Raw genomic sequence first — 72,089 nt, 5'->3', positions numbered from 1 at the left:
TCAGAGAAATAACAGACAGCTTTTTAAACTTGGAGAAGGATTAAGATGTTTAGGATGGCCAAAGCTCACTAATTTGATTTAATCTGAATAAGACAACCACAAGACATATTATAATTAAACTTTCAAACGTCAAAAACAAATAGTAGGTCCTGAAAGCACTAAGAAAAAGGAAGCATATAACACATAAGAGAATTCCAATGTGCCTGGCAGCAGACTTCTCAGCAGAAACAATATGGACCAGGAGAGAGTAGGATAATAGAATCAAGTGCTGAAGAAAAAAACTGTCAACAATGAATACAGTATCCATTACAGCTCTCATTTAGAAATGAAGGAGAGGTTAAAACATTCTAAGACAAACAAAAGATGAAGAAATTCATTGTAACCATACCTGCCTTAAAAGAAATGTTAAAGAACAATCTTCAAACTGAAGGAAAAGGGCACTAATATGTAATACAAAAAATTGGAAGGTATAAATCCGCAGGTAAAAATAAATATTCAGACAAATTCAGGATGCTCTAGTATAGTAATAATTGAATATAAACTACTTATATGTTTTTAGTAAGAAGGTTAAAATACAAAACAAAAATAATAACAACTACAATAATTTGTTAAGGGATAAGTGATATAAAAGATGTAAATTAAGACATCAAAAATGCAAAATGTGGGGGAGTGATTGAGTTAAAGAGCAGAGTGATTGCTTTTCTCCATTTCTTATTATCAAAATTAAGTTGTTATCCATTCAAAATTACCTATTGAAACTATAAAATATTCTTTGCATGCTTCATGGTAACCAAAAGGCAAACATTTTTATTAGATACACTAAAAATAAAAGAACAAGAAACAAAAACACACAGAGAAAATCACTTAACTACAAAGGAAGACAACAAAGGGACATAAAGGTACAAAAATTCTAAAAGACAACAAGAAAACAGTATATGGCAGTACAAGTCCTTATCTAACAATAATTACCTTGAATGTAAATAGATTAAATTATCCAGTAAGAAGACAGAGAATGGGTAAATGGATTAAAAACACGACCTAACTATATTCTTTCTACAAGAGACTCCCATCACCTGTAAATACACACATATATCAAAAGTGATCAGATGGAAAAATATATTTTATGACAATGGAAATCAGAAGAATGCAGAAGTAGTTATATTTATATCAAATAAAATAGACTTCAAGTAGAAAAACTGTAAATACAGACAAACAAGGCCATTATATAATAATAAAGGGGTCAGTACAACAAGAGAATACAATAATTGTAAATATATAATGCACTCAACATTGGAGAACCTAAATATGTAAAGCAAACATTAATAGATCTAAAAGGAGAGACAAAAAACTGTACAATAATAGTATGAAACCTCAACATCCCATTTTCAGCAATGAACAGATCATTGAGAGAGAATCTCAACAAAGAAACATTTAAATTGCACTCTAGATCAAAAGAATTTAACAGTTATTTACATAACATTTCATCCAACAATTGGATAATTCATTATCTTTTCGCCTGCATATGGAATATTGTCCATGATAGATATGTTAGACCACAAAACAAGTCTTAGCTAATCAAAAAATCAAATCATATCACGTGTTTTTTTGACCATATGGAATAAAGCTAGAAATAAACAACAGGAGTAACTTCAGAAATTGTGCAAATATATACAAATAAAACAACATATCCTTAAACAACCAATGGGTCAATGAAAAAAAATTTTTTTAAATGTCTTAAGATGAATAAAAATGAAATCAGAACATATGAAAACTTATGAAATACAGAAAAACGGTCCTTAGAGGGAAGTTTACGGCAATACATTTCTACATCAATAAAGAAGAAACATAATGAATAAACCATCTAACAATGTATTTCAAGGAACAATAAAATCAAGAACAAACTAAGACCCAAATTAGCAAAAGAATATAAAGATCAGAGCACAAATATACAAAATGAAGACAAAAAATACAAACGACTAATTAAATGAAGGAATCTTTTTTGAAAAGGTAAAATTGACAAATGTTTTGTCAGACTAAGAAAAAAAGAGAAAATTCACATAGAATCAGAGATGAAAAAGGATATACTATGATAGACTCTAGAGAAATATAAGGAATCATGAGTAAGTACTACAAACAATTATATGCCAATAAATTGAAAAACTTAGAAGAACAACGTATGCTCTGGACACATATAACCTATCAAAATTGAAGAAAGAAGAAATAGAAAATGTGAACACACCAATGACAAATAATGAGACTAAAGGAGAGATTTAGGCTCTCAGTCAAGGAAAATCCACTTCACACAGTAGCTCACAACTGTAATCTCACAGTTTAGGAGCCCAAGGCAGGAAAATCACTAGAGGCCAGGAGTTCAAGATTAGCCTGGGCAACACAACGACACTCCATCTCTAAAAATAAAAATAAAAATTCCCCAGGTATAGTGGTGTGTACTTGTACTCAGGAGACTGAGGCAGGAGGATCACTTAAGACCAGGAGTTTGAGGCTGCAGTCAGCTATGACTGCACCACTGTATGCCAGCCACAGTGATAGAGTGAGACCCTGTCTCTAAAAAAATAGAGGAAGAAAGAAAAGTTCACGACTTGGTGGTTTTCGCTGACAAATTCTACAAAACATTTAAAAAAGTATACAAATTTTTTACAAACTATTTCAAAAAAATGAAAAGGATGGAACTCTTCCAAACTCATTCTATGAAGACAGCATTTCCTGATTCCAAAATGAGACAAGAACAGCAAATAAAAGAAAACTCCAGGCCAATATCATTGATAAACATAGATGCAAACATTCAAAACCAGCAGTTCTAGCAATGATAATTCAAAAGCACATTTAAAAGATTATTCACCATAATCAAGTGGTATTTACCTGGAGAGGTAAGGATAGTCTTATACATGTAAATCAATAAAATGTGATACATCACATTAAACAATGAAGGATAAAAAAACATATAATCATTTCAATAGATGCAGAAAAAGCATTTGACAAAATTAGACATATTTTATGATCAAATCTTTTAACAAATTAGTTATAAAAGAACATAATAAAATAAAGATCATATGTGATAACCCACAGGCAACATTACATTGAATGGTGAAAACTTGAAAGTTTTGTCTCTAGGATCTGGAACAAGACAAGGATGTTCACTTTAATCACTTTTTTCAACATAGTACTAGAAGTCCTAGTCAGAACAATTAGGTAAGAGAAAGAAATAAAAGGCATCCAAATTGGAAAAAAAAAAGTCAAATTGTCCCTCTTTGCAGATGACATGATCATATATGTAAAAAACCCTAAATACACCACTGAGAATCAGAAATAATAAATGAATACAACAAGGTTTCAGGATACAAAAGCAACATAAAAAATCAGTAACATCTCTATACACCAATAGCAGACTATCTGAAAAAGGGATCAAGAAAGTAATCCCATTTAAAATAGCTATTAAAGAAACAAAATACCTACAAGTAAGTTAAGCCATGGAAAGATGAAAATTATTAAACACTGATAAAAACAATTAAAAAAATTAAAATAAATAGAAAGATATCCCATGTTCATGGACTAGAAGAATTAATATTGTTGAAATGACCATACTACTCGAATCAATCTATAAATCCAATATAATCTCTATCAAATTTCCAATTTTATTCTTCACGGATATTAAAAAAAATCTTAAAATCCATGTGAAACTACAAAACACCCCAAATAGCCAAATAAATCTTAAGCAAAAAGAGCAATGCTAGAGGTATTACACTATCTAATTTCAAAATATATTACAAAGCTATCCTAACTAAAACAGCACGGTATTGGCATAAAAACAGGCATGTAGACCAGTGGAACAAAAATAGAGAGCCCAGGCATAAATCCACACATTTACATGCAACTTATTTTTGACAAAGGTGCAAACATTCAATGGGGAAAAGACAGTCTTTTCAACAAATGATGCTGGGAAAAGTTCATATCCACATACAAAAGAATGAAAGTAGACCCTTATCTCTCATAATATACAAAAATCAACTCAAAATAAATTAAATGTTTAAATGTAAGACCCCAAACTATGAAAATAGTAGAAGAAAACATAAATGAAATGTTATATGTCATTGGTCTGGGCAAGGACTTTTTAGAAACACATCAAAAGACATGCACAACAAAAGCAAAAATAAACAAATGGGATTACTCCAAATAAAAACTTCTGCACTGCATAGGAAACAGTCACAAGAGTGAAGAGACAACCTACAAAATGGGAGAAAATATCTGCAAACTATTCACTTGATAAGGGGTTGATATCCCAAATTTATAGAACACTCAAACAACTCAATAGCAAAAACACAAATAATTGGATTAGAAAATAGTCAAGAGAGTTGAATAGACATTTCTCCAAATAAGACAAAAAAACAACAACACGTATATGAAAAAATACTCACCATCACTAATAATCAGAGAAACGCAAGTCAAATCCACAGTGAGATATCATCTCACCCTGCTTAGAATGCTTTTTATGAAAAAGTCAAAAAATAACAAATGCTGGCAAGGATGTGAAGAAAGGAGAATGTTCATACGCTGTTGGTGGAAATGTAAATTAGAGCAATTTCTATGGAAAACAATGTAACTTCCAAAAACATTAAAAATAGGCTTATCACATAATCCAGCAATCCCACTACTGGGTATATATTCAATGAATATTAAATCAGTATGTCAAAGAGATTTCTGGACTCTCATGTTTATTACAGCACTATTCACAATAGCCAAGAATCAACTAAGTGTCCAACAATGAATGAATGGATAAAGAAAATGTGGCATATATGCTGTATTTGGCCATTCTTGCGTTGCTATAAAGAAATACCTGAGATTGGATAATTTAAAAGAAAAGAGACATAATTGGCTCCTGGTTCCATGGGCGGTACAGGGAGCATAGTGCCAACATCTGCTTGACTAGTCAGGAAGCTTAAGAACTCATTCACTACCATGAGGATAGCACCAAGTCATGAGGGATCCACCTCCATGACCTAAACACCCCCTACCAGGCCCCATCTCTAACAGTGGGGATTACAATATAACATGAGATATGGGTCAGGACAAATATCCAAACTATATCATATGCACATTTGGCCATAAAAAAGGATAAAATCGTGTCACTTGTGACAACATGAATGATCATAGAGGACATTGTGGTAAGTGAAATAAGCTAACCACGGTAAGACAAATATCACATGATCTCATTCATATGTGAAATCTAAAAACACTGATCTAATAGAGAGTAGAAGAGTGGTTACCAGACTGGGAAAGATAGGGAGGAGAGGTTTTAACAATGTGTTATGTATCAAAATACCACATTGTACCCCATCAACATGTGAAATTATCATGTATCCACTTAATAAAAGAGAAGAAAAAAGAAAATGTAAGAGTCAAGATACTGGGGCACTGGAAGAGATAGAAGAGAAGGTGAATTGGCAATAAGGAAGAGAGAGTCTGAAAGAGCATGTCACAGAATGGAACATTAAAGTTTATAGCATTAGAAATCAATTTTTAAGTTATTGAAAAGTTAAGTTTATAGCCATGAAAGTGAGTAGCTCAATTGAAGTGAAAGTAAAAGTCAATGAAAGATTAAATTAGAAAATATATTGCTTGGCATTCAGTAGTTACTTCAGAAATATTAATAAATCTTAATAAAATTAAGAACACCAAAGCATTCATAGTGGACCATTATCATAATACAAATCTATGAGATAATATTTTATTCTTTCCAGTGAAGGGAGTAATTCAACAGTCTTGATTATAGGTTAGAAAATGATTTCTCCAGGTGCGACGCACTGACCACATTCATTGTATTTGAATTGCTTGAGCAATTTGTTTCAGGAGAAAATGGAAAGATTTTAAGATGGACCAACGAAATTACCACTGAGTGTCTTTAATGGTAATCTCAGCCTTGTCTAGAATAACCTGGGTTATCTGTTTCTATAGGGTCTCTGTGTCTTTTGTTTTCCTTGTTATTTGCAATTCTGTTAGTTGTAGATTACTGATAGTAATGCAAATATTCTTGACTATAGACAGGCAAATGATTGATTTTGGTGGAAGTATAATTAATTTTCCTTTTTCCACCTTCCATCAAGAAGTCAGTTTTGAACCTATCAAGCAGATTTATTTCAGTGTTCCTTAGTGCCTAGATATGTGTGGCTCTTTTAATTTTCCATAAAGCTCAGTATAACATCTTACTGGCTCCCTAATTAAATAAATGAGTTAAACAAAAATCTTAGACAAGTGTTCATTTTATATTTGTAAGTTATAATTTACCCTATTTTAAGCAATTTTCCTTTATCATTCCTAAAAATACAGATTCCTATCCCCCATGCTAGACCTATTGAATCAAAATCTCAGGCCTAAGGCACAACAATTTGCATTGTTAGTAGGCTTTACAAATGATTTTTAGGCATACTAAATTGTATTAACCATTACCATTCTAATTCTTTAAACTTTAATTATTGTATTTATAATTCCATCTTCATCAAAGTAAACTTTTGGTTAGCAAAAAGGGTAGAACCCCCCTTATTCAATCAGATTGGGAACAGTAATAAACAGATTAATCACAAATTTAAGTTAGATGGAGGAATCATAAGAAGTATTAGATGTAAGTCCTTAAAACTTAACTTTAATTTAAAAGACATGTGTAAATAAATTTGCCAGAATTTTGATGACAAGGTCAAAGCTTTGCACAGATTCAGAGTGGAGTTTCTTGTGGAAACTACGCCAATGATATGTTGTCATTGATTTGTTGTTCACTTTCTGTGAAGACAACTGGGGTAAAGCAATCTGAAATCCTAGATTGCACAATTTTTCCCATTTGTTTCTAGTTGTCTTGCCAACAACAGTTAAGCTGAGAGCAGCTGTTTGAGTTTCTCATTTTTCCAACACATTTAGTTTATTTCTCAAAGAAACAACAATACTACTGTTGTTATACTCATTTTCTCAGTTTACATAATATTTATTTATTTATTTATTTATTTATTTATTTTGAGACGGAGTCTCGCTCTGTCACCCAGGCTGGAGTGCAGTGGTGCGATCTCTGCTCACTGCAAGCTCCACCTCCCGGGTTCATGCCATCCTCCCGCTTCAGCCTCCCCAGTAGCTGGGAGTACAAGCACCCGCCACCACACACAGCTAATTTTTTTGAATTTTCAGTAGAGACAGGGTTTCACCGAGTTAGCCAGGATGGTCTCGATCTCCTGACCTAATGATCCACCCGTCTCTGCGTCTCAACATAATATCTAATTAAATCACATAACTACAAGAACAAGAACAAATGGTGTAAACATATTTAGGAATGAACACAGCTTCCCCTTAGAAAGTATACAATTTCTGTGATGGAAGGAGAAATGTACAGGCATTAAAAGTAGCTCAAAGGCTTTCAGTTTGCAGTGGACATCAGTCAATAAGTTGTACAGGGGTACTAGAAAGTGCTGATTGCAAATCAGTTAAGTGGAAGTCAGTTAAGGCAGCATCCACTGTATCTTAATTTGTGAAGTGAATGTTCTAAAACTGGGTTCACTTTTGCTATAAAGGACCAGATGATAAATATTTTAGGCTTTGCAAACCATACGGCCTCTATAGCAACCATTCATCTCTACCATTGTAGCAGGAAAACACCATAGATCCATGGATGTGCTCCAACAAAACTTTATTAAAACAGGCAGCTGGTCTGAGGGCCATGTATATATCTTGCTGTTTTCATACAATTTTCTAAGTTAGTAGTTCCCTGCCTTTTTAACAATCAAGGATTACTTTTAATCCTCTCCTCTGATTTTATGTTTCAAAAGCCTTAAGAAAAACCCACGAAATATATGTATTTTGTAATTTTGGGGGGGTTCTTATTTTACTAATAAGTAATCAATGATATATAAAGGATACCCACTAGGTCAGTATGAAATAATCAACATTATTAACTCTAATGACTTAGTTCTGGATGGAAATAAGAAGTATTCGACTATATATATATAACTTAAAACCTGTATAGCTTTTTCTGGTGTAAATATATAACTTTTTGAGATTTTTCAAGTATTAAGTAAAACTTTTGGGAATCCTCACACCTGGCTCCCTATGATGACATTCAAGAATTCCTTAGGATTCTGGGAATCTTAGAATGAAAGTCACTGCTCTGTAGGAATGAATGAATGAATGAATAAGAAAGGGAAGGAAGAAGAAAGAGCATGTTTACTAAATGTAAATTAATCATCAAGGAACGTTTATTTTATTAATAAATTTGTCAACTTTGGGTTGCCAAATCTAACAAAATACCAACATGGCATTCATGGTGATCACACCTCTAGTCAAATTTTATTTTAGTTCATTGACTATAGATTAATATCCTGAAAGACTCAAAAATTCTGTCCTAATTCTGTGAATAATTCACTTATTAATCTCCCTATACACTACTTAATGAATGGAATGGTGCTTGGAATAAAGATAATTACAGGGTTAAAAGGGTTTTCTCTAGAGGCAGGCTATAGGATTTTGTTGTCTGACTGGAATAAAACAAAATTAATCAATATTTTCTGCAACCGGTGGCTTTTGACTTAGTCATCTATTAATATCTATCAATCACTATAACCTCAGTCCTATTTCCTCCATTCTTCTTTTTGCTATCATAAAAACTTGTCCACTTTTTTCCTGTTAGATCTATATGTTTCTCCTCTTTTCTTTTCATCCAAACAACTGGACATCAACTTAGTACAGATAGTGCAATTGATCTGAACCCTACAGAACTCACTGTCCCCATTTTACATAACTTACATAACTGTCAAGCTGAAATCACTCTCAAATTTTTTTAATTCAAAATTTTAATTTCATTTAATCATATTTATTTAGTCATTAGTTAATTTATTTTGAAGATAATTTTAACTTGTATTTTACATTCAGGGGTACATGTGCCAGTTTGTTACATGGGTATATCTCATAATGCTGAGTGTTGGGGTATGAATGATTCCATCATCCAGATGCTGATTTGGTATGTTTTGACTCTGTGTCCCCACCCAAATCTCATGTTGAATTGTAATTCCCAATGCAGGGGGAATGACCTGGTAGGAGGTGATTAGCTCATGAGGGCAGATTTTCCCCTTGCTGTTCTTAGATGGTAAGTGAGTTCTCATGAGATCTGATGGTTTAAACATATGGCACATCCCCCCTGGCTCACTTGGTCTCCTGCCTCCATGGTAGAACGTGCCTTGCTTCCCCCTTCACCTTCTGCCATGATTATAAGTTTCCTGAAGCCTCCCAGCCATGCTTCCTGTACAGCCTGTGGAACTGTGAGTCAGTTAAACCTCTTTTCTTTATAAATTACCCAGTCTCGGGTAGTTCTATACAACAGTGTGAGAACAGATTAATACATGAGCATAGTACCCAATAGTTAGTTCATCAAACCATGCCTTCCTCCTTCTCCCCTCTAGTAGTCCCGATGTTTATTCTTTCCATTTTTATGTCCATAAGTACCCAATGTTTAGCTCCCACTTATAAGTGAGATCATGTGGTATTTCGATTTGTATTCCTGCATTAATTTGCTTAGGATAATGGCCTTCAGCTACATCCATGTTGCTTCAAAGGACATGATTTTGTTATTTTTATGGCTGCATAGTATTCCACGGTGTGTGAAATGGTTTGGAAGGTGGCCCCTATAAATCTCACGGTGAAATGTAATCCTCAGTGTTGGAGGTGGGGCCTGGTAGGAGGTGTTTGCGTCATGGGGGTGGATCTCTCATGGCCTGATAACGTCCTTGTGATAGCGAATTCTTTCGAGATCTGGTTGTGTAAGGGTGTGTGGTACTTAACCCCACTCTCATTCTCTCTTGCTCCTGCTCTGGCCATGTGATGTGCCTACTCCCTCTTTGCCTTCCATCATGAGTAAAAGCTCCCTGGAGACTCCACAAGCGCCATGCAGATGCCGTCACCATGCTTCCTGTACAGCCTGCAGAGCTGTGAGCCAATTAAATCTCTTTTCCTTATAAATTACCCAGTCTCAGGTATTTCTTCATAGCAATGCAAGAATGGCCTAATAATACTGCGTGGATGTGTCACATTTTATTGATCCAATCCACTGTTGATGGACACCTAGGCTGACTCCATGTCTTTGCTATTGTGAATAGTGCTGCGATGAACACGCAAGTGCATATGTCTTTTTGGTAGAATAACTGACTTTCTTTGGGTCATATACCAGTAATGGAATTGTTGGCTTGAAAGGTAATTCTATTTTAAATTCTTTGAGAAATTTCCAAACTGCTTTCAACAGTGGCTGAACTAATTTACATTCACACCAATTATGTATTAATGTTCCCTTTTCTCCACAGCGTCCCAAGATCTGTTGTTTTTTGATTTTTTAATAGTAGCTATTCTGACTGGTGTAGGATAGTATCTCGTTTTGGTTTTGATTTGCATTTCTCTCATGATTAGTGATGTTAAGCCTAATCTTTGTCACCAGAAAACTGGGAAAATACAGTGTTGCTTGTCAAAATAAATTGTTTTACTTTGCTTTAAAAATAATCAATTGAGTAGTATATTTCTTCCAGCAAAATTAAGAAGTAAACATTTAGAAATGTACAGTACCTTGCTGTTAAGTCTTCACACAAGTATACCAATCGAACATAAAGGCCATCTTAAACTTTCATTTGAAATGAAAGACAATTTTTAAGAGGTTAAGGGCTAGTAATTTGTTAAAGTCCTGAAGTTAAATTAGCTCAAGTAAATACAAAGACTTTCCTTTAATTAAAGCCTTTTAAATGAACACTTTAAAGCATAGTTGGTTTCTCCCTCAAATCTTGTCCAAAGCCACTGTTAACAACTCAGTATATCAAAGAAGGTTTCAGACATGATTATGAAGCTCCCTCAACTTACAATGTGCTATTTGCAACCTTAGATGGCTATCATTCTGGCTTTTCTACTTTTTAGCGACAATAAGCACACCCTTCCCATTTCTCCCCAACCCTGACTTACCCCTCTTTGCATTTAATATATAATTTTTTGCAGAGTGTTCTTACACATCTTTAACTGTAAATATGACAAAAGCACACCATATAGTACACGTGCCACAAGTATAAATGTTGTATCTAGTCATACAATTTTCCTTTTAAAGAAGGAATATTTTATTTTCAAAAAGCAAAGACTGTAGGAATCTTTTCTAGCTGCCAGTCATAAAAACATAAATTCTTGGTTAGATTCCAAAATTTGCCTGACCATAAGAACCACTTGTGGTACTTGTCAAACACATGTATTCTGAGTCCCATCCGTGATCTTCTGAATCAGAATCAGCAGATGAGAGGCCTGGGAATACACATTTTAAACAAACGTCCACAGTGATTACGATTAGTCAAGCTTGAAAAAAATTTCACTAGGATCTTTATGACTGAATAACCTCACAAACATAGGAAAGTTACTGGAGAAAAATATGAGCAGAATTTCAGAATTCTGCCTTTGCTGAAAGTGTTTGTTCCCTCCTCCTCTACTCATCAAGACCTGACTGTTTATGTAACTCCCCCAAACCATCAACACCTGGGAGGAGTTGAAAATGATTTTAATGAAGAAGAGCTGATGTTTAATTTCAAAACTGACTGTGACAATAGAAGGGAGAGACATGAATTTATCTTGATTCTAACACAAAGCATTGTATTTGAGTCTACAAATGAAATTGGTTTCATTTTTATTTTTTGTAAGTTTTTGCCAAACTCTATGCATATATAGAGGCTGGGCAAGAAAGAAAGAAATCCAGAAATACGGCATATGCCATCCCTTATTTATTTCCCCATGTGACCAGCCAACAGCTTCTTCACCTAGTCCCTGCTTCAAGCTGACTTTCTGTCTACTTCTCTATCGGAAATGGAGCTTCCCTAAAGACTGCCTCAATGTCAGTTACCCACCGGCCTTTTTTCCATCTTGTGCTCCTAAACTTCAATGATATTAAATGATATTACCCTTTCTAGAAATTCTCCTTAGCTTTGATTTTATAATTTTACTCTAACTCTGTTTCTCTCCTTCTTTTATAGCCTTTCTTTTCTCTATCCCTTTACTGCAGACATGTTGTACGGCTTTGTTCTTGACCTTCTGATCTCTCCATATTCATTCCCTCAGAGCATGTATCCATTTTCTTGGTGTCGGCCTTCCTGACTATCTGATTATTACCATCATATAACGATGTTGGTGATGAGCATAGCTAACATATCCTAGGCATTTTCCATGTAGGTTATCATAAGCACCCTATATAATTCGTACCATTTAATTCTTCAACCCTAAATGATACTATTACTAACCACATTGTATGAGATGAGGAAACTGAGATTTTCATCAAAACCGCGGAAAGCAAACATGAGGAGCCCCTGTGTGTCTCCTTTGTTAATGCCTCTGGACATCATGGCATGTGGATTGCCCTGGAATGGGGATTAGGAAGCGCAGCACTGTGAAAACACCAGAAAATACGTTATGATAGTGGGTAAGTCCACTCATCTCTGCACATTGAGATGGTTTTGTTTCTGAGTCAGGTTTGAGATGAGCCAATCCTGACTCCATGGTATCACCAGGGATCACGAATTTAATAAAATCTTCGTGGATGCTTGGAACCCAACTGGTCTCTGTTTTCTACTTTAGGGAAAGAGCCACAGCTTGAGTGGAGTGGGGTGGTTTTGGTGTCACATACGCGATCAATAATACCCACCGTTTTGGTGTCACATACGCGATGAATAATACCCACCGCTGCAGAGGAATCACCGTGGACTACTCCTCGTTTCATCCCATGCTCTTGAGATGGATCCCTCTCACCTGTTTACTGATTTCATTCAAATTCTCCAGCGAAAACAGGACCCCGACTTGCCTTCTCTATCCTGGTTCCCATCACTCTGCTTTACAGGCCTGGCCTGCTCACGGCTCCTCACACCAGCGCTGCACGGCTCCCTCCACACTTCCGCCCTGTTTCCTCCATCAAACAGGACTAGCTTCCTCCATCTCTATCGGGCAAAAGCCTGCCCAGCGTTCAAGACCCTCCACAGATGCCGCCTCCACGATTAGCCTTCTTTCTGACCCCTGAGCCTGTAACACGCGCCACCATAACTCTCCACCTCAGCCCACATTCCCACAGCACTCACGACGTCCGCGGCCCTCAACATGGTGCTTCTTTCTATTTTAGGGTATTTCCTGCTTGTTTCCTACACACACAGTCGCACGAGGCACAGCCCTGAGTGACCGGCGCAAGAGTGGCCCGCGCTTCCAGCCGCGCCGCCGCAGGCCAACGAGGGCAGCCTAAGCTGCTTCCCGCCCCCGCGGGGACCGTCGCCAGCCCGCAGCTCTAGCGGGAGGCCGTTTCACAGCGCGCCCAGCAGCTCCGCCACCGCCAGCACCGGCGCCTCGGGCGGGCTTTACTCCCCTCGGGGAGGTGCGAATCCTCAGGGTCTCCTCGAGAGGGAGCCAGGGAGCAGCTGCGTGCGGCATCTTTCGGCCCTCTGCGGCCGCCGTAGCTCCCCAGCAGAAACTGGGAAGTGGAAATCTCAGCCATTCAGCGTTTGGGTCAAGACGAAGGCGGGTTCTGGACAGAGGTACGCTGTCAGGGAGTGTTTACTTTGCCTCCACTTCTGTTCCTCCCCGCCCTGGTGCTGCTCCGGGTCACATACTCGTCCTGAGCCAGCTTCAGCCTCTCCGCGCAGAAGTCTCCCGGAGCCAACTTCTGCGAGTCGAGTACTCTTATGTGAAGTCTACCAAGCTCGTGTTCAAGGGAACCAAGGCGAAGCGGTGGGTCCTGCAGCTGTGGCGGGAGCCTCCTCAGTTCTTTTCGGACGCACTCCACCCCCGCGAATCCGGTGGAAGTCGTGGCGCGGAGAGCTGGCTTTGTGGCATCCCAGGCTTCGCCCTGGCCCCTGTCCGGGCTGGATGGAGGCCGGACCGTGGTTCCTGGCGCCTGTGCAGAGAGGGGCGGGTGACCCGTGGCCCCGTATCCACGAGTTTGGGTCCCCTGAGGCATCTCTCCAGGCCTCTGCCTGGTGGGTCTGCGTTAGTCTAATCTTGTAGTTCATGATGATAACTTCCTTTATTAGGGATTATTCTTTTCTCCATCGTCTCTTCCTGGAAAAGTTATTGATTAATTTTTTCTAAGCTAATATGTAGAGTGAAACCAGGATGAATCACACAGTGGTTGAGGTGTATATGGGCTTTGATAGGAATATGGGCTGGAACCTGCACTCTGTCATTTACTAATTTTGTAATTTGTGGCAAATTGGTTAATATGTCTGAACTTCCATTTACTCATTAAGAGATCAAATATCTTTGAACCTCCGTTTACACATTTATACTTTCAGACCATTTTTTATACCTTTAGAAGACTGTGAGGATTAAATGAGAGAACATATATGCAGTAAATAAATTGAACCAAATGTGAGGAGGAGGTCATAGTGGTAATTTATTAGCTCTTTAGGAGAAAAATACCTGTGCACTCATATCCCCGCTTCTTTTTTAACTGGCAGATTTGCCCGAGGTTGACTGTACATACAAATATTGAGCATTTCCTCCTGGTCTCCGTGATAAACAGAGGTTTTGATATTTTTAGGCGAGATGGAAAGAAAGTATCAAGGAGTGAGCTGAAGCCACTGCCCTTGAGAACCCTCTCGAGGAGTCTGGGCTCATGAAGATGCCAGAAAAAGTGGCAGGTATATCCTGAATGAATGTGAGATTTTTACTCTGTGAATTTCCTGTAAGAAGTGGTGAGTTATCTTCTGAAAACTTTATGATGATAATGCAGACAAGAGTGTCTTAAGATTATCGTAATAATCATAATTAATGCTTGTATAGCACTTTCAGTGTGCCAAGAAATAGTTGTAGGCACTTTGCACATTAACTTTTTTCAAATCGCTCTTGGTTTTTTATTTTTTATTACGATGTAATTCATAATTACAAAATTCACCCTTTTGTACAGTGGTTTTTAGTATATATTCAAGAGGTTCACCACTGTCTAGTTTCTCAGTATTTTCGTCATCTCAGAAGGAAATCTCTTCCTACCCATTAACGCAGTCACATCCCATCCTCCCCCTCTCCTAGTCCTTGGCAACCACTAGTCTGCTATCTATGTGAAATTGCCTATTCTGAATATTTCCTAAGAAATCATGCAACATGTGGCCTTTTGTGTCTGGCTTCTTTCACTTATAACATTCTTGAGGTCCATCATTGTTGTAGCACTTTTTCCTTTTTATGGCTGCATAGTAGTCCATTGTATGGATGTAACATTTTGTTCATCCATTCATCAGTTGATGAACATTTAGATTGTTTCCCCTTTTTGACTATTGTGACTAATGCTAGTGTGAATAATCTTATGTAAGTATTTTTGTGGGTGTATGTTTTCATTTCCCTTGGGTATACATACTTAGGAGTAAAATTGCTGGGTCATATGGTAAGTCTTTAACTTTTTTAGGAACGCCAAACTGTTTCCTGTAGATGCTGCACCATTTTACATTTCCACCAGCAATGTGTGAAGATACATATTACCTCTTAATCCTCACAATAGCCTTAAGAGTTAAGTTATTATCCTAACTTTTTAAGTGGGGAAACTGACTCACAGAGAGATTCAGTACCTTTTCCAAAAATTGCAGAGCTAAGAAGTGACAGAATCAGGATTTAAAATCTGGAAGTGTAGCTCTACAATCTGCTTTGAACTTTAACATAATATGTACAAAGCCTGAAGCAAATTCTCAGCACTGTATGTAAGAGAGCATAGCAATGTAAGTCTTCCTAAATCAATAATTTATAAATGAAACAGCTTAAAAGACTTCCAAGTTTCAATCTTATGATATTTATTTATCACACAAATCAATATACCTAAACTCATCTATATAAATTATGTCCTGTAGTAAGAAGAAAAAGAGCAAAGATAAGAAGAGAAAAAGAGAAGAAGATGAAGAAACCCAGCTTGATATGTTGGTGAGTCAGTTTTCAGTGCTTTATTCTGAAAAAAGTTAACATTTCTTGAGATCTCATTGAAAACATTTTCCTAGTTAGAAATTTATGATGTATTCATATTTGTCTTAAAGTGCTTAAATATTACCTACAGTTGTAAATTCCATTTATTCTTTAGCACAGTAGATGCTACTGATGCCTTTACTTCATTATCAGAACACAGCACAGGAGAGAAGAATTACAACTCTCTGACTTAGTAGGCACCATTAGACTGCTTAATAGCTGGAGATTCTGATACATAATTTTAAAGGCTTAATGTAAATGTTATTCAACCAAATATATTTTACAAGTTATTTTCTTTGAACATGTATACATTTTAGTTGTAGAAGTCAGTTGTCTCTTAAACGAAGTGTCTTCACAGGAAAAATCATTATTTTGTGAACTCTGAAACGAATGAAAATTTTAAATACAATATCAGGGTAGCCTGTAAATGATACTGGAAATAAATTGACCCAAACACACTTAACCAGCCTGTTTTCTGTTTGGCCGTTTCCATACTTTTTTTTTCTCTTTTAAAACTTGGTAAGTTGCATTTTGAATCTTCATAAATTATGGTAGCTTAAAAAATATATAAAATATGGAATGGTATAAAGCTAATATTCTGAAAGAATCATTGTTTTTGAATTGGCAAATCAACAATTCTAAAATTAGGGTAAATATCTAGCGTAGATATGTAGATGTGGAATTGCTGTGTCAAAGGATAGGTGAATGTTTAACTATATAAGAAACTGCCAAAAATTTTCTAAAGTGGTTGTGATATTTTACCCTCCCACCAAGAATGAATTAGTTCTCCAGTTACATCCTTGCCAAGAGTTGATGGTGTTATCAGTCTTTTCTCCCAGTCTGAGTTTTTCCCAGTCTGAGTTTCTTAATGGTGGTTTTCGGATGGACACCTTTTTTTTTTTCTTTTTTTTTCTTTTTTTTTTGAGATGGAATCTCGCTCTGTCGCCCGGGCTGGAGGGCAGTGGCGCGATCTCGGTTCACTGCAAGCTCCACCTCCCAGGTTCACGCCATTCTCCTGCCTCAGCCTCCCAAGTGGCTGGGACTACAGGCACCTGCCACAACGCCCAGCTAATTTTTTGTGTTTTTAGTAGTGACAGGGTTTCACCATGTTAGCCAGGATGGTCAGAAGCTTTTAATTTTTATAAATCTTAGTTTATTTTTTTCTTTTATGGTTACGGCCTTATCTCTTTGACCTAAGAGATCTTTGCTTACCCCAAAGTCAGGAAAATATTCTACATTGTCTTTTAGAGGCATCATAGTTTTAGTTTTTACATTAAATCTGTCATTAATCTCAAATTAATTTTTGGCATGGTGTGAGTTTGGTTTCAAGATTTTTTTTTTTTTTAATATCTTGATAGCCATTTGTGCCAGCACCACTGGTGTTTCCTTTTTGCATTAATCCAGTTTCGTATCTTCATAAAAAATCAATTAACTTTCTATGTGTTGGTCTATTTCTGGACTCTGTTCTATCGATTTTCTGTTTTTCTTTTGGTATATTTCTCTTGATTGCTATAATTTCATGAAGTCTTGAGATAAGGTAGTGTGTGTCCACCAACTTTGTACTTACTATTAGTTTATTAATTTCTACAGTGAAGCCTGTTGGATTTTCTCAGAGAATAGTATTGAGTCCAGATAATTTAGGGGATAATCAACATCTTAATATTGGGCCTCAATATTTCATAATTTTCAATGTAGCAGTCTTGCATGCCTGTTTAAAAATTTATTCTTAAGTATTTTATAATTTTACACTACTGTCAGTAGAACTTTTGAATTTGATTTTCCAGTTGTTTGCTGTCAGTATATATAGATATACAATTGATTTTTGTATAGTGACTTTGTAGTCTGATAAGTCTGTTTCACTTCTTAATTCTAATGATTTGTTTATATAGAAAACTAAGAAATTTGCAATTATATTTCCTGTGACTATCGTTTTACTTCTTTCTTCCTAATCCTTATGTCTTGTCTTGCTTTTTATTGGTTTATTATACTGTTCAGGACTTCCATAGTGTTGAACAGAAGTCACGAGAATGGGCATAATTGCATTGTTTCCAAGCTTAGGCAGAAAACTTTTAGTAGTCCACCATACGGTATGATGTCTGTAGGATCTGCAGAGAAAACCTTTATCAAAATGAGGACATTCCTTTTAAACTTTGTTTCTTGGGAGTTTTTATCATAACGATGTTTAATGCTGTCCAGTGCCTCTTTCTGTATCTGTTGAGATGATTATACAACTTTCTTCATTCTGCCATTGAATAACATTGGTTTCATTTTCAACTTTTAAACTAACTTTACATCCCTGAGATAAACCCCACTTGGTTGTGGTGCGTTGTCTTTTGGGATATTGCTAGATTTGACTTCTAGGTGTTCGTTTTTCTTCTTTATAAGATTTCTATATTGGTGTTGATGGGAGATATTGGACTTTTGTATCCTTTTCTTGTAATGACTTTATTTGACTTTGGTGTCAAGGTGATATTGGGTGTCATAAAATTAGATGGGAAGTGCTGTCTCCTTCCCTGTTTTTGGAAATAGCTGTGTAAGATCGGTATGATTTCTTCTTTACATGTTTGATAGGATTTACCAGTGAAGTCATCTGAACCTAGAGGGTTTTGTTTGGTTTGGTTTTAGTTTTTTGTGGGAAAATTAAGATTTTTTAAGAGATATTTTCAGATTTTTCTGTTGTCAGTTTTGGTAATTTATGTCTTTTAGGAAAATTTCATTTCATCCAAGTTGTTGGATTTATTGGCATAAAATTGTTCAGAATATTCCTTTAATATCCTTTTAATGTCTGTAGAATCTAATCTGTATTGCAGTCTCTTCATATTGGTAATTTTTGTTTTTTCCATTTTTCCTGGATCAGTCAGTCTAGCTGGAGGTTTATCAATTCTTTATAAGATCATTTATTTTAGATCATTAATGATCTTTTAGTACGGGGGTATTCAATCTTTTAGCTTCCTTGGGCCACAGTGGAAGGAGAATTGTCTTGGGCCACAAATAGAATACACTAACGATAAGCTGATCAGACAGAAAAAACAAAAAAAAAAGCAAAAAATCTCATAATGTGTCAAAAAAGTTTATGAATTTGTGTTGGGCTGCATTCAAAGCTGGCTTGGGCCACATGCAGCCCTCAGGTTGGACAAGCTTGTTTCAACATTACTTATTTTCTCTTTTTTTCATGTTTTATTTCATTTATTTTTAGTCTTTTTTTTTTCCTCCCTTTAACTTATTTTCAGTTTACTTTGCTCTTGTTTTATTGCTTCTTAAGAAGAGAGTTAGATCTCCTCATTCCATGTTAGTTTTAGTTATAGTCAACACATTTTGTTTTCATTTTCATTCCATTCAAAATATCATCTAGTTTTCCTTGTGATTTTTCTTTTCATGGACACTTGAGTTATTTAAAAGTGTACTGTTTTTAATTTCTACTACATAGAGATATTATAGGTATGATATTGTTGCTGATTTCTAATATAGTATAGTTGGAGAACATACTTTCTTAGTGAATTTCCATGTACACTAGAAAAGGATGTGTATTCTGCAGATGTTGGTTCAGGGTTTTTTTGTTTTTTGTTTTTTTTTTTTTTTTTTTGAGATAAGTCTCGTTCTGTTGCCCAGCAGGCCGAAGTGCAGTGGCATGATCTTGGCTCACTGCAGCCTCCGCCTCCCAGGTTCAAGTGATTCTCCTGGCTCAGCCTCCGGAGGAACTGGAATTACAGGCACCTGCCACCATGCCTGGCTAATATTTTTATATTTTTAATAGAGGCAGGATTTCACCACGTTGGCCAAGCTGGTCTCAAATTCCTGACCTCAGGGGATTCACCCGCCTCGGCCTCCCAAAGTGCTGGGATTACTGGCATGAGCTGTGGCGCCCGGTAGTTCAGTGTTTTTTAGATGTCAGTTATATCAACTGGTGGAGCTTGTCACTATGCACATCTTCTGGGTCCTTACTGATTTTTCACTCATCCTACAATGTATTGAGAGTTCTGTTAAAATCTCCAGCTGTAATTCTAGATCTGTCTACTTGAGCAGTTTTTGCTTAAAGTATTTTGAAGCTGTCATGTGTACACTTTTAGGATTGTTAAGTCTTCCTTATAAATTCAGTCTTTCATTTTCGTAACATTTTAACCTTTATTTCTGTTAAATGTCTTGATGCCTAGTTAAATTATTTGACCACCCTTTTGCTCCTGTTAAGCCTGGGCCTTTGTTAGTTTGTGCTTATTTATTAGGTTTTTGCCTGTAGACTTAGACAGTGACTCTTACTCTAGGAAAGTTTCATCCTCATGGGCCTCAGCCACATGTTCTAGGTATATTTGGTGAGTTCTCTCCACTCTGCTATGTCCCAAATTTGTGTGATCTCTGGCATCTCCAGTCAGCCCTCAGAAGTGCCAGCCACTCTGCATGGGCCTTGTGGAGCCTGCCTACTGTATGCACTCCCCCCAGCCCTTGGCCCCAGACCTGCAGAGAACTTTTGCATACTCTTTTGAGGCCTCACCTGTATGTTGTTCCCTCTTCTCCAGTACCTTATTCTATAAACTCCAAACATGTTAGCACTGCAAGACTCTCAGCTTAGTGACAGTGACATTGCCTCATTTTTGGAGGTCTCTACCTCTCTCTGCATGGTCAAGAAACTGCCATTGGGCAGAAAACAGAAGTGTGTGTTAGATTTGCTTCCTGTGTTTTCCTGTTCTCAAATATCACAGTCCTGTTCTGCCTGTGTTCCAATCCCCAAAAACAGTTCTCTCAAATATTCTATCCAGTTTCAGTTTTCTCATTGGTCATGATGGGAGGGCAAGTCCATCTTGGCTGGAAGAGGAAGTCCTTCTGCGTCTTTTTCTCTTTGTCCTTCCACCTTCTTTTGCATTGTGGATTTTCTAAACTCGCCGTAAAAATAAGCATGTGCCTATTTGTGAAGGGAAAGAAAAAAACCTTTTAATTTTTTAAAGCTGTTCTGTTGGTTCCTCACAAGGATCTGAAGGGATTGGTAAATAGGATGAAAGAAATTCTGTCTTTCACATGGAGAATACCATGTGTGACATTAATAAAAATGAGCATGTCTGTAAGCAAATAGTTTCACTGAGCTCTGCTAGATTCAGAAGCAACTGACTTACAACATCGTAGTTTGCAAAACACAGATTTGATTTACCCAGGAACTAAAGCTAAGTAAGCTATGGGTTAATAGAAGGTCTGTGAAGGGTACTTAGACTACAGTAAGATTTGGGAATAAAATTCCATTTCCAAATCTAAGATATATCATTCCTTTGTGCCAAGCACAATGAAGGTAGAGATTTAAGGGGGCCCTTAGCACAGAAGCACTGGGTTAGTCAGAAGGTGAGGTGAGCTGTCTCACAGCCTTGATGCTAGAATGAGGGTGCCCTGGGAGTATCTTATCAGCCATGACACTGGTGCATCGGGCCTTTTTTTTTTTTTTTTGAGACAGGCTCTTGTTTGTTGCTCAGGCTGGAGTGCAGTGACATGATCATGGCTCAGTGCACCCTAGACCTTGTAGGCTCAAGCAATCCTCTCACCTCAGACTCCCAAGTAGCTGAGACCACAGGCTTGTACCACCATACCCAGCTAATTTCTTAATTTTTTTTGTAGAGATGGGGGTCTCCTTTTGTTGCCTAGGCTGATTTTGAACTCCTGGGCTTAAGTGATTCTTCTGCTTCCACCTCTCAAAGTGCTGGATTACAGGCATGCCAGACATATGGAAACATTCTCAACTATGTGAAAATATGTGAAAAGCTTTGTTATGCATTGTGAGACAACACAGCGGCAATATTTCACCATCTGCCTAAGGTTTAAAAGGAAACAACTTTAAGCATGTGTCTAAATAGCAAGTAATGTTTTAGAGCGGATTCTCTTAAATTCAGCTTGGGAGTCTGCAGCATATACACAGCTTGAGCTGTAACCTGACGTAGAGACAGGCAACTTCAGTGCCCATTGTTCTTAGGATCCACTGCTTTTTCACAGCTAAAACCCCCGAGTGGCACCGTTAAGTATTATGTTATGTTACTTTAGTCGCTAAACATATAAGCATACCTCCAAAGGTTGAATGTAGGCCACTTGCAGAAAGTAGGCAGAATGCTCACATTTAATTCTTGATGATACTGTGTTTAGCTTTCTTATTCTTTGAAATCTCATTAAGAAGAGATACTGGCATCTGCTCAAAGTAATTTCTTTTTCAGTTGACAATATTATAAGTAATGTTATTGTATCATTTTCCTACTTGGACAGAGGGTGAAAATTTTGAGGAGCTTCTCTGCCAGAAATTTCTTCTTCATTTGCAAAACATTAATGAGATATTATATTTAAATGATTTTATTTAATATTAAGTGTACTTGGTGAACGTGGCATAGAACATACAAAATAAAACTAATTTAAAATTATTAACTATTACGTTTATAAGAAAGACTTGCTAATCATAACACTGTTCATAATGATTCTGAATAAAGCATTATTTCCTTTACTGAAAACAATTGTAGCTATAACTCAATCACCTAAATTGTCATTAGTTTTATTGCTTTCTAATCGTCTTTAGCTGAAATTTTAATTTTGATTAATTTTATTTTTCTGCATTGGTTTTTTGTGTGTGTGGAGGTAAAATATACAGAATATAGAATTTGCCAATTTTTCTATTTTTACGTGTACACTTCAGTGGCATTTAAATACATGCACCATTTTACCTTCCCACCAGCATTGCAGAGGGTTTCAGTTTCTCCACATCCTGCCCAACATTTGTTTTTCTGGTTTTCTTGGTTTCTGTTTTTTGTTTGTTTTGATAATAGCATTCTAATGGGTGTGAAGTGGCATTGCATTATGGTTTTGATCTATATTTCCCTAGTGACTAGTGATGTTGAGTGTCTTTTTGAGTGCTTATTGACCATTTGTATCTCATCTTTGGAGGAATGTCCGTGTATATCCTTTGCCCAGTTTTGAATTGTGGTATTTGTCTTTTTGGAGTTCTCTATATAGTCTGGATATTAATTCCTTATAATGTATGTAGTTTACAAATATTGTCTCCATTCTCTGGGTTACCTTTTACTCTGTTGACAGTGGTTCTTGATGCACAAAAGTTTTTAATTCTGATGAAGTCCAGTTTGTCTGTGTTTTCTTTTGTTGCCTGTGCCTTTGATGTTCTATATAAGAAATCATTGCCAAATTCATTGTCGTGAAGCTTTTCCCATTTTCTTCTAAAAGTTTTCTAACTTTAGCTCTTACATTTAGGTCTTTGGTCTATGTTAAGTTACTTTTTGTGTTTGGTGTTAGATAAGGGTCCAACTTCATTTTAGCTAAAATTTTATATATTTTAAAATTGATTATGAAAAGTATGAAATGTTTAGTTGAATAGAAAATTTTGTGCAGTGGAATTAACTGAATCTTTAAAACCTTTTTATTATGGAAATATCCAAACTAATCCATACATAGAAGAATATAATGAGTCCCTCATGTGCCCAGGCCCCAGCATTAATTATCAATATTTTGCCAATCTCGTTTCATTTCATAAACACTCCCACACACAATTTTTCCTAGAACATTTTAAGTAAAATCACAGATATTACATCATTTTACCCATAAGCACATAAATGTACATTTCTTAACGTGATATGTCTTTCTCTCATCACCTGTTTTGTTCTTTACTTTTATACATTATACTATGTCATTATCAGACCTTGTAAAATTAACAAGTATTCCTTAATATGTCATATCCAGTTAACGATTGACTCATTTCTACTCTAGTTAAAGTACAATTTAGGAGGAGGTTTGAGGATATTTTTTAACGTTAAGATATAAACTTTTATGACAACTGCTAAAATAATTTTTGTTAGAATCTAACATTTCTATTGGCAAATTGGAAATTAGTATACATAGACATAGATTCTGCTCATTTTACTTTCAATCTAAAATCGTAGTTAAGATTACTGGCCAGGCGCAGTGGCTCACACCTGTAATCCTAGCACTTTGGGAGGCAGAGGCGGGTGGATCACGAGGTCAGCATTATGATAGACATTGCCTCTGGAAAGCAGGCATGAATAGATGGCTGGGGTCTATCATGAGAGAGACCGTTCTCCATATATCACTTTGTACCTTCACATGTTGCCTTTTGTTTTGTTTTGGTCTTTTTTTGAGACAGGACCTTGCTCTGTCACTCAGGCTAGAGTGCAGTGGCGTGATCATAGCTCACTATAACCTTGAACTCCTGGGCTCAAGTGATCCTCTTTCCCAGCTCCCCGAGTAGCTGGGTTTACAGGCATGCACCCCCATGCCTGGCTGTATGTTGCTATTTTGTATTTTGAAAACCTAATCCTGGCTGTGCTGGTAGTCGCATGAATCTGTGCACATACATGCAAACAAGTACATGTAAAACTGGTGAAATCTGAATAAGCTTCATGGATTATATCAGTGTCAGTTTCCTGATTCTAACAATGTATGATACTTATGCAAGATGTCATCATTGAGAAAAAGAGAGTAAAGGATATGTGAGATCTTTGTATTATTTCTTACGACTGCAAAATAAAAAGTTTTTAAAACTAAGTTATAATAAAAAAGAACTCTGTGTCAAAACTAAAATATAAAGTAGAAATATCAATTTTATTTTTTAGGAATCTGGTGGACAGTAACAAACTTTGGTGAAATTTCAGGAACCATAGCCATTGAAATGGATGAGGGAACCTATATACATGCACTCGACAATGGACTTTTTACCCTGGGAGCTCCACACAAAGAAGGTTTGTGTCTGGAAGGGAAGATCCTGCCACAAGTGTAGATTTTAGGACATTCATTCACTTAGGCCAAACTCTAACTAGTCTCAAACATTTTCCAAAGCAATGGAACCATTGCATTTGACTCTTCCATTTTTTTTAATTCCTTAATATTTACCAGCCATTGGCAAGTCCCTCTTTCTAATATAAGCATTTGAAAACATTCCGTGTCATTCCAGAAGAGTATCTTTGGAAATCAAAAGAATATGAATAATTAAAATAGTAAGTGGAAGGAAAAAAGAAAACCTATTTGAGTCAAACATGTTTGAATTACTTTTTTATTCAGACCTATTACCAAAACTAACCTGGGTGCATTTAACAATTTGAAGTTTCATCATTTTCTTTAGCCCATTAGAGGAAGCACTAACGAGATACGAAGTAATTAGAAGATAAAAAGCAGTATCATTTGGTCAGCAAGGCCATCCATTGAATAAATGAAAGCATTTAGCTTTTTTAAATAAGTGCTTATTTATGACTGTATTTTAAAACATAAAGAGAAGCTATCTCGAAAGTTATTAAATAAACATTATATCACCCTGTCTTACTCAGTGTATAAAATTAGCACTGTAGTTAAAAGAAGGTAAAATGGATCTTGATTCCAAAGATACAGTATTACAGTGACATCAGTATATCTGAATATTCTTACATTTAATTGCAGAAGAAAATAGCCACATTTTTAAAGCAAAATAATGTCTTTATATTTATAGCAAACGTCAAATTTATTTTCAAATGTTTTTTCTCCAATAGTTGATGAGGGCCCTAGTCCTCCAGAGCAGTTTACAGCTGTCAAATTATCTGATTCCAGGTGAGCTTATGTTGTAATATAATTAGTAACCAGTGATTTTAAAAATTTAATTGTATTCATTAAAAATTTTAGTATCTGTCTTAAGCCCACAGTAATTTTGATATAAAAAATGAAATAGCTTTTTTGAGAAGTAGATTTTGTGATCTACTTTTAGTGGATTTCCTATCAATATATAATGCTAGGCTGGAAAAAAGATATGTAAGTTAAAAAATGAAGATTAATAATTTCACACACCAAATAAGATAGATTAAAAAATATATCAAATAGTACAAAACCTGGTTCACTGTTGGTATGATATTTAAACTCACTGTTTGGAAGTCTAAAGACAAACAGGAAGACTAAAAAAAGGAATATTGTTGAAACCAGCAGAGAATGTTACAGTATCATAATGACCAAAAGAGTATTTTTACTCACTATTGTTACAGTCATTTTATAAATTAACCTTTTTTATTCTCACCTTGTGCAGAAGTATAGAATGATTCTTTGGGTAAAAGATACTGAAAGTGAATTTACATATTTTAGTAATTGGTTACATCAACATGATAATGATTTCTGTTATACAATCACTAACGTATAAAGGAGTAAAAGTCAATTCTGGCATCCGAGGAGATTCTTGGTAAGGTAAAAGAAATAATAATTTTACAAAATCACGTTAAGATGATTATTTCTATTCTTTCTTTGAAAGACTGATAAGTAGGGTGAAAGACAAAGAATAAAAGCAGAGGAAGAAAAAATTCAATAGTTTTAGACTGCTTTACAATTATAAACAGAAAAGGATTATAAAGAAAATCAACTGACAAATGAGGAAAATATTTGCAACAATCTTAATAGGCAGTGAGTTCTTACTGTTCAAATGTATCTTGTATAGAATTCATAGCACTGAAGACCCCAGTAGAAAAATTGTGAACAATCAGATCTGAATAGAAAAATGGACAAGGGACATTACCAGATAATCTAAAAAGTAAAAAGGAAAGGAAAAGAAAAACAATTGTTATTCTAGTTAACTACTAAAATGCAAATTAATAGGATACTGTTTTTTTCATATCAGGTTTTCCAGTATTTTTTTAGAGTCATAATGTTTAAAAAAAAATCCATGATACAAAACATACTCTGTTAATTTGAGGTAAGAATGTAAATGGAAGCAGCATTTTCTGGAAAACAGTTTGATGACATAATTTTAGTAATTTATTATTGAAGTTTATAACTAAAGAGGTATAATTGAAGAATGATGAATTTTGAAAATATTTGTTATGTAATATATAAGGTACAATGTTTATATTAAAAAAGCAAAATATAAAACTAAATTTAAATCTGCAGTGTCCAATATGGCAACAACCAGTCACATGTAGCTTTTTTTTTTTTTTTTTTTGAAGGCACATAGTCTCACTGTGTCACCCAGGCTGGAGGGCAGTGGTGTGGTCATAGCTCACTATAACCTCAAATTTCTGAGCTCAAGCACTCCTCCTGCATCAGCCTCCCAAGTAGCTGGTATTACATGTGCACACCACCATGCCCAGCTAACTTTTTAAATTTTTTGTAGAGATGGGGTCTCACTATGTTGTCCAGGCTGATCTTGAACTTCTTGCCTCAAGCAATTCTCCCATTGCCTTCCCAAAGCACAGAGATTACAGGAGTGAGTCACCACTCAGCCACATGCATCTTTTGAACACTTGGAATATGTCCAGTCTGAAATTTTAGATATGTACACACCCACACACATACACATGTCCTGTTTTGATGCCCTATAATTAATTTTCTCTCAGTTTTTAACTTTTATCTATCTTATTAATGTACAGAATCACCCTGAAATCTGGCTATGGAAAATATCTTGGTATAAATTCAGGTGAACTTGTTGTTGGGCGTTCAGATGCAATTGGACCAAGAGAACAATGGGAACCAGTCCTTAAAAATGTAAGTGCTGTTATTGTTTATAAAAACTCCCTGTCAATTTAACAGAAAGTCTGTAACAGTCAGTCATAACATATTTAAAAAGAAAAAGTAGGATGCAATAGTATAATACACTAAATAGGAATAAATCGGTAAGAACATAGAGCCTTAAAGAGGTCTCAAAATATAATGCAACAAAAATAGCATTAGTACTTTTGCCCACAATTATTTCTGTATACACTTAGTGCCTAGATATGGATCTCATTTCCGTTGAAGAACCAGTCAATTTTAGGTCACAGAGTAGGAAAACAGAATAGTTCCTAAGTATCTTCTTTGTAGCAGAAATCATGGATGCTTTCAGAAACATTACAGACTGTAAGCGAACAGTGGAGCTAGCTAAGACCAAGTTGTGACAATTTGCATATAAAATATAAATAATAATAGTTCATTGAAGTAAATTATCTCTAAAAGACTTTCAGTTCATAAGCTTAAAATAGTGTATGAAAAGATTTAATATAGGAAAAAAGATAGTATACTAATTCTTAATTTTAGTAAGTAGTTGTAGTATATGGATGTTTTGTTAAATCTTTGTTGATACAGAACACATAATTTCCTTTTTCTGTGTGAGAAGTAAAGATTGAACAAAAATATGTGAGTGCTAAACTGTCTTTAAAAAGTAGATAACTATATCAAAAACAGTAAGGACCAGTGGGCACCACGCAGAACAAGCAAATAGAAGATAAGCTCAGCTTTGAGTAGCAGCTTTGGTAGTATACAATAATGAACTGAAAATAGGAACTCAGCAGTGTTTTCTGAGATGACAGATTAAACAAACATCCCACCAGAAAGAGGTAATCACTTAGACTAATTTCCTCATCCCCTAGGATAAAATCTTAAGTCAGTGACTTGAAAAGTATTTTGACCCAATCCATTGAGAAATGCATTTTTACATTGCAGCCAAGCACACACATATGTATAACTGAAGCAAGAGTTGTACTTAACAATACTTACTTATCCATGTGTTATGCACTTTGACATTTCTTATTCTCTTTTACCATTCCTCTGTGTGTCTGTGTGTTTTCCTTTTCCCCCCCACCCACCCAATACCATTCAGGAAACACTACATTGATTTCACTACCTGCTAATGTGTTGCAACCCCTTTGAGATGATCCTACTAGTTACGATGAGATGCTTCTAATAAAAGTTACACCAGTAGAAAATGCCAATATTTCATAAGGCCAGGATGATGACTTAGATAGTACTAATAATACAACACTTTAGGAAAGTTCATTTCATTTTATTTTTAGGAAGGACACTAAGCTTCAAAAATTTAAATTTAAATGAAAGAGGGTCTTAAAATTCTCTTGCAAAAAGGGCTCAGCTGAATAATCTGTGACACAGGTTTAAATCGCCTTGGACCCCACCACCATGTTCCAGGGCTCACCCGGAGCCATCCAGATGAGAGACCACCCAGCCCTTGTGACTTGACTAAGAAATTAAATTGATGTTATCAGCACGTTTTTAACTGGGTGTGATATAAGGTTAACATATTTTGTAATCATTGTATTTATAAATATTTTGTCTAAATGTTATGATATTCCAAGTTTTCCAAAAGAATAACCAAATACAAGTTATAAATAAACGTTATATTTGTTACGGGAGTTAAGCTAACCAAATTTATAACCCAGATTTAGATACACAAGAAAATCAGTTTTTAAAGTTTTGTTTAATAGAAAGCAGTGTAATACATCAAACATTAAACAACTAAAAATGTATATGAATATTTATTTTCACACACGAAAGTCCCTCAGACATTGATTCTTAAATTAAAAACACCAAAGGCATTGTATATACCTTTTCATGTTTTCTAATTGTGAAGAAAATAAATTTTACTTAAAATGCTAATATTTCAATAAAGTATGCATTCATAATTATGTTCTCCTCTTTAAAGTTAATTTTTCAAACAGAACTAAATCAGTTTTATCTTCAGTAGGTCTTTTAGAAAGGAAGCAATTCTACCTCATCTAATTAGAATAGTCCTACTAGGAAGATACGCTACAAATATTTATTGTGGTAATCTCTGAATAGTAAAATGAAAGGTGATTTTGGTTTCCTTTTCTATATGTTCTTGTATTATATTTTTCAGATTTTTCTCTAAGTTCTTTTCTGTGATTTTTAAATCAGGGAGGAAAAATTAATTCAGTGTAAACACTTAATGTTTCTTCTACAAGAAGAATCCTCATGGCTATTTTGTTATTTTGTTTCACTTAGGGAAAAATGGCTTTGTCGGCCTCAAATAGCTGCTTTATTAGATGCAGTGAAGCAGGGGACATAGAAGCAAAAAGTAAAACAGCAGGAGAAGAAGAAATGATCAAGGTAATGATGACATTTTATACAGATGACTGCATTCACACATGCGATGTGACTGTATCTCTTTAAAATGTTAAGTCATCATTTACAGTCACTTTAAAGATTTGTTAATGGCTTTTTATAATGTGGTGTTTCAAATAGAGTCATTTTTAATTATAAATCCCATAGTTGATGGCTTGTTTATACAATGTGGTAGAGAAATCAGTGCATCTAGGAGCTACCTTGCCATTATCTCCATGGATTAGTATCTTTTTCTGGTAGTTCCACATGCTCTTTTTAAGCTTTCATTTTCTTGTTTTCTTGCTTGTACTTTAAAATCTAATTTTTAAAATGGATAACGTGTACACGTGGTCCAACATTTTTAAATAAAAGCATATGAAGTTGAAGACATATGCCTGCCATGCATCTTACTCACCTGTTTCCCACCTCCTGTTCCTCTTTCCCTTTGTTTTTTTATAGCCTCCTAAAATTTCTTTATAAACATATGAATATATTTATAATTTTCAACTGTTTTACACTAAAGGCAGCCTCCTCTATAGTCTTCTCGACTTTGATTTTTTTTCCTTAAAATTGTATCTTGGAGAGTTTTCTACTATTAGTTTGAATGTAGAAAGTTTTCTCTTTTTCTTGCTTTTCCTCTCTTTCTCTTTTTTAACAGCTACATGATATTCCATTTTAGGGATGTACCTTTATTTAGTCTGTTGTAGATGGAAATTTAGGCTGTTTCCAGTCTTTTGCTCTTATAAACAGTGCTGAAGTACATAATATTGAATATGCATCAATTTTTAGATGTGCGGGTGGACTTGAAGATAAATTTCCAGAAGCAGAATTACCAGGTCGGGGTATACACGTTTGTATTTATGTAATGCTTGACCTTCTGTGATGATAATCACTCTATGAAACATAAAAAATCATAGCAGAACTTCTGGGGCCTTAGCCCTTACATTTTAAAAATATTTTTATTAATAGTACCCATCTTCTTTGCATTAGGAGAAACATGAATCACATAAAACATGATTTTATTTTATTTTTAAAATTTGTGTGCATCACTAAGCTGGAAATAAAAGTTCCTTATTCCAGGCTAAATTCCCTCATCCATAGTCAGACGCATTAGCTATTGCACCAGTACACTGTGGCCTCCCTAATTCTACTCTTTGTTTTACAACATTGTAAATGTTATACAGACATCTTCATTTCAAGGTGAAATTCTAAATAATACTGCTAATATAACCTAGATTAATCAGGTAGTTACCTGGAATGTGATGAAAACATTTAAGGCTTAATTTTTTAGACTTACAAAAGCCACTGATCTTTAATGATAAACATATACCAGGATGTGTCTAAAGAATAACTCCCCGCTTCTTGACACATGGCTTTTCTGTGTCTTGGCATTCCATCGCAGTACTGAGCACCCTGAACCTTGCTTTGTTTGTCTCTGTTGGGAATCACAGGTTGCATCCAGTCTGACCCAGGTTTGCTCTGTAAGGCATTGTGGGGGCCAGAGTGGAAGGCTCTAAGAGAGGGGGCAAATGCCTTTTCTAAAATGCCTTTCGTTCTTATAATTAGAGCATAAAAAATAATGTTACATTTTTCTCTACTACCAGTGTAATTTAAAAGCATCTATCAATTCTCTGTACGTGCTTCATGTTAGATTTCCGGTCATATGTTTGATTTTCTTTTTAGAATAGTCTTGATTTCAGATAATTTCAAATCTAAAGCTCAAACAATTTCAATCTAAAATGTAGGTTTTTCTTACAGTTAGAGAAGTGAAATGTTATATTTTTTCGTTGCATGCATCCGGCACATGCGTTGTAGTCTTGAATTTCCATAATGCTCCTGTGAGGTGGATATGAGCTCAGCCTTACAGACAGGAAGACAGCCTCTGACCCTCCTTACATCCTCGTGGTTTTTGTCAGTCAGTTCATGGAAATCACAGTGATTTCAAGGTGTGGTAAGACAGGATGTGTACCCAGGCCCAGCTGACTCCAGAGGTCGCTCTCAGTATTTCATAGCACATTGCTTCTCAGGAAACAGGTCATTGAGGAAATGCAGATGGGTTTGTGATTACATTTAATTTTATTTATTTATATTTTATTGTATCATGTGTAAATTGTTTTTCATCTGGATATCATCACAAAAGTGTTATTGAAGGCAACAATTACAAGTATATGTGCAGTGCTTTGCACTTATACAAAGATACAAAGATACTTACACAAAGATTGTGTTTTTCACAATTTAAAGCAATTTTCAGATGAAATACAAAGTTTTCTGGGTCTCTTTGGTTAGTCAAGTACTTGGAAGCTCTGAACAGTGATTATTTAGGACTCTTTTCGTACCATTTAATTGCAGGCTCTCCTAATCTCTGTCAGCCCTTCACCTTTATGACCTTGCCTTATCTACCAGAACACAGATCCCTCTTACTAAAGGTAGCATTGTGTTACAGGCCCTAGCAGGGAATGTTTTCAGGTCTGGGACCCCTCTAATCAAAACTGTCACAAAGATGTCATTGGCACAAACACGTTATTTGTCATCACTTTCTAAGCAGCCCTGGAACTGGACTCTGGCCACAGAGATCATTTAGGAGACATGAGTCCTTACCATTGCCAATTGCCTGTTCTGTGGGTGATCCTAATTGTTGAATGCAGATCAATTAACTTATGACATGTGATAGTAAACATCTGTCCAAACTTAGGAGACTATAAGAAGCCAGTAAAAGAGGTGGGTTCCAATTAATTAAAAACAAGTTGTGTAATGTTAAAAGTTTTAATACTTTGATAATAGTCTGTGCAATGTAAAATAGCTATTAAGCTTTCAGTCTGATCAAATGAATACTTGTCTACTAGGGATAATTTGATCCTAGTGTATTCACTTGGAGGACAAAATTAAATGAATGATTTCTTTATTGCCTAGCAGGATCTGATGTGTAAAATGTTTCTGAAATAATTTTGTCTGTAGTGTTTCTGACACAAGGGCTGCAGAGGAAGCATGTGATAGCACTTACTCATATAGATTATATATATGAATTAAAAACGCATAGCCAGAACCTGTCTTTTTCTGAATATAGTTGCTCAGTTAATTTTTTCTTCTGCATAAGAAATCATCTCGAATATTCTTATGTGATACGTAAAGTGGGGAAGGTGGAAGATAAACATATAACCCATTGGATTCTCTTTTCCAATATCTAGATTAGATCCTGTGCTGAAAGAGAAACCAAGAAAAAAGATGACATTCCAGAAGAAGACAAAGGAAATATAAAACAATGTGAAATCAATTACGTGTGTGTATGCTTTTCCTTTTAGACCTACAGATTTGACAGTGAAGTGCTTCTCAAAGTGCTTTCAAAATAAATTACCTAATTAGGTGGGTATGGTGGTGCATGTCTGTAGGCCCAGCTACTTGGGAGGCTGAGACAGGAGGATTGTTTGAGCCCAGGAGTTCAAGGCTGCAGTGAGCTCTGATTACCACTGCATTCCAGCCTGGGTGACAGAGCAAGATCCCGTCTGAAAAAGTAAAAACTGATGGACAAGAAGAGGCAACACGATGTAGCCTCTAGGACAGAGCACTGAGCTAAATTCTTTTCTTTTCTTGAGGGTTCAGTTTTCCTAATCATCCTACCAGCTCCCAAAGCTACTCAGTCGGGTTAGTCACCCTCTCTATTCATTCATAGAATGGGTGTGATGGCAGTCAAAGGCTGTTCTCTGGCCAGGACACAGGGGACTCCAGCCAGCATGCCCTAATAGAAGTGGGTTCTTGTGTTACCCAGTCAATGAGTGGCCCTCCTCTTGAGAGGTCACAAAGTTCATCTAGTTGTTCAAAAGCTCCAGCTTATTAAAAAAATACAATTAGACTTTTTTTTCTCCCCCAAGACGGAGTCTCGCTCTGTCCCCCAGACTGGATTGCAGTGCCATGATCTTGGCTCATCGCAACCTCCGCCTCCCAGGTTCATGTGATTCTCCTGTCTCAGCCTCCCGAGTAGCTGGGACTACAAGCGCAAGCCACTGCCCTCGGCCAATTTTTGTATTTTTAGTAGAGACGGGGTTTCACCATGTTGGCCAGGCTGTTCTCGAACTCCTGACCTCGAATGATCTGCCTGCCTTGGCCTCCCAAAGTGCTGGGATTGCAGGCGTGAGCCACTGCGCCTGGCCTACAATTAGACTTTTTTAAGAAGTGAAAAAGAAATTAACAGTATTTATAAATTTAATAGTAAATATGTATAATCAGAGTTTGAGGTATTTTTCAATGAAGACATTTTCTTTGCAGAAAGAAATTTCAGAGCTTCCAAGACCACAAACTTAAAATAAGTAAAGAATACAGTAAAATTCTTAAAAAGGCTCAGAAAGATGGATTTTTGCATGAAACGCTTCTGGACAGGTAGCTATTTACTTATTTTCACTATTTTCAGTAGCCAATACAAATGGCATGTAGAAAACCTATATTCTCTTAAATTACTGTAGTTTTCACATTTTTGTCTTTATTTATAATTTATGAGTGTGGCAATATTACCTAGAGAGGACATCATGAGTTTGGGAAAAGACTGTCAAGAAAGAATATCTAAAAATTATAACTGATTCTAAGTATATACTTTAAGAAATTCAGGTTTGACTGTATCTACTTCATAAATTTATCATTATCTTTTTATAACTATTAGAACCAGAGTTAGAAAGAAGCAGTTTGACTAATACAAAAATTATGTGGATTCTGTTAGAGTAGTTCAGGTTCCTTAAAATAAGCATAGATCAACTAAAAAACTAAGTATAAAAGCTAAATAAGTGAAATTGAAGCAGTTTTATTGTAAGATTTGGAAGAGTGCAGGATGTTTATCAAAGCACATTATTAATATTTATTACTCTTCCTATGTAGATAAGTGATGTCCTAGATTTACAACATAGAAAAACAGGTAAAGACGTTTAGCTGTCAGTGTACAAGTATAAATCAATTAAGTGCCAGATTTTGATAATCACCATCTGCTCATTCAAGTCCTATGTTGCAAAGTTACTCTTACCCTTTTTTTACATTACTTGATAAAGGCAATGTTTAATTACATATTTCCTGTTAACTAGCTGGTAGAGTTCATACCTAAAGTCAGTAAATAATGTTAAGAATTTTTTCCAGCTGAGCAAATGAATATGTATCTAGTTGTAAGAAATCAAGAAGAGGATATAAAATACAATCAGGATATGGACTCTAAAACGGAATAATCTCTATGTCCTGTAACTTTTCTCACTTGTAATAATACAGCATTCTCACCCTGTTAAATGGAAATTTAGAGCACCCTTAAATTCCAGAATAATTAAAATTGCTATTTGGATTGAAAAGCCCTTAGGCAATATTTATTGAACATTAGGAAATAACTTTTATAAGATTAGAATCCATTTTTATGGAAACCAAATTTAAAAGTATACATGTTTTAATATAAGTGTTGTGGTAATACAATAACCAAAACTGAACACACAGTTTTAAAGCTTTTTATATTTAGTAGCAGTTGAATATATATGGCATGTTTTACATAGATTAATTTTACTATTTTTCTTTATTTAAACAAGAGAACCAAATTGAAAGCCGACAGATGCTGCAGATGACTGGGATTTTTGTTTCTGTCTTATCTTTTTGTGTTTTTTTCTGAATAAAATATTCAGAGGAAATGCTTTTACAGAGTTCTTGAGTAGTTGTGAAATTATTGTTTAGCTAGTAGCTAGTATAACAAGGATTAAACAAGTTTAATCAGGATTCTTCATGGATGTACTTTTTAGCTAACTACAGTTTTTCACATGGAAATGAAACTTACAGTACATATTTAACGTACCACAGAATTTTTTTCTGGATTTCCTGTCCTGAAGCATGAAGTGTACTAGAAACCAATTCTTCCTGCGCTACTTGTGGAATCTTTCTTAATGGATCATAATCTTACTTTACTTTAAACAATAGATGCTTAATCAGTGCCTTTCATAGAAAGTTAGAAACTCCCAATCCAATCAACAAGGCTTTGATTCTACCTCCTAAGTACTACCCAGATCACAGACAATCCAAATATCAGAACTAGGGGGCTGGACAGAGAGGACAAATCATCTATTAGGGAGTGGGACAGAAAGTGGAAACATTACAAAGGAGCAAGTAGGCTCAGAACAGAGGGGAGAGTAGTACTGGGGAAACTCCCTACTGAGGACAGGTTTGCCACAGTAGGTATGTATGTATATGATGCTTTTGTCTTCGTGGGCTGGAATGGAAGCTGATAAAGAAGTTCAGACGCTACGTGTTGCTTAGGTCTGCTTTGTTGAAGCCTGTCTCTTTCAGAGTTCCTAAACACAATATTCCCGTGGCATCTAATCCCAGTGAGTGCTCCAAATCCAGGCTGTGTATCAGATGCTACGGGAAATTCTGCCTCAGGACTGAGGTTGGTTCAAGCATCTGGATGATGTCAAAAGTCCACGTTGTGTGCTGGCCTAACTTGAAAGACCTTATCTAGTTCTAGCCGTAAATTCCTTCTGTCACCAAATCTAGAGTTACAAGGCATCTGTAGAAGCTAGGTAGCTGAGGCACGGGATCAGCCCTATAAAGGAGCTTTTGGAGCTTTTGTTGTAGGTCTAGCTTCAACTTGGCACTCCAGTTCCAATAGCTGGACTTTCTTTCATCATGTATTCTTATCCTTGGATTGGGAACAAAGTAACCACTCTGATCCCACAAAGCAGTGGTTCCGGTTCCCAACTGGTGACTATTTTGCCTCCGAGGGGACATTTTTGGTTTTCACAACTGGAATACGGTGTTAGAGAGTAGAGGCTAGGGATGCTGCAAAGCATGCGGCAGAATCCTGTTCCGCCCAGAATGCTAACAGTGTCAAGGTTGTGGAGCCTTCCCACCCAAGGGCTTGGTCTATTCCTTGCTTTTGCCAGCTCCCTAACCCTTAAACACAACAGTTCAAATCTATATGCATAAGCATCTCCTAGGAACCTGCACATTTCCAATATCGACTACTGAGACCCATCCGTAGAGATGCAGGCTTAGGAGGTCTAGGATTGCGCTCAAAATTTGCATTTTAACAAGTACTCCAGGTCATTCTGAGCAAGTGATACAAACCACAGAATGAGGAACACGCCTTCAAGAGACTGAATCTTGCTTCACAACACTAGCTTGGTATCTGAGACAATCTGCCTGCTGACTGGCTTTCCTGGCACAAACATTCTTCATGTAGGCACAGTGTGTTCCTGGACTCCATGTCAACCAGTTCACCCTCATGTTCCCTTGGTTCCTGTCCCCAGTCCAGCGAGCAGAACTGATTACAGATCTTGACAACAGAAGATACAGATTTAAAATAACTTGCCTGTTTCCGTGGACTTTATCCACTAGTGAAACAGGACAAGTGGACAAGGGGAGAGGGTAGGTGTGGGCTCCTTCCCTATTCCTCCCATTCCACTTTATACAAACCCCAGCTAGACCACTGGGAGAGCAACGGAGGTTAAGAATGACTGCATCTAAATATTGTCATCTGGTCCACTCTTCTTCCATCTTGTACACAAGGATATGAGTTTGTTTAAAGCACTACTGAAACCAAGATAAACTCTGGCTTAGCATGCCCCTGACGGATCAGTCTAGTAATCTTATCAAAACCAAGATTACCTAAAAGCATTAATCAAAGGAAAAGCTCCCTCACCCCAACCTATGACTGCCCACATTTTTCAGATTGAATCATTTCAATTGTATTTTAAGGTTCATTTACTCTTTTCCACCTCCAAGCTGCTCCTGAACACAACTGATTACTATTTTTTAATTTTGAAAACTTTCTCACTTCTAGAATTTCCACTTGAGCCTGTTATTATTGTAGTTTCTTCTTCTCTGCTGTGATTTCCTATCCATTTATTTTAAGGGTTTTTGGGATTTTGATTTTAGTAAGAATTACAATAACTAACTACTTTAAAAATCCACACTAATTCCAACATCTGGATCATCTCGAGGTTAGTCTCTATTGATTGCCTTTTTCTTTGAATATGTTTCTTTATATGTTTGATATAATGGGATTGAATTCTGAAGATTGTAAAACTAGATTTTGTTTTGTTCCTCTGAATATTTTGATAATTTTTTGTTGTATTTTCTGTATTTTGTTTGATTTTTTTTCTATTGTATACTTTACAATATATTTTCCTCCAATGGTTTTAACATTTCTATTTCTCAAAATATTTATGTTTATGTTAAAAATTATACAAAGTAGCTTGGTGCAGTGGCTTCCATCTGTAATCTCAGAACTTTTAGAGGCCAAGGCAGGAGGGTCACTTGAGCCCAGGAGCTGGAAATCAGCCTAGACAACAGGGCAAGACCCTGTCTCCACAAAAAATTATTAGGGTGGTGCAAAAAGTAATTGCTGGTTTTGCCATTACTTTCAATGGCAAAACCCACAATTACTCTTGCACCAACCTGATAAAAAATAAGCTGGGTATGGTGGTGGCGTGTGCCTGTGGTCTCAGCTATTTGGGAAGTAAAGGCAGAGGTGGGAGGATTGCTTGAACCCAGGAGTTCCAGACCAGCCAGAGACCCTGTCTCTATGAGAAAAAAAAAATTAGCTGGGCCCACGTACCTGTGGTACTAGCTACTTGGGAGGCAAAGGCAGAGGTGCCAGAATCACTTGAGCCCAGAAGTTCAAGGCTGCAGGGCACTGTGATTGTGCCACTGCACTCCAGCCTGGGTGATGGAGCACGACCCTGACTCCAAATAATAATAATAATTACAAAAAGGAAAGACCTAGAACACCAGGTTAGGGTTAAGTATTCTAAAATTCAGCTGACTTACTCTGTTCTCTATAAAACACGTTGCCACAGAAAATATAGCATGCCCAGTTAATTTGAAATTTCAGATAAACAAATACTTTTTTCAGCATAAGTATATCCCATACAATATTTGGGACATGCTTATACTAAAATATTATTCCTTATTTATCTGAAATTGAAATTTAACTGGGTATTACATAATTAGAGCAGCCTGACCATAAAAGATATGTAGGCTGAGCAAAATTCTACTTTAAACTTGAAGCTTTATAATAAATGCATTATTAATCAAGAACTATTATTTACTGAGACCTGTGTAGATCCCCATATTTATCTTTTTAAATGTGGAACTAGGAAAGCTACATAAAGAACATTTATAGAAATAAATGACTGTTCTATAGCTGAAAGGAAAACTCTAGCTTTTATTTTTCTCCCCACACTTAAGCTTTATTCTACGTTCGTATAAACAATAAAATTACAGCTCAACTTTGGAAGCACATATCATAATATAAAAATAAAGCAAAGATCCCAGAAACATTTAACAGGCAACAAATCTTTCACGTCATCTTACTATAGTTACTAAACATATAATAACTTAGAATGATCCATTAATTATAAGTAAAGAATAAATTCTTTTACAAAACATAAATATTAATATTATTGACCATCATAAGAGCAAATATTTTAAGTAAAACACCATGAATACTTTACAGAAAGGAGCGAGTTGCAGATACAGTCATTCTTGGATTTCTTTCAACACCAGTCCTTCTTCCCTTTTGACCTGAACTGGGAGTTGAATATTTCCTCTCTGCCCTCTGACCCTCTAGTCTCTGAAGCATCTTTTGTACTAGAGGTATGTGCAGAGACTTCCTGGAAATTTGGATTTGTAAATTGTGCTGTTGTATCTTCTAGGCACTGCAGTGATGCAGATATAGAGCTGTTGCTCTTGCTTGTATAAGTGTAATATTTTGATTCAAAAAAGGAAGTAAAAGGAAGACAGTTGATTACATTTGGCTACTGACATTAATAATAATAAATAATAACTGTACTTGTAATATAAACATCTGAAAGTTTTAGTTCTAAGAATGGCTGTCCACATAAGAAAATTATGTAAAAATAATTAATGTCTATTATAATTTCTTTAACCAAAGAAAAAGTATAATTTAAAGATGGCTCTTTAAGGATCAAATTGCAGCAGTTGGTAAAAGTAGATACTAGTCATATTTATTAAGTGACACACAGTGATACTGAAGACACTTATTTCTCAAGAAACATCATTTTTTCCAAAAAGAACATACTACATCCTAAACATGAAATGAAAATAAGCTTTAATTTTCACCACAGGAGGGCGACGATCAGAGAACTGAGGTGGTACAGATCCATTAGAGGACCATATCCATGAGTCTATCAGTCTTTACTGTAGGACAGAGCAAGAATTTTTAAACAATCTCGGTGAAGGCTCCTTTTCAAAAAAATACAAAGATTAAAGCCTTTGAAACATAAACTATTTTTTCCACTTATTACATTGAGGACAAAGTTATATTGCAAAGTTAAGATTTTTATAACTATCCCTAAAATTGATTCTCAGTGACTCCCTTGATCTACATATGTTAAGGAAAAAGGCAAGATGAAGATGTGTTAAATATTTTCCAGTTTTTAATAATCAGTTTTAATGTAAGGTATACCCAAATAATGGTTAATTAAATGACAATGAAAGTATGTTATAGCAGATGCTCACTCATCAACATGCCTTGAAATTAAAGGTTTATAAGGTGCATAAGGGCAAAGTTTTTGATGTTGCCATTACATTCACAAAGTATCTGAGGCACGTACAGCATGAAATTCACTAAGAGCTTGCAACATAACCAGCACTAAATTTTGTTGAATAAATACATGAATACTTTTGTATAGCATCTGTTCAAAATCTCTGATGTAAAAAATGAAAATAATCTGAAAATATGCAAAACTGAAATTTCCCACATACGGCTGCCAATTCGTACAAACAATAAGATGAATTTCAAAATGAGAACATGACAATAAAATCAAGTTTCAAAATGCCTAGCCTTTTTTTTTAGCAAAACCCATGTTCAAAAAAAGGAATAAGACATCAAATGTTTTGAGAACCAAAATTTTACTGCTGCTTTTCTAACACCCTGTTGTTAACCTGAGCCCCCATCCTCTTACTGTCAATAACAGACTTTCATCATCAAACACAAGAAACAGGCAGGGCACGGTGGCTCACACCTGTAATCCCAGCACTTTGGGAGGCTGAGGCGGGTGGATCACATGAGGTCAGGAGTTTGAGACAAGCCTGGCCCACATGGTGAAACCTCATCTCTACTAAAAATACAAAAATTATCTGGGTGTGGTGGCAGGCGCCTGTAATCCCAGCTAATCAGGAGGGTGAGGCAGGAGAATCGCTTGAACCTGGGAGGTGGAGGGTGCAGTGAACTGAGATCGAGCAACTGTACTCCAGCCTGGGCGACAGAGCAAGACTCTGCCTTAAAAAAAATAAATACACAACATAACAATCTCTGGGACACATTCAAAGCAGTGTGTAGAGGGAAATTTATAGCACTAAATGCCCACAAGAGAAAGCAAGAAAGATCCAAAATTGACAACCTAACATCACAATTAAAAGAACTAGAAAAGCAAGAGCAAACCTATTCAAAAGCTAGCAGAAGGCAAGAAATAACTAATATCAGAGAAGAACTGAAGGAAATAGAGATACAAAAAACCCTTCAAAAAATTAATGAATCCAGGAGCTGGTTTTTTGAAAAGATCAACAAAATCGATAGACCACTAGCAAGACTAATAAAGAAGAAAAGAGAGAAGAATCAAATAGGTGCAATAAAAAATGATAAAGGGGATATCACCACTGATCCCACAGAAATACAAACTACCATCAGAGAATACTACAAACACCTCTAGGCAAATAAACTAGATAATCTAGAAGAAATGGATAAATTCCTCGACACATACACTCTCCCAAGACTAAACCAGGAAGAAGTTGAATCTCTGAATAGACCAATAACAGGAGCTGAAATTGTGGCAATAATCAATAGCTTATCATCCAAAAAAAGTCCAGGACCAGATGGATTCACAGCCGAATTCTACCAGAGGTACAAGGAGGAGATGGTACCATTCCTTCTAAACTATTCCATTCAATAGAAAAAGAGGGAATCCTCCCTAACTCATTTTATGAGGCCAGCATCATCCTGATAACAAAGCCTGGCAGAGACACAACTAAAAAAGAGGATTTTAGACCAATATCCTTGATGAACATTGATGCAAAAATCCTCAATAAAATACTGGCAAACCAAATCCAGCAGCACATCAAAAAGCTTATCCACCATGATCAAGTGGGCTTCATCACTGAGATGCAAGGCTGGTTCAACGTACGCAAATCAATAAATGTAATCCAGCATATAAACAGAACCAAAGACAAAAACCACATGATTATCTCAACAGATGCAGAAAAGGTCTTTGACAAAATTCGACAACACTTCATGCTAAAAACTCTCAATAAATTAGGTATTGATAGGACATATCTCATAATAATAAGAGCTATCTATGACAAACCCACAGCCAGTATCATACTGAATAGACAAAAACTGGAAGCATTCCCTTTGAAAACTGGTAGAAGACACGGATTCCCTCTCTCACCACTCTTATTCAACATAGTGTTGGAAGTTCTGGCCAGGGCAATCAGGAAGGAGAAGGGAATAAAAGGTATTCAATTAGGAAAAGAGGAAGTCAAATTGTCCCTGTTTGCAGATGACATGATTGTATATCTAGAAAGCCCCATTGTCTCAGCCCAAAATCTCCTTAAGCTGATAAGCAACTTCAGCAAAGTCTCAGGATACAAAATCAGTGTACAAAAATCACAAGCATTCTTATACACCAATAACAGACAAACAGAGAGCCAAATCATGAGGGAACTCCCATTCACAATTGCTTCAAAGAAAATAAAATACCTAGGAATCCAACTCACAAGGGATGTGAAGGACCTCTTCAAGGAGAACTACAAACCATTGCTCAATGAAATAAAAGAGGATACAAACAAATGGAAGAACATTCCTTGCTCATGGGTAGGAAGAATCAATATCATGAAAATGGCCATACTGCCCAAGGTAATTTATAGATTCAATGCCATCCCCATCAAGATACCAATGACTTTCTTCACAGAATTGGAAAAAACTAGTTTAAAGGTCATGTGGAACCAAAAAAGATCCCGCATCACCAAGTCAATCCTAAGCCAAAAGAACAAAGCCGGAGGCATCACACTACCTGACTTCAAACTATACTACAAGGCTACAGTAACCAAAACAGCATGGTACTGGTACCAAAATAGAGACATAGATCAGTGGAACAGAACAGAGCCCTCAGAAATAATGCCACTTACCTACAACCATCTGATCTTTGACAAACATGACAAAAACAAGCAATGGGGAAAGGATTCCCTATTTAATAAATGGTCCTGGGAAAACTGGCTAGCCATATGTAGAAAGCTGAACCTGGATCCCTTCCTTCCACCCTATACAAAAATTAATTCAAGATGGATTAAAGACTTACATGTTAGACCTAAAACCATAAAAACCCTAGAAGAAAACCTAGGCATTACCATTCAGGACATAGGCATGGGCAAGGACTTCATGTCTAGAACACCAAAAGCAATGGCAACAAAAGCCAAAAATGACAAATGGGATCTAATTAAACTAAAGAGCTTCTTCATAGCAAAAGAAACTACCATCAGAGTGAACAGACAACCTGCAGAATGGGAGAAAATTTTTGCAACCTACTCATCTGACAAAGGGCTAATGTCCAGAATCTACAATGAACTAAAACAAATTGACAAAAAAACAATGCAAAACAAAGAAAAATCAAAAAGTGGGCAAAGGATATGAACAGACACTTCTCAAAAGAAGACATTTATGCAGCCAAAAGACACATGAAAAAATGCTCATCATCACTGGCCATCAGAGAAATGCAAATCAAAACCACAATGAGATATCATCTCACACCGGTTAAAATGACGGTCATTAAAAAGTCAGGAAACAACAGGTGCTGGAGAGGATGTGGAGAAATACGAACACTTTTACACTGTTGGTGGGACTGTAAACTAGTTCAACCATTGTGGAAGTCAGTGTGGTGATTCGTCAGGGATCTAGAACTAGAAATAACATTTGACCCAGCCATCCCATTACTGGGTATATACCCAAAGGACTATAAATCATGTTGCTATAAAGACACATGCACACGTATGTTTATTGTGCACTATTCACAATAGCAAAGACTTGGAACCAACCCAAATGTCCAACAATGATAGACTGGATTAAGAAAATGTGGCACATATACACCATGGAATACTATGCAGCCATAAAAAATGATGAGTTCCTGTCCTTTGTAGGGACATGGATGAAGCTGGAAACCATCATTCTCAGCAAACCATCACAAGGACAAAAAACCAAACACCGCATTTTGTCACTCATAGGTGGGAATTGAACAATGACAACACATAGACAAAGGAAGGGGAACATCACTCTCTGGGGACTGTTGTGGGGTGGGGGGAGGGGGGAGGGATAGCATTAGGAGATATACCTAATGCTAAATGACAAGTTAATGGGTGCAGAACACCAGCATGGCACATGTATACATATGTAATAAACCTGCACATTTTGCACATGTACCCTAAAACTTAAACTATAATAAAAAATATAAAAAGTCAAGAAACAATAGATGCTGGCAAGGCTGTGGAGAAATAAACACTTTTACAATGTTGGTAGGAATGTTAATTAGTTCAATCATTGTGGAAGACAGTTTGGCAATTCTGCAAGGATCTAGAACCAGAAATACCATTTGACCCAGAAATCCCATTACTGGGTGTATAGCCAAAGGACTAGAAATCATTCTATTATAAAGATGCATGCACGCGTATGTTTATAGCGGCACTATTCCCATTAGGAAAAACACGGAATCAATCCAAATGCCCATCAGTGATAGACTGGATAAAGAAAATGTGGTACATACATGCCACGCAATACTGTGCAGCCATAAAAAGGAATGAGATCATGCCTTTTGCAGGGTCATGAATGAATCTGGAAGCCATCATCTTCAGCAAACTAATACAGGAACAGAAGACCAAACACATGTTCTCACTCATAAGTGGGAGCTGAATAATGAGAACACCTGGACACAGGGAGGGGAAGAACACACACTGGGGCCTGTCAGTGGGGAAGGGGAGGGAGAGCATCAGGATGAATAGCTAACGCATGTGGGTCTTAATACCTAGGCACCTAGGCGGTGGGTTGATAGGTACAGCAAATCATCATAGTGCACGTTTACCTACGTAACAAACCTGCATCTCCTGCACATGTATCCTGGAACTTAAAATAAAATTTAAAAAAATAAAAAAACAGAAGAGTACTGAAAATTGGCTCACAGTTCCACAGCCTGTACAGCAAGCATGATGCTGACATCTGCTCAGCTTCTGGGGAGGCCTCAGGAAACTTAACAATCATGGTGGAAGGGAAAGCAAGAGCAGGAGGAAGAGAGAGAGGGGGAAGGTCCTACACACTTTAAACAACAAGATCTCATGGGAACACTATCACAAGAGCAGCGCTAGGGGGATTATGCTTATCCATTAGAAACTGCTCCCATGGACCAGCCACCTTCCAGCAGGCCCCTTCTCCAACACTGGGAACCACTGGAAACTGCTCCCATGGACCAGCCACCTCCCAGCAGGCCCCATCTCCAACACTGGGGATTACATTTCTATAGAAGTTTCCAATAATTTTGGAACACATACTAATAACATATTTATAAAAATACAGTCCAAAGTAGACCAAACACCATTCACTCTTCCATTTGAAAGTTTTCCGTCTATTCTAATATCACAATCTCCAGCGTCATTAGTCAGAATCCTGCATTTAAGGGCATCTATTAAATTTTATAGCTGATTATAAAACCATCATTTAAAGAGGACCAAAATGAGACAACAATTGTCTGTGGATGATAAAAACATTAAGGGCAGCCACAGTTAAACACACGAACAACAGCCTTTAAAGTAGAATTTGCTGTAGAGCCTATTATGAAGGAGATATTTTTAGTTATTACCTCTTTTATTCTAAACCATGGAAAAAGGAACTATCAAATTAAGTCCTTCTAGAAGAGTGAAGGGCTCCTGGCAATGTTTTCTTTAATCCATGATGTGGGATAAAGGGAGTTTTGACTGATTATGAGGCAATGTATATACCACTAAAGTTTCAACACCCTAAAAGGGAAAAAAGGAGGGGAGAGAAGTCCTGGAAGAACCAGATGGAGCCGTAGCAGATGATTTCAATCCACTGACCCCTGAATTGTGGGCTGGTTGTGCTGCATCGCTCTGTGACTTATGGTTCTGTCGCAACAAAGATCTAATTCCCAGGGTTATAGGAAAAGACACCTGCGGTACCCCTGAGGCACAGAGAAGGCATAAATCCAAACCTGACTTAAGTCTAGGGTTGTTAAACCACACAATCTGCTCACAAGGAGGACCTTAACTCTGAAGACACTGATTTGGGGCTGTTTCAAAGAAAGAAATTATAAATATGAGTGGGAAAGAGAACAACCTTCCCTATATCCAGCGGCAAAAAAATGAGGGAAAGGGAAGGAAGGAAGGAGGGAAGGAAGGAGAGAGGGAAGGAAGGAAGTAGGGAGGGAGGTAGGGATGGAAGGAAGTAAGAAAGGAGAGAGGGAAGGAAGGAATGAAGGAAGGAGAGAGGAAAGGAGGGCAGGAAGGAAGGAAAGAAGGAAGAGAGGGAAGGAAGGAGGGAGGGAGGGAAGGAAGGAAGGAGAGAGGGAAGGTAGGAGGGAGGGAAGGAAGGAGAGAGGGAAGGAAGGAGAGAGGGAAGGAAGGAGGGAAGTAAGAAAGGAAGGAAGGCAATGGAAGGAGAAGGAAGGCAGGAAGGAAGGAAGGAAAGAGGGAAGGAAGGAAGGAAAGATGCAAAGAAGGAAGGAAGGAAGGAAGGGAAGGAACTTGGATATGCAGAAAAACAAAATTTAAATTAAAACGGAAGTTTATCATCTGACCTAATTGGAAATGTACTATTTTCTAAAACAATTTATACAGTCCAAAGATAAAAGTGTGCTGATTGGTATTTGTAACTCTCCAGCATATATTCTGAATCAATTTTAACATCTGCTGAAATCTACCAATTGGCATACCTTCACAAACTTAATCAATACTGGAGCTCAAACTTTGTTATACCTGAGATTTCACTAAATTTAAACATTGCATCCCCTAATCCTAGCAGAGTAACTGCATATAGAATAGAGGACACATAATTATGCCTCACATTTTTTACCTTGACTAAATTTCCCGTAGTCGTAGAAGCCTTTGTCCATAGGGGACCTGGATGCTCTGACCTAATGAGTAACAAATTGATATTAAATCGTTTGCACTTACACATTGACTTCACCAAATGTAACCTTACAGAACTCCCTCTCCTGTTTTTTTTTAAATTTGATTTATTTTTAATTTTTCGTTTTTTTAGAGATGAGGTTTTGCTCCATTACCCCGGCTGAATGAAGTGTGGTGGCACAATCATAGCTCACTGCTGCCTTGAACTCCTGGGCTCAAGCAATCCTCCCATTTTAGCCTTCCAAGTAGCTGGGATTACAGGCATGCACCAACACAGCCAATTAAAAAAATTATAGAAGTGGAGTCTTGCTATGTTGCTTAGGCTGGTCTCTAACTTCTGGCCTGAAGCAATCCTCCTGCCTCGGCCTACCAAAGTGCTGGGATTACAGGTGTGGACCATTGTGTCCAGCCTCCCCATCTTGATAAATTAGCAAATATGGTCCAACATAAATTACAACATGACTTCAGATAAATAAAACTTATTATATAAGACCTAATTAATTAGTGAAGGGGTGATAATTCTCATTGCTTCAACGTTTAGCAGTAGAATTTGGCCTGTTCTTAAACCTGCAAATAATAAATGGTGTTTCACAGTGGATTGCTGTAATGTGACTGCAGTGCTCCCAACCATTAAGGCCCTCGTACCCAATGCCTAATATTGTGGTTAATTTTTTTTTTTATTTCAATAGGTTTTTGGGGAATATGATGTTTTTTTTTTTATTTCAATAGGTTTTTGGGAAACAGGTGGTGTTTGGTTACAGGAATAAGTTCTTTAGTGGCGATTTCTGAGATTTGTGGTGCACGCATCACCCAAGCAGTGTACACTGTACCGGTTGTGTAGTGTTTTATCCCTCACCGCACCCACCCCACCACTCCCAGCCTTTCCCTGAATCCTCGAAGACCATTGTATCATTCTTATGCCTTTGCATCCTCATAGCTTAGCTCTCACTTATGAATGAGAACATACAATGTTTGGTTTTCCATTCCTAAGTTGCTTCACTTAGAATAATGGTGTCCAGTTTCATCCAGGTTGTTATGAATGCATTATTTCATTCCATCTTATGGCTGAGTAGTATTCCATGTGGTAAATATTTATACCACATTTTATTTATCCACTTACTGATTGATGGGCATTTAGGCTCGTTTCAAATTCTTCCAATTGCATATTGTGCTGCTATAAACATGCGTGTGCAAGTATCTTTTTCATATAATGACTTATTTTCCTCTGAGTAGATACCCAGGAGTGGAATTACTGGATCAAATGATAGATCTGCTTTTAGTTCTTTGGAAATCTCCTCACTGTTTTCCATAGCTGTTGTACTAGCTTACATTCCCTCCAAAAAGTGTAAAAGTGTTCCCTTTTTACCACATCCATGCCAACATCTATTAGTTTTTGATTTTTTGATTATGACCATTCTTGCAGGAGTGACGGGGTATCATATTATATTGTGGTTTTGATTTGCATTTCCCAGATAATTAGTTATGTTGAGCATTTTTTCATGTGTTTGTTGTCCAGTTGCTTATCTTCTTTTGAGAATTGTCTGTTCATGTCCTTAGCCCACTTTTTGATAGGATGTTTTTCTTGCTGGTTTGTTTGAGTTCCTTGCAGATTCTGGGTATTAGTCCTTTAATCAGAAGTACAGATTGCGAAGATTTTCTCCCACTCTGTAGGTTATCTGTTTACTCTGCTGATTATTTCTCTTACTGCGCAGAAGCCTTTGAGTTTAAGTCTCATCTATTTATCTTTGTTTTAGTTGCTTTTGCTTTTTGGGTTATTGATCATGAAGTCTTTGCCTAAGCCAATGTCTAGAAGGCTTTTTCCTATGTTGTCTTCTATAATTTTTATGGTTTCAGATATTAGATTTAAGTCCTTGATCCATCTTGAGTTGATTTTTGAATAGGGTGAGAAATGAGCATCCACTTTCATTCTTCTATGTGTGGCTTGCCATTTATCTCAGCACTATTTGTTAAATAGGGTATTCTTTCTCTGCTTTATGTTTTTGTTTGTTTTGTTGAAGATTAGATGACTGTAAGTATTTGGCTTTATTTCTGGGTTCTCTATTATGTTCCATTGATCTATATGGCTATTTTTATACCAGTAACATGCTGTTTTGGTGACTATGGACTTCTAGTATAGTTTGAAGTCGGCTTCTAGATTTGTTCTTTTTGCTTAATCTTGTTTTGGCTATACAGACTCTTTTTTGGTTCTAGGCTTTTATTACCTTAAGGTATGTCCCTTCGATGTTGATTTTGCTGAGGGTTTTAATCACAAAGGGATTCTGGATTTTGTCAAATGTTTTTTCTATGTCAATTTTGCTGAGGGTTTTAGGCATAAAGGGATGCTGGATTTTGTCAAATCCTTTTTCTGCATGTATTGAGATGATCATGTGATTTTTGTTTTTAATTCTGTTTATATGGTGTATCACATTTATTGACTTGCAGATATTTAACAATCCTGCATCCCTGATTTGTCTTCAGATCGTATATATCTTTCGCCTTATGATGGTTAATTTTATTTGCCAAGTTGGGTTGCCTAGATATTTGGTTAAACACTCTGGATGTGTCTGTGAGGGTGTTCCTTGATGAGACGAACATTTGAATATGTAGACTTAGTAAAGCGCTTGCCCTCCCCAGTGTGAGTGGGCCTCATCCAATCCATTAAAACCCAAATAAAACACAAGGGTAGAGGAAGAGAGAATTCACTCTCTGATGATTTCAGAGCTGAAATGTAGATATTCTCTCGCCTTTGAAGTCAGACGTGGACTGTAACTTACGCCATCAGCTTTCCTGGTTCTCAGGACTTTAGGCTTGGACTGGAACTCCAACATTGGCAGTCCTGGGTCTCCAGCTTGCTGAATGGAGGTCCTGGGACTTCTTAGCCTTCATAACCACATGAGCCAATTCCTTACAATAAACCTATATATATTCATGCAACTGATAAATATTTTGTTGTTACAGATTTGGCTACCATGTTCTTTTTGTGCCTATTTTAACAGAGTCTCAGTCATAGCCTGCCTTCATCTCTGAAGGGACCAGGCGACCCACCGAGTGCCTCGGCAGCCTTGTTATTGCATGCAATCTTCACAGACAAGATCTCACTGCAACCAGCTTTCTACAGGAGCACAAGTGTGACATTATACTGATGACATCATTCTCAGAGAAAATTCATTTTATGAAATAAGGACACACAGATACAAGGAGGCTTACACAAAGGGAATGGATCTTTCCCCAACACAGCAGTGCAAGGCCCTGCCACTTTGCTTCAATTCCTGAAAATTCCTTGGTAAACATGGGGCTGCTCTATTCCTGACACTTTCAAGAAATAGTTATTGATCCTCTCAGCATCCACAATGTTAATACAAGCCAAACATTCTTTAATTTGTGTTTTGTTTTTTGGAGGCACAGTCTTGCTCTGTCACCCAGGCTGGTATGAAGTGGCACGATTTCAGCTCACTGCAGCCTCGACCTCCTGAGCTCTAGCAATTCTCCCATCTCTGCCTTCCAAGTAGCTAGGACTGCAGGTGTGTGCCACCACACTCAGCTAATTTTGTTTATTTTTTTGTAGAGAAAAGGTCTCGCTATGTTACCCAGACTGGTCTCAAACTCCTGGGCTGAAGCGATCCTCTTACCTCGGCCTCCCAAAGTTCTGGGATTACAGGTGTCAGCCACTGTTCCCAGCCCTTTAATTCTTTACTTGGGGTTCAGGTGACAACATATTTCTTATTTACAAATCTTACTTAATCTCACTGATGCTGTCTGTCATTGGCTAACTGACCCACCTTGAATGAAGCCTCCTCCAACAAGTCTGGAATCTGTCCGAATCTAAATTAACAGGTGCTCCTATGAATTCCCTCAGAGAACACACTGTGGATGTTTTAGCAACCTCTTCCCATGCCTCCTGAAGTATCTGGATTGCATATGGTGGCCATAAGTAGTCCATGGGCTTCTGAAGTAAAAAACAAACCTGCCCCTTTTCACTGTGTTCTGTACAGCATCAGGGCAGTGATTGCTGACCACATACTGGACCCTCTGGAAATAGAGGGCTCTGCATCCATGTCCACTAGCCTTCATGCCCATCTGGCCATCAGGCCTTGGGAAGCAGCACCCCACAGCCTTGGCACAGCTGCAGAGACCTCCTTGCCTCAGGATGGAGTCAAACCTGGACCCCCTGCCATTCTCATCTGCAGGAAACACTGGCCTCCTTCATCCTCAGGCTGTGTTGCTGGAAGCCACCCATCTCCGAGGCCCCTTGGGATTGACTGAGTGACCAGCAGTGAAGTTCATCCACCTTCTGAATGGATGCCATCATCTGACGTGATGGAGCTCAGTGGGTTGTTGCTGCGGTCTTCCCTCCCTTAGCCAGGATGTCCCTGATAAAGGATGACACCCAAGCCTCAGCACAACTGGCCAAACTTGAGGTGGTCATCTCAGCACTGATGCCGGGCCAACAATTAGCCCCATTTGTACATTTTTACAAATTTTTGGCAATTGCCAAGAATTATCCACCTTCCCTCCCCATTGAATTAAAGAAACTTCTTGCCTTATGGATACTCAGAATACAATCAAGGTAACAGATGCCTTTTTTATAACGAAGGACACAGTATGGATCTCACAGGGACACTCCTTATCCCCTGCAGAGTTCCTGACACTACTGATGGTGACCAAGGCAACATTTCATCAGAAAACACAGTGCTAGGCTTGTGAAAGTGTCTAGTAGGGCTTCCACTGCCCCTATAGGCTGCAGGCAGCTGCTTTAGTTGAGAGATAGACTGAGCTCCTCAAAGAATTCCTATTTAAGTTACAAAGCAGCGAGTGGATGCCCTGCTGGGTTCCACTGTTGCCACAGGCTTTGATTACTCTAAGTTCATGCTTCTTAGGAAAGTGCACTTTTTACACCAATGCTACACAGTTCCCTCAGTTGCCTTTACTGGACATCAAGGAGTTCACATTTTTGACAACCGTTCAGTCCTGGGCTGTCCAAGGTGTGGAGCTAGCTCAGTACAGGAAGCTGCCTGCTGCGTGTGGATCAGTAATATCAGACTTGCCCAACAACTCACTGGAGACATGAAAACCAATGCATGGGGGATGCATGACGTCACCCAAATAATTATGAACACTCTTGTGCTGCCAGAGACCCCAGATCTCTAAACCAATGCATGGGGAATGCATGATATCACCCAAATATTTACAAACATGCTTATTCTGCCAGAGACCCCAGATCACTTTTCCTGCCTCCTGCTAAATAAATGGGGGCAGTAGCTTTGCATCGGCTTCCACATTACATTACTCATAACTGTGACCTTCCTAATCTCTTATGTCCCTAAACACTTATTACAATGTCTCAGCAGCTTTCGCTCAGCCTCTCAAAATATTATTCATCACGAAAATAAATGTCTGATGTTAAAGCATCAGGGGTCAATTGTACTGTGACACCTAAAATTTCATGCAGCACCCCACCATGTCCTCAGCCTAATGGCTTTCATGCCCCCACCAGACTGCAAAACTCTGAATTAGTCAAGCACATCCCTGAAGGGACGAGGGGTTACCCCACCCTCTGATTTCTACCAAGCCTTCCTCCCACACCATCTGTTCCAGAGAGCAACCCTGGGTAGACCTGCATAAATGCAGTGTCATCCCCCACTGGGCTGAGTATGTGTGACGAGTAAATTACTGGGAATTTCGTCTGCTCAGTGTTTGTTTTGTCTGCAGCCATTCCCAGAATTCTAGGGCAAGACTAGCTTCTTCACCAATGGGGTGAACAGGAAGGAACCCGAGTGGGAATTGCGTTTTTAAAAAAATCCCTTCCCACCCTCTTAATTACGTAATGCATGCATTTTTATAGCTTTTTTGCTCATTCCATTACCTGAGGTCAGCCACTGATATTTAACCCCTCCTTAGCCTCGGAGGAGGGCAGAGGAGCACTGGTCATATTGATTTCGCTAGCGGTGACATGATTTCCTCCTGTGCCACTCAAATTCCCTCCTTCTTTAACTTGATGTTCAGTAGGTTGTGTTTCTCTCGTCTTTGCAGATTGTTAGGAAGATGAGAATCAGCTTTCATTTTTGGTGTTGCCATAGAGAAGACTCCATGGTAATCTTTCTTTGCACAATCAACTTTTTCTTTTCCCCCAGAAATTGCAAATTCTTATGTGAGAGATAGCTTTCTGGAGTCTGCAAACATAGATTATCGTCTCTCTTTTGATGGTAAATTTCTTATATCCCCACCAACAATGAAATACTTACATATAATTTTGGCATGTCATATTGATTGCCAACTACACGTAAGAACATTCCTTGATTTTAAATCTAGACTAATTATGAAAATTAAGGTAGTCACAAAAAATTATTGTGTACAAATTTATAGACCTTAGGATTAAATGAGTTACTATTAACTAATATTTATTGTGCAGTCAGTGTATGGCAGAAGCTTACTATGTACTATTTCATTTTATACTTAAAACAATATTCTATGCAAAATGCTATAATTTCCCCATGCCTCCAATTTGGACATGATAAAACTGGGTCTCGTAAAGTTTTCAACCCAGAGTTCTCTGCATAGTAAGAAGTAGAAGTAAGTCTAAACCTAAGTCATCTGATTTCAGAGCCCATATAGTTAAATGCTCTAAATGCAGCTTCCCATGGTGATGGTGACTATGAGAGCCTGTCACATGATGTAGGACAGTGCTTCCCTGTAACGTGTGCAAGATTCCTGTGATGATGGTGACTGTGAGAGCCTGTGACATATGATGTAGGACAGTGCTTCCCTGTAACGTGTGCAAGATTCCCGTGATAATGATGACTATGAGAGCCTGTCAGATACGATGCAGGACAGTTCTTTCCTGTAACATGCACAAGATTCCCGTGATGATAGTGATTATGAGAGCCTGTCACATATGATGTAGGACAGTGCTTCCCTGTAACATGCGCAAGATTCCCCAGATGATGGTGACTATGAGAGCCTGTCAGATACGATGTAGGACAATGCTTCCCTGTAACAGGCACAAGATTCCCATGATGATGGTGATGATGAGAGCCTGTCACATATGATGTTGGACAGTGCTTCCCTGTAACATGAGCAAGATTCCCATGACTATGGTCATGGGAATGGTGACTATGAGAGCCTGTCACATATGATGTAGGACAGTGCTTCTCTGTAACATGCGCGAGATTTCCGTGATGATGGTGACTATGAGAGCCTGTCACATATGATGTTCGACAGTGCTTCCCTGTAACATGCCCAAGATTTCTGTGATGATGGTGACTGTGAAAGCCTGTCACATATGATGTTGGACAGTGCTTCCCTGTAACATACACAAGATTCCCATGATGATGGTGACTATTTGAGCCTTTCACATATGATGTAGGACAGTGTTTCCTTGTAACATGCACAAGATTGCCCTGATGATGGTGACTATGCGAGTCTATCACATATGATGTATGCCAGTGCTTCCCTGTAACATGTACAAGATTCCCGTGATGATGGTGACTATGAGAGCCTGTCACATATGATGTAGGACAGTGCTTCCTCTGTAACACGCACAGGATTCCCGTGATGATTGTGACTATGAGAGCCTGTCTGATACGACGTAGGACAGTGCTTCCCTGTAACATGCACAAGATTCCCGTGATGATGGTGACTATGACAGCCTGTCACATATGATGTAGGACAGTGCTTCCCTGTAACATGCACAAGATTCACCCTGGAATCTTATTAAAATGCAAACTCATAGACCACACTTTGACTAGCTAAGACAAGAGCATTTAAATGGATGTCCAGGTGACAGTGCTAAGATCCTACTGTTCATGTGGGCACTGGCTCACCATATGAACAAAACTTAGGACCTCCAGTTCCTGCTGGAAAAGAAATACAGATATATAGGATGTGACTCTGCATATGGAATATCTGTTGTGTTCTCGACATTGTACTAGACACTAGAGATAAAAATTCAAATATCCCTTGCCTCTTTCTGAAAGGAGCTTCCTACACAGTGACTTCTGACTGCAGTGTATATTTTCTCTTCTGTCCTGGGTGGGTGAGCTCTATCTCAATGTTGGTAACTGAACACTGCCCAGTGGGTTTGACGGGGGAGATCATAGCTGGCTGCGCTCCCACATAGCTATGACCATAGCATATCTCGTGATGCCATTTCCCCCTTGTCAAAAGGCTCCCTCCAGTATCATACACACTCTTCATGATTATAAATTCTTCCTCCTTCCACTAAATGTTCCCAAATTTTGCAAAGATAAAAACATAAACCACATTCTTGTCATATTAGTTATATATTAATGATGAAAGTTCCTTACTTTTCTTTCTTTTTTTTTTTTTTGTGACGGAGTATCGCTCTGTCCCCAGGCTGGAGTGCAGTGGCGCGATCTCGGTTCCCTGCAAGCTCCGCCTCCCGGGTTCATGCCATTCTCCTGCCTCAGCCTTCCGAGTAGCTGGGACTACAGAGACCCACCACCATACCTGGCTAATTTTTTGTATTTTTAGTGGAGACGGGGTTTCACCATGTTAGCCAGGATGGTCTTGATCTCCTGACCTTGTGATCCGCAAGCCTCGGCCTCCCAAAGTGCTGGGATTACAGGCATGAGCCACCACACCCAGCCCAAGTTCCTTACTTTTCATGTGTTTAATATTTTTTCCCAATTTATAGAATATATTAAGAATAAATTTTAGCCATGCACATCTATTACAAACTTCACGATATACTTTGCTATTTTTATATTTCTTATACTCTTATAAAATGTGTGTTCTGGACTCACGTTGGCTTCCATTTCTTCCCTCTGGCTTCTATTACTTTAGGCTATGAGCAGAGATGGACGAGGTGGCTACTGAAATGGATCAAGGCTATGAGCAGAGATGGATGAGTCATCGGCTGTAATGGATTAAGGCTATGAGCATCTTGTGAAGTAGGATGTTAAATCTGTAAATGTCAGAATGAATCCAAACTTACCAATTCAAAATTGGATTGTAAAACAGCTCAAAAAAGACTGAAAACACAGCTCTACACTTTAGGAGGCTGAGTCAGGCAGATTGCTTAAGTTCAAGAGTTGGAGACAAGTCTAGGAAACATGGAAAAACCGTCTCAACAAAAAAATATATATATTTTTAATGAGCTGAGTATGGTGGTATGAGCCTGTGGTCCCAGCTTTTCAGGAGGCTGAGGTGAGAGGATTGCTTGAGCCCAGAAGGTAGAGGCTGCAGTGAGCTCTGATCACGCCACTGCATTCCAGCCTAGGTGACAGAGTGAGACCCGTCTTAAAAACAAACAAACAAAAATAACAAACAAAAACAGCTCTAAATGAAAGTGGCTAGAAAAGTAGCTCAAGTTGTTCCTGTCTGGTTAAATAGAAACATAAATGAATTACTTATGTGTCCCAGTGGCTTGATAATGCTGAGAGCAAAGTCAATTATTCTAGCACGTTCTAGAAAACTTATATCATGGGGTTCAATGAAAATATCAAATCATAAATATAATAATCAAATCTGAAAGTGAATCTAGTTTCAAAGACCTCAAAAGCCAGTGTTTAGGAAGCTCTTTTCCAATAGAGACAAGGGATTATTTGACTTCTTATCTCTGTTGTCTAGCACAATGTCCAGAACACAACAGATATTCCATATGCACAGTCACATCCTATGTATGTGTATTTCTTTTCCAGCAAGGACTAGAGGTCCTAAGCTTTGTTTATATGGTGAGCCAGTGCCCAAATGAGCAGCAGAATCTTAGCACAGTCACCTACACACTCATTTCAATGCTCTGGCCCCTTATCCAAGCTAGTCAAAGTGTGGTCTATGGTTTTTCATTGCAAGGGATCCCCGGGTGAATCTTGTGTCTGTCAAAGGAGGAGAAGCACTGCCCTCAAAATATAGAAAAGGTGAACTAATTTATCCAGGCAGCCTGGCTATTTATTTATGTATTTATTTATCTTGTTGATGGGAAGATTCAAATTGACATACACAATCACCCTCATAAGGATTTCAGGTAAAAAACAAACAAAGGTTTAGATATCAGATGTGTTTTAGAATTACCGCACCAGTCTTTTTATTACAGAATCTAGTAGCATATTTCCAATAGATCTAGGTGAAAATTTCTATCTCATGAGCCTTCTGTCAGTATTTTTAAAATTGGATACTCTATTAGTGGCCAAATTGAATCTCTTACAGACATCTCACTCAAACTGTAGTTATACTTTCCAATAGGCCCCATAAAAATCCTTCCTCTGGAGCAATCTAATATATTTATCCACCTCTTTAGACACTTAGCTAAGTATAATAATACAAGTTTGTGTGTGTGTGTGTGTGTGTGTGTGTGTATTGTGTACCTTGTGGCCTTTTGTCCAGTTTCTGCAACACCTGACGCTGAGGCAAGTTTAATGTAAATAACGTCCAGCAATGTTAGAAATGTTGACTTTTATTTGCCCATCAGGGAAAAAAAGGTGAATGTTATTGTAGAGGAAATTTTCATTCTGGAAAAAATGCCTACTGTTTGAATATTACTTTCATGCTTTCCACAGATATTATACACAGATATTATATTGCAAGGATTATGTTTCAAAGTCATCAAAAATAGAAAATACATTTTATATTTCTAGCTGAAAACAATAACAGTAATTAGCCTACCTTTGGGGAAATGTGATAAAAATACTAATGACCATCACAACTCATTAAAAGCATAAAATGTGCAATGATTTAAACTACATGTTATTTCTATGAATCTGCGTAGAAATGTAGACACATTTGATAAATGCTATTTAAAGTCTGAGTGCTTTGGTAAATGATTCATCTATAGGTTGAAGGGATTACTTTTATCTGTCTTCATAGTGAGAATTAGATTTCTGTTCTTTATAAAGCAGGGAATACAGATTGTGCAAGGAGTAAAAGCATTCAATCCTTATTAATAATGATGGTAGCTGAGCTGCAGAAAAGAAAGCCTGTCAGAGTAACGTGTTCAGTTTTACATCATAATCAGAGTGTGTCCATCTCTGTTGAAGGCAGAATTAAAAACGCCTTCAACATTTTTAAAATAATAGATGAAAAACATCTCAAAGTCACTTTTAAAATTTAAATTGACGATTCCACATAACAGGAAAAGGACCAGGAACATCTTAAATACTTCACGATGGAAGTGATGTTTTAAGTGTAATTTCATCAAGGAGAAGTTTTTCCAGAAAGTCTTTTGACCTCAGTAAGAAGCTTATTTACTCTGGTAAATAGTTTCTAGTAAGATGAGAAAGACTTGATTTTTTAAAAACAATTAAAAATTTACATTGTTTAATCTAATGTTGTGATTTCGAAAATACTACTTTTGCTCTTATAGTTACGCATGTGTATTTATATGCATTTTCTCGGTTCATTCAAACGCCAATAAAATACTTTACTATCCAGGCCCCTTAAAAGCCAAATTAATTTCTAAAAGTGAGGATTGTATGTATGCTGTGAGGTGTGCGCCGGTGTATGCGTATGATGTGTATGTATGGTGTGTGTATGTGGTCTGTGTGTGTAGTAAGTTCATGGGGTATGTATGTGTGTGGTGTGTATTGTGGGTGTTATGTGTGTATACTGTGTGTAGTTTGTGGGTGGTGCATGGTGTGTATATGTGCTGTGTTTGTGGTGTATGTGTGTGTGGTGTGTGTATACTATGTGTGGTGTGGTGTGTGTGTGATATGTGTGTGTGCAGTGTGTGGTGTATGTGATGCGTGTGTATGTATGGTGCTGGGTGTGTGTGCACTGTAGTGTTTGATGTGTGATGTGTAGAATGTGTGGTGTGTGTGTGCACAGTGTGTGTGTTGTGTGTATGTGATGTGTGTGCTCTGTGTGTGTGGTGCTATATATACGTGTGCAGTGTGTGGGGAGTATGTGTGGGGTGTGTTTGATGTGTGTGGGGAGTATGGGGTGTGTGTGGTGCTGTATGTGTATGTTGTGTGTGTAGTAGATTCGTGTGTGTGGTGTAGTGTGTGCAGTGTGTGGGGGGTATGCGTGTGTGCACATTGTGCAGTGTGTGGTGTGGGGGTGTGTGTGCAGTGTGTGTGGTGTCTGGTGTGTGTGTGTGCACATGGTGTGGTGTGTGTGGTGTATCTGGGGTGTGTGTATGTGCACCTGGTCTGTGTGGTGTGTGTGTGTGGGTGTGTGCATGTGCACATGGTGTGTGTGCAGTGTGTGGTGTCTGTGGTGTGTGTGCGTGTGCACATGGTGTGTGTGCAATGTGTGGTGTCTGTGGTGTGTGTGCGTGTGCATGTGGTGTGTGTGCAGTGTGTGTGGTGTGGGTGTGTGTGCATGTATACATGGTGTGTGTGCAGTGTGTGTGATGTCTGTTAGTGTGTGTGCGTGTGTACATGGTGTGTGTACAGTGTGTGTGGGCGTGTGTGTGCGTGCATGCATGGTGTGCTGAGTGCAGTGTGTGTGGTGCCTGTGTGGTGTATGTGTGGGGCATGTGTGCTTGTGTACACGGTGTGTGTGGCGTGTATGTGGTGTGCACATGTACACATGGTGTGGCATGTGCAGTGTGGTGGGGTGTGTGTGCAGTGTGTGGTGTCTGTGTGTGGGGTGAGTGTACACATGGCGTGGTGTGTGTGGTGTGTGGTGTCTGTGGGGTGTGTGCGTGTGCACATGATGTGTGCGTGCAGTGTGGTGTCTGTATGGGGTGTGTGCCTGTGCACATGGTGTGGTGTGTGCAGTGTGTGTGGTGTCTGGGGTGTGTGCATGTGCAGAAGCTTATGTGCAGTGTGTGTGGTGTCTGTGTGTGGTGTGTGTGTGCACATGGTGTGTGTGCAGTGTGTGTGGTGTCTGGTGTGTGTGTGTGCACATGGTGTGGTGCGTGCAGTGTGGGGTGTGTGCATGTGCACATGGTGTGTGTGGAGTGGGTGTGGTGTGAGTGGGGTGTGCATGTGCACAGGGTGTGTGTGCAGTGTGCGTGGTGTCTGGTGTGTGCATGTGCACATGGTGTGTGCAGTGGGTGTGGTGTGTGTTCAGTGCGGGGGGTGTGTGTGCGTGTGCACATAGTGTGTGTGCAGTGTGTGTGGTGTCTGGGGTGTGTGTGCCTGTGTGTGGGATGTGTATGCGTGTGTGTGGGGAAAAGAAAGAAATCAGACTGTTACTGTGTCTATGTAGAAAGAAGTAGACATAAGAGACTCCATTTTGTTCTGTACTAAGAAAAATTCTTCTGCCTTGAGAGGCTGTTAATCTGTAACCCTACCCCTAACCCTGTGCTCACAGAAACATGTGCTGTGTCAAGTCAAGGTTTAATGGATTAAGGGCTGTGCAGGATGAGCTTTGTTAAACAAATGCTTCAAGGCAGCATGCTTGTTAAGAGTCATCACCACTCCCTACTCTCAAGTACCCAGAGACACAAAACACTGCGGAAGGCCACAGGGACCTCTGCCTAGGAAAGCCAGGTATTGTCCAAGGTTTCTCCCCATGTGATAGTCTGAAATATGGCCTCGTGGGAAGGGAAAGACCTGACTGTCCCCCAGCCTGACACCGATAAATGGTCTGTTCTGGGGAGGATTAATAAAAGAGGAATGCCTCTTTACAGTTGAGATAAGAGGAAGGCATCTGTCTCCTGCTCCTCCCTGGGCAATGGAATGTCTGGGTGTAAAGCCCAATTGTATATTCCATCTACTGAGATAGGAGAAAACCTCCTTAGGGATGGAGGTGGGACATGCTGGCAACAATACTGCTCTTTAAGGCATTGAGATGTTTATGTATATGAACATCAAAAACACAGCACTTTTTTCTTTACCTTGTTTATGATGCAGAGACATTTGTTCATATGTTTTCCTGCTGACCCTCTCTCCACTATTACCCTATTGTCCTGCCACATCCCCCTCTCAGAGAAATGCCCGATAATGATTAATAAATACTAACGAAACTCAGAGACTGGTGCCGGCGCAGGTCCTCCTTATACTGAGCGCCGTTCCCCTGGGCCCACTTTTCTTTCTCTATACTTTGTCTCTGTGTCTCTCTTTCTTTTCTCAAGTGTCTTGTTCCACCCGATGAGAAACGCCCACAAGTGTGGAGGGGCAGGCCACCCCTTCACGTGTGCACATGGTGTGTGTGCTGTTTGTGTGGTGTCTGTGTGTGGGGTGTGTGTGCGTGTGCACATGGTGTGGTGTGTGCAGTGTGTATGTTATGAGTGATTGCTTCTCTTAGCATGTGGACATCAGTCTTCCAGACCAGCTTTCTCCATGTGTCTGGGAACATAAGAAACAAGTTTCTGCAATAATTGTTACACAGCTTTTCCAGAGAGGGACCAAATCTCTGTCGTGAGTGGGTATCTGCGCCTTTGCAGGAGGGAATGTGATGTCCTGGCTTGGCTCACCCCTCTGAGGGCTTAGGCAGTTTTCCTGCTGGATCCCTGACTGTGGCCAGAGAGGGAGGGCTCTGTTTCACCACAGGGAACCAGAAGAGGACTGGTGCGTGGGAAGACCAGGTAATCATAATGGTATTAATAATAGTGGTAATAATACTGTTTTATACATTGTATATGTCATAAGGATTTTAACCTTCATGTAACATAATTGTTGTAAAAATGTCCCCAGTTTGTTTTGTGCTATTTGCGTGGTGTTGAAATGTGTAAGAATTTACATTTTAGGTACATTAGGTTTATTCCTTTTTATATGGTTTCTGTTTGAAATTTTGATTTTAGAAGACATTCACTCTCAAGGTCATAAAACACACACACATCTAATTTTCTTTTCTCTCTCTCTCTCTTTTTTTTACATTTAATACTGGAATCAACTTTTATGTAAGGTGTGGGACAATGATTCAATTCTGTCATTTTATATTCTCAAATCATTACCCAATATTTTAATACCATAAATGGAACAATCGCTCTGTTTTGTGGGTTAAAATGTTACCCTGTTACTAGATAAAATTACACTCAATTTCTGTGTTTTTAATTCCCTTTCATTAATGTGTTTATTTTTGTGCCATTTCAAATTTAATTTTGAATAGTGATAATAATCTAAAATATCTTATAGTAAATTTTATAATATTGGCTCTCATTGTGTGTATGTTCAATATATGGATTTAAAATCACATGTTCTTGTTCAAAAATATTTCTCTTGGAATTTTTATTGGAATTTGAGCATATTTTTAAATGATTTACAGCAAACTAAAGAGCTAATATTATTGAGTCCTCTCATCCAGAATGTGACATGCAAATTCCTCAAACCTCCCTTAATGCCATTTAGTCAGAATTAATATGTTAAATCAATATAAATTAGTATAAATGAGTATAACTAATGATTAAAATAAATTAATGTGTTGGGCTCCACGTTTCTGTCTTCTGCCTTCTATCACTGATGTTTTCTTCCTATCTTTGTTGTTTTCTATAGTTTCTTTTATTATGTCTTTTCCTGTCTTGTGATTTGAAAACCATATGACACATTGTAATGTTTTAATTTTTCTAATTTTTTGCTTTTAATTTTAACTAATTTTATTTTTTAGAGAAGTGCAGGTTCACAGCTAAACGGAGCAGAGAGTACAGACTTCTCCTATGTCCCTTTCCCCACACACAGCCTCCCCACTACAGCTTCCTGCCTCACAGGAGCACACCTGTGACAACCAGGAACCTACCTTGACCCTTCATTATCACTCAAAGCTTACAGTGCACATTCACGTTTACTCTTCACGTTGTACGTTCTGAGTCTTGACAAAAGCATAATGGCAACGGGATATTATTCACTGCTAACAGGAGATGAACTATGAAGCCACAAAAAAATACATGGAGGAAACTTAAATGCATATTGCTAAAAGAAGAAGCCAATCCGAAAAGTCTACGTACTGTCCGATTCCAATTATATGACGTTCTGGAAACGGTGAAACTATGGGAACAGTAGAAAGATCAGTGGTTGCCATGGACCAAGGGGAAGGAAGAGATGGATACACAGAGCACAGAGAATCTTCACGGCAGTAAAACCATTCTGTATGATACTGTAATGGTAGACATATACATTTGTAAAAATCTATCTTAACTTTTAATCTTTTAAATTACTTTTTTTTGGATGGAGTCTTGCTCTGTCACAAGGCGGGAGAGCAGTGGCACGATCTCGGCTTACTGCAACTTCTGCCTCCTGGGTTCAAGCGATTCTCCTGTCTCAGCCTCCCGAGTAGCTGGGACTACAGGTGCCCGCCACTGCGCCCGGCTAATTTTTCTATTTTTAGTAGAGACTGGGTTCACCATCTTGGTCAGGCTGGTCTCGAACTCCTGACATTGTGATCCACCTGCCTTGGCCTCCCAAAGTGTTAGGATTATAGGCGTCAGACACCGCACCTGGCCGTTTTTGTTTTAAGAGCTGCAGACAAGCTGGGTGCAGTGGCTCAAGCCTGTAATGGCTGCACTTTGGGAGGCTGAAGTGGCTGGATTGCTTGAGCCCCGGAGTTCAAGACGAGCTGGGCAACATAGTGAGATCCCATCTCCACAAAAAAAGTATTTAAAAAAATAGCCAGGCATAGTGCTGCATGCCTGTAGTCCCAGCTACTCAGCAGGCTGTGGTAGAAAAATTACTTGACCCAGCAGTTGGAGGCTGCAGTGAGCTGTGATCATGCCACTGCACTCTGCCCTGGGCGACAGAGCGAAACCCCATCTCAAAACAAAGAACAACCAGAAACCTACAAGCATACTCAGAGATATTGTGGGTTTGGTTCCAGACAACTGCAACAAGGGAAATGTTACAACCAAAAACCTACAAGCACACCTCAGAGATATTGTGGGTTTGGTTCCAGACCACTACAATAAGGCAAATGTTGCAACCAAAAACTTACAAGCACACCTCAGAGATAGTGTGGGTTTGGTTCCAGACCACTGCAATAAGGCAAATGTTACAATCAAGTTAGTTGCATAAACATTTTGTTTCCCAGTGCTTATAAAAGTTATGCTTAAAATTATATTGTAGTCTAATGAGCATTTAATAATTAATAATTAGTAATTAATAGCATGTCTAAAAAACTGTGTACATACCTTAAGTTAAAATACGTCAGTGCTAAAAAATGCTAATGAATATCTGAGCCTTACCAAGTCATAATCTTTTTGCTGGTGAGGGTCTTGCCTCTATATTGATGACTGCTGGCTCATCAGTGTGGGGGCTGCTGAAAGTTGGATGCCTGTGTCAATTTCTTCAAACAATGAAGTTTGTTCCTTTCACAAAAGATTTCCCTGTAGCATGTGATGCTGTTTGGCACCGTTTTATCAACAGTAGAACTTCTTTCAAAATTGGAGTAAACCCTCTCAAACCCTGCTGCTGCTTTATCAACTAGGTTTATGGAATATTCTAAATCCTTTGTTGTCATTTTAACAATGTTTATAGCATCTCCACCTGGATTATATTCCATCTCAAGAAAATATTTTCTTTGCTCGTCCATAAGAAGCAACTCCCTATTTTTTCAAGTTTCATCATGAGTTTACAGCAATTTCATCTCACCTTAAGGCCCTAATTCTAATTCTAGCTGTCTTGCAATTTCTACCACATCTGCAGGGACTTCCTCCACTGACATCCTTAGCCCTCAAAGTCATCCATGAGGGCTGGAATCAACTTTTTCCAAACTCCTGTTAATGTTAATATTTCAATCTCCTCCCATCAATCACAAATGTCCTTAATGGCACTTAAGGATTGCTATTAAGGACATTTGTGATTCACGGGAGGAGGTTCAAATATCATGAAAGGATTAATGGTGAATCCTTTCCAAAAGGTTTTCAATTCAGTTTATCCAGATTCATCAAAGAAATCACTATCTATGACAGCTATACCTTTACAAAATGCATTTATTAATTAATAAAAACACTTGAAAGTCAAAACCACTCCTTGATCCACAGGCTTAAGGTAAATATTGTATTAGCAGTCATGAAAATAACATTAATTTCCAAGTACATCTCCATCTAAGCTTCTGGATAGCTAGGTGAAGTGTCAATAAGCAGCAATCTTTTTTCTTTTTTCTTTTTCTTTACTTTTATTTTTTCTTTTTCTTTCCTTTTTTTTTTTTTGTTTGATGTAGTTTCGCTCTTGTTGCCCAGGCTTGAGTGCAGTGGTGCGGTCTCGGCTCACTGCAACCTCCGCCCCCCGGGTTCAAGCCATTCTTCTGCCTCAGCCTCCCGAGTGGCTGAAATTACAGGTACTACCACCATGCCTGGCTAATGTTTTTGTATTTTTAGTAGAGATGGGGTTTCATCATTTTGGCCAGGCTGGTCTTGAACTCCTGACCTCAGGTGATCCTCGGCCTCCCAAAGTGCAGGGATTACAGGTGTGAGCCACTATGCCTGGCCAAGCAACAGTCTTTTTAAAGGAATTTTTTTTTTTCTTCTGAGCAGTAGGTGTCAATAGTGGGATTAATATATTCAGTAAACCATGCTATTAACAGATGTGCTGTCACCCAGACAGTGATGTTCCATTTCTAGAGCACAGAAAGAATAGATTTTGCATAACTCTTAAGGGTCCTGAGATTTTCAGATCAATGAGCACTGGCTGTAACTTAAAGTCACCAGCTGCAGTGGTCCTCAAAGAAGTTTTGAAGTCAAGCATTGACTTCTCTCTAGCTATGAAAATTCTACATCTTCACTAAGCTTAATCATTTCTAGCTCTGGACTTAAAGTGAGAGACGTACAAGTCTTCCTTTCATTTGAGTTCTTTGAAGCCACAGTGGTTACTAATTAGCACCCCCCGGTGGGTGTCACCCTCCTCCCTCCTCTATCAAGTTCACCCACACCGGGGCGTGGGGAACCGCGCTTCCCGCAACCCACATGCCCTGCGCGCCTGGGGCTCTCCCACAGGGGGCTTTCGTGAGCCAGGCAGCAAGGGCCATCCCGCTGCTCCAAACCAGCCAGGCTGTGCAGGCAGAAGGACTCTCCCAACCTGCCCAGGCATGCTGGGCTTTGTGTTCGCTGCCCTGGCTCCTCCAGAACTGGGGCTTTCCCATCCTCAGACTCCCTGGTAGTCTCCGCACCCCAACAAATGACAGGAAGACCAGAACCCGCAGCGCGACGTCCTTCTGGGGGCGTGCTCAGTGGGACAGCTTGGGCCCCCTCAAGCTGAGTCACAGGGGCAAGGTGTGCTTGCGCCACCCACGTCCCACCGGAGTACGTGGTGGGGCTGGAGCCCCAGGTCGCCAGGGCGGCGTGGGAACCCGAAGACGGAGCACCTCCACCTCCGGAGCTCGCGACCCCGGAGGCCTCCGCGTCAAGCACAGATGCCAGCCATCCAGGCGCCTCCCAACAGCTCCATGAGCCGGGGCTCTCGTCTGCACTCACCTCCAGCCTGTTAGATGAGCTCCTGTCAACCCCAAAGTTTCAGCAAAAGGCTCAATCTTTCCTAGATCCGGCGCCACTAGGGGAGCTGAAGGACGTGGAAGATCACGCTTTGCTGGAACCACTCCTCAGCCAGAAAGAACACAGGGCTCTTCTGGAGGAGCAGGTTGGAGCGGGGTTGGGGCGGGGTGGGGGCAGGGCGGCGGCCTCTCTTTTGCGGTGAACCTCAGGCTTGGTATGGAGAGGTGTATCTTCCCTTCCAGCTGACCTGCCTAGGATCCCTGAGTTCCAGGTCCAGCGAGAGACTCCACACAGAGGAGGGCTGTCAAGAATGACAAGAAAGAATTCCTGAGCATCCCGGGGATCCCAGGGCCGGTCCAGGTACCAGCAGGTGGGCTGTCTACTGCGCTTACGTGGGTTTCCAAGCAGCAGCCTGGGTTTTCTGACTAGCCCAGGCGGAGCTCTCATCCCTTTTTCCCCGCGTTCTTCAGTCGGGTTGGCGGAGACCTCAGTCCGCGAAACACTGGGCCTGGGCAGAAGCCAGGCCAGTTGTCCTTTCTGCGGCTCGACTCCTCTGCCTCTTCGCTCACCATCACTTGCCAACCCTTGTCCCATCAGCCTCCTTGCCAGCACCATGGAGGGCCTTGCAACTAAATGTAGACCTGAGACCCCGTGCAAACCGGGGTGCTGCCCATTCCAGGCAAAAGGGAAGGCAGGCAGAGATGAGGACAGGAATGGAGACAGAGTGAGATGGAAGGATGGAGCTAGGAGAGGATGGGTGGAAGGAGGGACCCCAGAAGGGAGAGAAAGAGGGAGGGAGAAAGGGAGGAAAAACCCGGGGCAGGGAGGGAAGAACAGAGGGAAGGATGGACCGAGGGACAAAAGGAACAAGAAGCAGAGAACGGAAGGCAGAGACAAAAACGGTCTTATGCCTCCAGAGCCAACAGGACCCAGCACTCCGGGAAAATGTTGGGTTCCCATTGCGGGCTAAGTGCTGGGCCCACAGCCCCGTTGGCCGGCGGGGCGATCAGCGGCCCTCTGGATCGCCAGCCTGGGTTACTTCATCCCGGAGCATTTCAGACCAATTCCATTTCCGAAGGAATGAGCGAATTCCCCAGAAAGCAATGAGTTGAGACTCAGGTGGTTGTCTGCTTTTCATCCACATGGTTCACAGATGACATATCCCCACATTGAGCCCTGCAACAGAGCTCGAGGCGGATAGTCCCATCCACACGGCAGTCACACTGAGGCCAAATGAAGCGTGATTCTGGATTCCACGTTCTTTGCCCTCTGCAAAGGTGCCTGTTGCTCAAGTTTCTGGCCCCCGAAAGCGTGACCATGTTGACTGTTTGTTTCCCGAGCTCTGTGGGGCCCCGGAAACTTCCAGGAATGCGTGGAAGACCAGCATCATGTCGGTGCTCTCCTTTCCAGTTTTCAAACAGGCTATATTGGAGACTCCCCATTTTGCAGGAAACAAGAATGCATCGTCAGGCTGTGATGTACGGGATGTTTCTTTTCTCTGTGATTTTGCTCTCGTTGTCTACGTGAAAATGAACAAGATCCACACACCTGCGTGTGTGAGACTATCACGGCAACTGTGACACCCACGCGCTGGCAATAGAGTTGGCAGCCTGATCCCGGGACAAAGGTACTGATGGACATCCAGACACTCCCCACCACAATCACTGGCAAACCCACTCCCAAACACACAGATGCACAGGGGCGCACGCGCGGGAACACAAGCACACACACAGACACACAAAGACACAGACAACTTGAAGGAGAGCAAGGGACAGAGGGATGGAGAGATAGAAACGGAAGGAGAGAGAGAAACAGCCATCGAGAGAGAGACAGAGAGGAACTGGGGAGATTGAGAGAGAGAGAGAGAGAGAGAGCAAGGTGGAGAGGGAAGTAGAGAAAGGGAAAGGGTGAGGGAGCTACAGAGGGAGAGCAACAGAGCCTTGGAGAGGGAGGCTCTATCTGGTAGACAGGGTCCCCTTTGGCCAGGGTAGGGTGGAGGGTGACTGGGCCGGGCTGGAACAGGGGGGCAGGGCCGCCCCTGCGGGAAAATCAACGGAGCCCTGATACGTGTTTTTACTTGGATTGGTTGGTGGCCTTGGGGGTGCATTTCGTAGCGTCATTCCTTTGTTGGCTCCTCCCTGTCCTCTTGGTGCTGTGGGCCCTGAAAGTTGTAGAGTGCACCCATCACTGTGGCAGGAGCAGTGGCGCTGAGCGTGCCCACGGGCCGCGGCTTGGGTCTCTTTCATTTTCCGGGTGGTATGGCCGTAGACAATGGCAGTGGCGCCTGGCTGGCAACCCGGGGCCGCGAGGCTGGGATCAGGCACCCCGGAGCCGCTTGCCCGTGGCCGGGCTGCTCTCCCCCTCTACGCCCAAGCACCACCAGTCGCCGTGCTGCGCTTTCTGCCGACCTCCCAGAGCGTCCGCTGTCGCTGGTGGCCAGACCACACGCGAGACCGACGCGGCGCCAGAGGCCTCCATCCCCTGCCAGGGCTCTGGACTCTCCATGCGGCCACCCTCTCGCTGACACTCCAGGCCTTCCCCAGGCTCTCGAGCTCCAGAGCTTCCAACACCTGGGGCCCGCTCAGGACGGGGTGTGCTCCGAGGCGTCAGGGCCCAGGGCCCAGGGTCCTGGGGTACCCTCCAGTCCTCCGCCTTGCCGCGGAAAAATTATTTTGGATTCCTGGCCGCCCCTCCTGCAAGGCCCCGTCTTGCCCCACACACCCAGAGCCGCCAGGGCTGTCCAGGGGCTAACAGCTGGCCCAGCCCCGCGGGCCCTTTTTCTCACAACGCCCACACCATCGTCGCTTGTTCTGACGAGGACCTGCCATGGCCAACGGGGCAGGAAGGCTCTGCTTTGCCCCGTGCTAGCACTAGAGCCCCGGCAGCCTCATCTCGGGAAAGAAGGGCTGACGGACACCCAGACACACCCCACCACTACCACGAGCAAACCCATCCTGACACACACACGGGTGCACACGCGCAGACACACACACACGGACACACACACCACACCCGGGCACACACACACGGACACACAAAGACACAGACACAGAGAGCTTGAAGAGAGACCACCCCTCATATTGTCTTATGCCCAATTTCTGCCTCCAAAGAAAGAAGTAAAATCTAAAAGGCGGAAATGAAATCCACAGGCAGACAGCCCTGCGCCACACCCTGGGCCTGGTAGTTAAAGATCGACCCCTGACCTACTCGATTATGTTATCTATAGATTACAGACATTGTATAGAAAAGCACTGTGAAAATCCCTGTCCTGTTTTGTTCTGATCTAATTACCTGTGCATGCAGCCCCCAGTCACTTTCCCTCTGCTTCCTCAATCCATCACGACCCCCTCACACGGACCCCCTTAGAGTTGTAAGCCCTTAAGAGGGACAGGAATTGCTTACTCAGAGACCTAGGTTTTTGGAGACGTGAGTCTGCCGATGCTCCCAGCTGAATAAAGCCCTCCCTTCTACAACTCGGTGTCTGAGGGGTTTTGTCTGCAGCTCCTCCTGCTACAGAAGGAGAGCAAGGGAGAGAGGGATGGAGAAATAGAACCAGAGGGACACAGAGACAGTGATAGAGAGAGAGACAGAGAAGGGGGAGGCGAGACAGAGGGGGGAAGAGAGAGCCCCACAGTAGAGAGCGAAGTGGAGGAGGAAGTAGAGAAAGGGAGAGGGTGAGGGAGTTGTAGAGCGACAGCGACAGAGCCTTGGAGAGGGAGGCTCTGCTCAGGTAGACAGGGCACCTTTCAGCAGGCCGGGGTGGGGTGGAGGGTGCTTGGGCCGGGCTAGAACAGGGGGTCAGGGACCCCCACCCAGGAAAACCAACGGAGCCCTGAGACGTGTGTGTGTTTTTTTTTCTTGAATTGGTTGGTTGTTTTGGGGGTGCGTTTCAGAAGGTCCTTCCTTTGTTTGCTTCTTTCTGTCTCCTTGGTGCCGTGGGCCCCGAGATTTGTAGAGTGTGCTGGTTTGTCTGCTGGGAGCAGTGGCACCGAGCGTGTCCACGGGGCGAGACCTGGATCTCTCTCCTGTCCTCAGGACTGGAGTTCACACGAAGTCTGTGGCATTGGGAAAGCGGGTGCACAGGGACGGATTTCCTCATGGCTGGCGAAGACAATGTCCTTCCCCTGGGGAAAGCAGCCCACGGGTTCTGGAGCGGAGGTCTTCGCTGGGGTCTGTGGGACCCGCTGTCCCTGCCCGCCCCTTCCCCCGGCTTGGACGGTTGCCGCGTCGCTGGAAGAATGAATAGAATTGCCTGGGAGTCCGGGGAGCGTGAAGACACCCGGGACCTCAGGGAACCCGCGCCTTCGCCCTCGGGGTCGGTCCCATCGCGCCAGGGTTGGAGCCGGGCTCCTGGTGGGGCTGTGGCGAGTCAGAAAAGGTGGGATGCTGCTGCCTGGCGGTGCTGCAGCGGCGGATCTTCAGGACGAGGTCCTGGGCTTCGGCTGGGGCGCGGGGGTGGTCAAGGGGTAGCAGAGGCGGGGGGAAGTTGGGAAGCACGGAGACAAAAGGGGTAAAGAGGGAGGGAGCGGGGAGCCAAAAGCCTACGGCACCCGCTATTACCAGGCGGAACCCCATCCAGGTACTAACCAGGCTCGACCCTGCTTAGCTTCAACAGATCAGAGGCGAGAGGGCCGGTTCAGGGTGGTGTGGCCTAGACGCCAGCAGCGGCGCCTGGCTGCCCCAAGAGCCTGGCCCAGCCACGCCCGCACAACTCCAGGCGTTACCGCTACCCCGGGGCCGCGGGTCTGGGATCCGGGACCCCCAGAGGCGCTCGCCCATGCCCCCGGGCAGCTGTCTCCCTCTACACCCGAGCACCGCCGACCTCCCAGAGACTCCCGCAGTCACCGGCGGCCAGGCCTGGCGCAGGACCAATGTGGCGCAGCCCTGCTGTTGCTGGGGGGCGCCGGAGGCCTTTGTCCCCTTCCCAGACTTCTGGCTGTAGGGGCGGCCTCCTTTCCGTCCACGTTCCAGTCCTTCCGTGAGCTCCCGAGCTCCGGAGCTTCCACCACATCTGCCGGCTCAGGACGGGTCGTGCTCATTCCTTAACTTTTTAACTTTTTGTTGTTTCTATTTATATTTTATTGTGCTATGTCTTGAAATGTTGTCGTAGTTATTACTTTTGATTGGATATTATTTAGTATTCCTACCTTGAATAAGAGTAGTTTACACAACACCCATCTATAGTGTTATAATATTCTGTTTTGTTTTGTATCCTATTAGCAGTGAGGATTTTTTTTTTTTACTTTTAGGTGATCATTTATTGCTCGTTAATGTCCTTTTCTTCCTGATTGAAGTACTCCCTTTAGCATTCCTTTAGGACAGGTATGGTATTCATAAAGTACTTCAGCTTTTGTTTGTCTGAAAAAGTCAGTATTCTTTTTATTTGAAGAAAATTTTCACTGTATATTCTATTCTAAGGTAAAAGTATTTTTCCTTTAGTACTTTAAATATTTATTGCTTCTCTCTCCTGGCCAGTAGAGTTTCCACTGTAAAGTCAGCTGCCAGACGTGTTGGAGCTCCCCAGTATGTTATTTGTTCTTTTCTCTTTCTTCCTTTAGAACTTTTCTTTATGTTTGATTATTGGAAGATCGGTTGTTGAATGCTTTGAAGTAGTCTTTTTTGGGTTAAATCTGCTTAATGTTCTATAACATTTTTGTAGTTGGATATGGATATCTTTCTCTAGGTTTGGAAAGTTCTCTGTTATTATCCCTTTGAATAAATTTTTCTACCCCTGCCCCTTTCTCTACATCTTCTTTAAAACCAATAACTCTTAGATCTGTCTTTCTGAGGCTATTTTCTGGATCCTCCCCTGCCTCTTTCTCTACATCTTCTTTAAAACAAATAACTCTTAGATCTGTCTTTGTGAGGCTGTTTTCTAGATCCTGTCGGC

General features: G+C 39.5%; 1 protein-coding gene across 1 annotated transcript; it reads left to right on the top strand.

Annotated features, from left to right (window-relative positions):
• The first annotated feature begins 15,844 nt into the window (after positions 1–15,844).
• Positions 15,845–50,102, top strand: LOC129528236 (protein FRG1-like). The gene is made up of 6 exons (XM_055368057.2): positions 15,845–15,936; positions 24,570–24,695; positions 25,476–25,533; positions 27,330–27,444; positions 29,692–29,796; positions 49,938–50,102. Exons 2-6 carry the CDS (start codon positions 24,626–24,628, stop codon positions 50,082–50,084), a joined length of 495 nt encoding a protein of 164 aa, XP_055224032.1. The 5' UTR covers positions 15,845–15,936; positions 24,570–24,625; the 3' UTR covers positions 50,085–50,102.
• The last annotated feature ends 21,987 nt before the right edge of the window (positions 50,103–72,089 follow it).

Source organism: Gorilla gorilla, chromosome 17 (assembly GCF_029281585.2).
Source record: "Gorilla gorilla gorilla isolate KB3781 chromosome 17, NHGRI_mGorGor1-v2.1_pri, whole genome shotgun sequence".
Taxonomy (NCBI): Eukaryota; Metazoa; Chordata; class Mammalia; order Primates; family Hominidae; genus Gorilla; species Gorilla gorilla.
The sequence above is the reverse complement of the archived record's forward strand: the minus strand, read 5'-3'. Positions and strand labels throughout refer to the sequence as shown.

Bases quoted from the DNA above. Each gene is read 5' to 3' on its own strand.
- LOC129528236 (XM_055368057.2), top strand. From the start codon at position 24,626: ATGGATGAGGGAACCTATATACATGCACTCGACAATGGACTTTTTACC. The intron at 25,534-27,329 runs GTGAGCTTATGT...ATTAATGTACAG, and splicing joins GTCAAATTATCTGATTCCAG to AATCACCCTGAAATCTGGCT. The intron at 27,445-29,691 runs GTAAGTGCTGTT...TGTTTCACTTAG, and splicing joins GGGAACCAGTCCTTAAAAAT to GGAAAAATGGCTTTGTCGGC.